General features: G+C 43.2%; 1 protein-coding gene across 1 annotated transcript; it reads left to right on the top strand.

Annotated features, from left to right (window-relative positions):
- Positions 1 to 33,280: 33,280 nt before the first annotated feature.
- Positions 33,281 to 37,182, top strand: LOC133798578 (probable aquaporin PIP2-5). Its single transcript, XM_062236949.1, has 4 exons — positions 33,281 to 33,823; positions 33,941 to 34,236; positions 36,450 to 36,590; positions 36,827 to 37,182. Exons 1-4 carry the CDS (start codon positions 33,520 to 33,522, stop codon positions 36,944 to 36,946), a joined length of 861 nt encoding a protein of 286 aa, XP_062092933.1. The 5' UTR covers positions 33,281 to 33,519; the 3' UTR covers positions 36,947 to 37,182.
- Positions 37,183 to 72,089: the final 34,907 nt, after the last annotated feature.

Below are 72,089 nucleotides of genomic sequence, written 5' to 3'. Positions count from 1 at the left end.
CAGCAATTCTCTGACTAATCCTAGCTTAGTTTTCTCCAAGTTCCCAACTCAAATCCTTGAGTTTCCTCCTTCAAAGCTTCAAAGTCCATTAGGTTATAAAAAGGGAGAGAGAGAGAGAGAGATTTTGTATAAGTGAGAGCGATAGAGAGAGAGAGAGAGAGAGAGAGAGAGAGAGAGAGAGAGAATTTAAGTGTACTGGGAGTGTTCTGGTTTTTCCCCTGAGTTCAATTAACCTTATCCCCTTACTAAAAGACCAAATTTCCCCCTTAAGTCTATCTAAATTCTCAAGTGCCACTATGGGCAATTTCGTCATATGCCACGTCTCACTAAGTCCTCGAGTTTTTTCTATAAATCCTCGTTCAATCCCGACATGTCCAACTAATTATCAGTTACTTACTCGTTACTCAATAAACCCCAAAATATTCTCTAAGTTCCTAAAATACCCATAGGCTCACCCCGAGTCGGGTATTAAACCTTGTTGTGACTATTTCGCTAATTCACTCACTAGGACTGCCTCAAGCCGTATACTACTAATATATCCACATAATAATGTGGTCCCAACCATTAAACACATGTAATCACATTTATGCCCTTAACAGGCCAAGTTACAGCTATGCCTTTATAAACAAGAACGGACCCGCATGCATATCTAATACTCATAAACATGCATATAAATGTATTCATATCATCATATATATCATACATGCCACATAGTCAAGCATTTAATCGATTAATCACACACATATATTCAATTATGCCCTCCCTGCACTCTAACCAAGGCACTAAACCCTATTAGCATTTTTGGGTCGTTACATGTTTGGTTCTCAGCTTGTAAATTCTATTTATCTCCCAAATATGATTGCACCATTGAGTTCATTGACCCATCAATATGGGAACTACCAAGTCCCATCCATTTCCGGGCAATATTGAAGATATTTACGAAAATCTCATTGACGCACAAACTAGGCATGAGCATGCTCACAAGCTTACACCCTCGCATGCGCATCAGACCGAGCACAATCCTAGCTTGTAACATGCCCTCAAGGCTGGCATGTTACACTCTCCCCCACATCAATTATTGATGCCCTCATCGATAGACTGCTGACCAATCTTTTTCCTACTTCGACTCTAAAGCTCACTCCATGCTTCTTCTGAATCTTAAGTCTGCACTAGTCCCTCTACAACTATAGAACCACCCACTTGGTGATGATCTCCCACGTCCACCCTTGGACTCGGTCAAATACCCCATGCCACCGTTGTTATTCATAATTCTCCCATAAAGTAGTGCCTTTGCACTTGAATATTCCTTGCACACATAAACTCCTTCAAGTCCATCATGATGTCCTTCCAATCAACCAAGTATCTCTAGCAACACTGACCTCGAAGCCAACACATCCTCTGATTGAAGCTTCCCCGCCAACTGTCCAATGCAAACTCCTAATGACAAGGATGAAATTAACGTGCACCCCTCAGGGTGAGGTTCACAAACTCCCCATTCCCAACAACTCCTAAGAAACACCCTCCCGCTTGAAGGCATGTCTCTCTTAGACAAGTCCCTCTAGACATGTAGTAACACAACTCTATGGATTTTTCACCATTCTGATGGTAATTCAACCCAACACTATTGTTGCGATTGATAATTTAGATGAGTCCACTCCCGAACGTGGCACTCATGCCAACTGTAGCCTTTATGCAGTATCTGGTGCACCCTTGCACACAGACTTCGTGAAGTAGTCTCTCAGACTTTTGGCCCACTAGCCTTACTACATACCCATGGGTGATGTGAAATGGTCACTCCTGACCATAAGCATAACTGCTCCTCTGAGCTTCTACAGTGTTGCCAATGATATAACATCATTCGAAACCATTGCACTGCCTTCTGGCTCGTGCTCACGTTGACTCTCAGCATCGTGCCTCAAGTTTAGCCCCCAAATCAACCTTGCCTAACTCTAGATGGCCTGTTGAATCTTGACCAACTTGACTGCATACTACCTCACCCTTGATTTTTGAAGTTGAACTAATGCCTTGGTCATTCTGACTCTTTGCTTCTCGACACCTCTACATTTCCTTAGTACCTGAGTCCCGCTGACTTTCACCTTAGGCAAACGTTGCACTGATGTTACCTTACTACCTGAGTCTTAACGACTTTCACCCTAGGTAACTGGCTATGTCTTTGTCTCTAAGTCTTCTTGACTTTTACATTTGTAACAACTAACGATCTCCATGATGACATATCTTGATGCTTTGTAATGAAAAATTGGTCTACTATATGGATGTTTGAACCGTGAGTTCTCTCCCCCACTTCAAGTGTTGGCGACCTCGACAACTGGCCCACACACAAGAACATCTGACCGCCTCAACTCTTCATGCACACAACAAATCTAGAAGTGAACCCCACATGATGTGATTCTCGATTCAACTACTTCATGTAGAACCACTGTTGATTCCCATATGAGTACATTGTCCATATAGCTATCCTTCTAATACTTACTAGCATCTCACCCCTTCCGGCTTCCAAGAAGCACTAAGTTTCTCTTGATGCAGCCCTCTAGCGACATACAAACTCTAGCGCAACTTCTCAGCTTCTATAGGCTCATATGGTCACTAAGTCCCAATAGCAAGGCCTTTCAGCCCGCATTTAAACTCTAGCACCATCTTGGCCTCCTTAAGTTCTCTTGCAGTATTAAGTTTCCATATGCAGCCCTCTAGCACACAAGAAACTCTAGTACTATTATGACCTCCACAGACAGTCTACTCGGCCTTGCTAGCCATTGACGCATACATTCCACAACATAGCATTTCCTACAATGCCTTAGTGTTACTTACACTAGTTAACATCTATGTGAGCAAACACGTCCAACTCCATTGTCTCGGGGCCTCCCCTCTAAGTCAAAACAAGATAACATGCAAAAACTTCCAAGTACGACTATCCTCTGACAATCACGACCGTTTCCACTTTAGTCTCCATGTGATGCCCTTTTGCACACAAGTAGAAACTGAAGCATTTCATGTTCATCTTTATCAAATTCCTCAAAGTTTTCCACTCTTGATCACTATCATGAATATAAAGAATTTGACGGCGATTGTCATGCTTCCACACCCTCGCGTACAAGTTCCATTTTCAACAACAACAATCTATGCAACTTACATGGTCACTCAGGTGAACCTGCACTAGTGAACCAAGCATACAACCTTGACCTCTCGATCAAACCTTGTCTCATGTCAACGAGTTTCAACTCTAATGTAGCACCTCTCCACAATCGCCTATGGTAGTTGTCTTTCTAGCGTCCCTGAACTTTTTGATTCGAAGCAACCATAACTTGTCTCCCCACTCTAGGATGTCTAGTATTTCCGTGAAGAAGAGCAACCAAGTCTCATCCTGTCTCAGCTTACTTGTAATGACTCAAAGTTCCCTATTAAGGCTTAAGGGCCTTGATTAATGTGCCAGGAAGGCATAATTGGTTTATATGTGATTTAAATAATTTTAATGCATGATTCTGTGATAAGCATGCTTATATGATTATACGGGTGCATGTCTAAGAGTATTAGTATGCATGTAGGCCCTATTTAGCTTAAAGGGGCATATTTGTAATTTTGGTCTGTTGAGGGCATAAATGTGATTATATGTTATAATTGTGGAGACCGCATTGTTATGTGGATATATATTTGCAGCATGCGGCTTGAGGCGATCCTAGGGAGCCAGTTATTTGGAAAGTCACAACGGGACCCAATACTTGACTCGGGGCGAGTCAAGGGGTATTTTAGGTATTAGATATTTATTTGGGTTATCGGGTTATGAAAATAAATAATTTGAGATATATTTGAAGTTAGAGAATCTAGGAAGGAATATTGGGGAAATTTACTATTTTGCCCTCGGGGACGTATTTGGTACCCCGAGCCTTGGGATTGACTTAATTAATTAAGGGAAGATAAACCAAAACCAGGAAACAGCTAGAATTCTGCCAAGCTGACCCACCTTTTCTTCACAGCTCACTCACCTTTTTCCTAAACTTTTTCTCTCAAGGAAGCCATTGAAACCAAAGGAGGACTTAGCTAGAGACTCAAGGATTTGAGCTGGAACTTTGGAGTTTAGCCCAGTGTTAGCTAGAGGATCCAAACAGTAATTGAGGTTGAATTGAGGCTGAGGACTTGGCAATTAGCTCAGCAATTGTTTGGTGGACTTGTTCTTCAATAAAGGTAAGCTTGTAATGATAGTTTAGCATCTGAATTCTAGGAATTTCTATCTGTTCTAGAGGTTTATAAGCTTTTGGGTTTCAAGGATTGAAGTGGGATTTTGATGAGTTTCTAAGTTGGGTTGTTGTTGGGTTTTGTTGCTGGGAATGTGTTAAAGTGTTTGTGATAATTAATTAATGTAATTGGGATGGTTTGGGTTTGATTGAGTGAGGTTTGGCTGCTAGAAATGGTGATTTTTTTGGGTTCGAAGGGGTCGTGCCGCAGCTCTGCTCTTGGTGTGTCGCGGCCCTCTAGAGCAGGTGGGAGCTGAGGAAGAAGGGCAGGTCGCGGCATGGGTAGTGCTGGGCTACAGCCCATGTCTTTTGTTTGGTGAGGCTGGGCCTCTAGATGGAGGCGGACCGCGGCATAGAGGGCTTAGGGCCACGGCTCTTAAGGGCATTTTTGGCCTTAAGGAGGTTTTAGCTGTGGGAACCTAACCTAAGGTGCTCAGGATCGATTCCACTACCGTGCTTGGTGGAATTCGTTGTTCCAGAGGCTGAAACTTGTTCCAGAGATCTCTAGAGGTGGAATGTACATAGTCAGCTGCTCGTCCGCCACGGTCGAGGGATGGACAGGAACGGGAAAAAACTTTAAATGTCTATTTTTCCCTTAGAGTGGCCAGTAGTTGTATATACCCTGAAATTTTGTAAAATGTTCTTTAAACTTTGTTTCTTTTGGGATCCCATGTATGAAACGCTATTTATATGAAATGTATCTTTTGTGACCAAAATCTTTTAACCTTAGTTCATTAATGGTTTTAGTGACACATTTTTCAACTAACGACTTGATTAGCAAGTCCAGTACCTTTATAAACACACAGTGTAACGGTCTTGGCTACCCAGGGCGTTACATTACTGGTCCTTTATAAGTGACTAAATGGCTTAATGGCATCTTTTCAAGCATCCAGACCATTTTGATCCTTCTCCACGCCTACATCCACCCTAGGATGGGCCAACCATGTTCACCCTAACTTGAGATGAACCTAGCTTTGATACCAACTGTCATTGACTGACATTTTTATAGAAGAAATGCCAGTGCAACACCTTGACTCCTCTGAGCCAAGGTCACCCTTCCAACCATTCGAATTGAAATGGGAACACTTTTCCCTCGACTGTGTGCCTCTACTCACTTTTGTCTCTCGAGAAACTCTCACCGAGTCACTCTCTCAGCCATTTATGAGTGCATCCGTGCATCAAGGCTCTCTAGCCAAGACACTCACACTGTCCATAGGTTCTAACTATGGCAAGGCAAGTTCAAACACTGATGCTCACCCAGACATTGACAAGCCAAGGTAGCATGCCTGGCTAAGAGCCAACACCAAGTTGACAAGCCAACGCCTCTCATCATGCCCCATTCAATACAATCCAAATAGTTACCATCGCGGCCCAAGGACTCTCATTCATCCATGGTTCGATCCTCAAGGCACCACGCCTTCAATCATGTTGGCAGGCCCTCAAGACTAGCTACCAAACTAGTAGCACACATTGGACCTCAATCCTACTCAAGGATAGTGCACCCTCGAAATTCTTTCATGCTAACAAGTCCCACAAATGACTTCCCGTGCCATCTCGTGTCGAGACTCAGGGCCATGGCGCACCACAATGTCTCTCGGAGGTTAGGGGCCACGTTCCATGCAAGCAGCATCCCGACAGCATACTTCAATGCACTACCAAGGCGGCCCGATAATGTCCATGAGTATCTTACTCATGGAGACGTGTGAGTCTCCTCGTGGTCCTCATATGCCCGCCCTACTAGTCCTCCCAACTAGTAGTAGCTCACTTGACGCACCTGGGCCAGGGGGTGGTGGAGAGCAGACACCAGGTGCTCTCCCTACAAATAGCCTTCTGAGCTTTTAGCCTTCTCTAGAAACATATATGATTTTTTCTTGGGAGACATATTTGGTTCTCAGCTCACCAACTCTATGAATCTCCCAAATCTGATTGTACCATTGTGTTCATTGACCCATCAATATGGGAACAACCAAGTCCTGTTCATTTCCGGGCAATATTGAAGATATTTACAAAAATGCCACTATAACGACCCAAATTCGCTAATAAGGCTTAAGGGCCTTGATTAGTTTGTCAGGAGGGCATTAATGGAATAATTGTGATTTAATGAGTAATTATATGTCTAATAATGCTCATATGATATGTGATATATGTGAGAACCACATTATTATGTGGACAGGTTCGCTGAGCACGACTCAAGACGATTCTAGGGTCAGATAGCGAGAAAAGTCACAATGGGATTTAAGTTATGACTTTGGAGAAGTCAGGGATATTTTTAGATAGCGGGTAGTGATTTGGGTTATCGGGACATGAAAATAAATATATGGAGATATATTTGAGGTTAGAATGTCTAGGCGGGAATATTGGGGGATTTTACCATTTTGGCCTCAGGGACGGTTCCGGCACCCCGAGCCTCGGGATTGATTTAATATGTGAGATAGACCTTAGGAAGTTATTAGAAGAAAACATAAACCAACTTTAACTTAGCTTCAGCTCTCTCTCTCACGCTCAAGAGAAATAAAGGGAAAAGAAAACACAAGGAACTTAAGGGGGAAACAAGCTGGAATTCTAAGATTTGAGGTGTGGATTTGGGGGTCTAGCTCAGGGATTTATCAAGCATCAAAACAGGGTTAAGGTAAGCTCTTAATTTTCTTCTCTGTGGTTAGAATTCTGGACTTTGATTAAGTGTTGAAACAAGTATAGTTTTGGTGTTTTAAGGCAGAATTAAAGAAGGGAACTTGGGGACCTAGCTTGGCTACAGCTTGGTGAAGTGATTCTACAACAAAGGTGAGTTCTAACTTCTGGTTTAGAGGTTTAAGTTGAGTTTAGGTGGCTGGTTTGAGTGTTTATAGCACTTGAGTTTCAGAAGTTGAAAGGAGGTGATTAGAGTGTGCTAGGCTGTGTTTTCTAGGGAATTATGTTGTTTAGATCATGCTAAAGAAGTTGGGAATTAATTGGTTAAGAGTTGGGAAGTTTTGGGATGGTTTAAGGTAAGGTTTTGAGCTTTGAAATGGTGTAAAATCTGGGTTCGAAGGGGAGGGTCGCGACTCTGTTCTAGAGCGCTGCGGCCCTAGCATGCAAAGAAGCCAAGGGGGTTCGGCCAAGGGGGCGCGCCGCGGCGCCCAAGGCAAGGGTCGCGACGTGTGTGTGGTTCATGGAGGGAATAGGTTCTGTTTTGGGGAAGGGCCACGGCTAGGCTTTGGGGGCCGCTGCCCTTGGTTACACACTTGAGATTTTGAGGGTTTTAAGTGTGGGAAAGTGGTCTAGTGTGCTCGGGTTTGGTTTCACCACCGTGCTTGGTGGAATTAGGAGTCCCGGGAGTTAGTTTTGTAACTGGGAACTTATATTTGAGTATTTATGAAACCCTATACTTTGGTTGTGGCTAGGTGATAAAAGCTTAAGCTCGGGAACGAATCGTGCTTGAGGGGCGTTGCTCGTAATTCGATAACCGTACAGACTAAAGGTAAGAAAACTGCACCTGGTTGAATATATGTTGTAGACACTCGATATTCCACGCCCATAAAAGAACTAGGACATGCGCTAAGGTCCCTTGAAGGCCCAAGTGCATGCTTAAGCCACGAGGCAATCGAGCCGCCACCAACTCGCAACGGCCTCGCAGGCCTAGAAACATGCCATGCAAGGTGATCTCGCGCACACAGGCGCACGCCCCAGCGCCCATGGGCTCGCGTCCAAGCCCCCATGGCCTCGTTGGAGTGCCCTCGGCGTCGCGCCCACATGGCCTTGCTGAAGCGCCCTCGGCGTCGCGGCCGTGGCCTCGCTGGAGCATCCTCGGCGTCGCGCCTGTGGCCTCGCTGGAGCGTCCTCGGCGTCGCACCAGTGGCCTCGCTGGAACATCCTTGGCGCCGCGCCCGCATGGCCTCGCTGGAACATCCTCGGCGCCGCGCCCGCATGGCCTCGCTGGAGCATCCTCAGCGTCGTGCCCATGGCCTCGCTGGAGCGTCCTTGGCGTCACGCCCGTGGCCTCGCTGGAACATCCTCGTCGTCGCGCCGGCATGGCCTCGCTGGAGCGCCCTTGGTTTCGCGCCCGCAGCCTCGCTGGAGCGCCCTCGGCGTCGCACCCACATGGCCTCGCTGAAGCGCCCTCGGCGTCGCGCCCGTGGCCTCACTGGAGCATCCTCGGCGTCGCGCCCATGGCCTCGCTGGAGCATCCTCGGCGTCGCGCCTGTGGCCTCGCTGGAGCATCCTCGGCGTCGCACCAGTGGCCTCGCTGGAACATCCTCGGCGCCGCGCCCGCATGGCCTCGCTGGAGCATCCTCAGCGTCGCGCCCATGGCCTGCTGAAGCGTCCTCGGCGTCACGCCCGTGGCCTCGCTGGAACATCCTCGGCGTCACGCCGGCATGGCCTCGCTGGAGCGCCCTCGGTTTTGCGCCCATGGCCTCGTAGCCTCGTACCTCAGCAGACGTTCGGCCCCGTGCCCCGAGCGAGTCACACCATCGCATAGCCACGAGGGGGAGGGCCTCGTCGGCAGCTAGGGAGCTGCGTCGTCAATAGGCCTTCCAAGGGGCTCTCACGAGCATGTCAAGGACCTGAGACCCCCACCTCACGCCACGACCATTATACTCACCAAGGGTCCCATTCCTTACACCTCGAGATCCCTATGTTTAGGAGATCCCGTACGAGTCGAATGAGACATATTTGTACGACCAAGTACTAAGTACGGATACCAGTGCCAGTGAGATTGCTGGGGTAAGGATCATGGTCCGTACGTCTACGGCCACAGGTCAGAACCGACACCACTACCTCCTGCACCAATACGCCTGCCACCACGCCTCAGGTAGGGGTACAGACAAGTAGTGGAGACATCCCCCTGACACCTGCTCCTGTACGGGATGTACAACCACTACCTCTGAAACCATTCCTCTAATACAGTACGTATGTACCACTTGGTACCCTGGATCATCATGTACCTAAGGCCATTAGAGCCTATTATAAAAGGAACTCTAAGACCACCTGAAAGGGGGTTGGAAATTTTACTGTAGCAGAGGCATTGGTGTGAATGAAATACTAAGTTTTCCATCATTGTTATATCATTGTTCTTGAGTTATTGTTCAAGTTTTCATAGCTTTCCAATTAGCGATTTTGATTTGATAATTTCTCCAACTTAACTTCGTTGACGAGTTCTCACTGTCAACATATGTGATGGGACTAAGGGCTCCCTATTGTAGAAGCTTGAAAAGATGGTATTATGCCATGCAAGCCATTTAGTGAACCAATGACCTAAGGGTGCCAAGGGTCTCACTAGCGCACAGGGCGCGGCTCGGCCAATGGTAGCCGAGGACAGCTTATTATGCACTGAGCTTGGTTTAAGCGGGCTAGAGTCCGTGGGTTAAATAGAGGGTGCGGCCTAAGTCGTCGGCCCTGAATATTATGTGATATGATTATTACATGTGATAGAATGTATCTTGTGTTGGAATGTATATGTTGAATATCTGTTGTGGATTATCTGATGAGTATACATGCTTACTGAGCTATTTGTCTGTTGTTATTGTTTGAATTATCTATGATGTTTTCTTGCTGGGCCTTGGCTCACGGGTGCTACGTGGTGCAGGTAAAGGCAAGGGCAAGTTAGATCAGCCCTGACAGGAGAGCTCAGTGAGCGGAATGTACATAGCCAGGTGCTCGGCTGCCACGGTTGAGGTCTAGGAAAGGACATGGAACCTGAAGACTGTCTATTTTTCCTTAGTATGGTTAGTGGTTACTCATGTACTTTTGGGAGTCTGTAAACTTGTTTTAGCTTTGTTTTGTATGGGATCCCATGTTTACCACAGTTTAAATATATGAAATGAGTTTTTGAGACCAAAACCTTTTTAACCTTAGAACCTACATGATTAGTGACACGTTTTCAAACTAATGACTTGATTAGCAAGTCCTGCATCTTTATAAGTACACAGTGTAACGGTCTTGGCTATCCAGGGCGTTATAGCCACTGTCGTACAAACTAGGCATCATCATGCTCACGAGCCAGCACTCTCTCGTGCACATCTGACCGAGCACCATCCTAGATTGTAACATACCCTAAAGGTCGACATGTTAACCGGCGCATGTGTGGGGTGCCCCGACGCTAATTGGAAATTTTAAGTACGTGGCTTTGGGTTTTGTAAAACAAAATTAGAGGGCTCGGGAACGATTCCACTACCCGGTTTAGTGGAATTCGAGGTCCTGAGGGCTAGGGCTTGGTCTTGAAGCCCTCCATCTATTCAGTTCTTGATGAATATTCATTAAAGTGTTGTGACTATGGGTTTACATTACGCTCGGGAGGAAAGGGTCGCTCAAGACTTTAGGTAAGAAAACTGCACCTATGTTGAGATTAGGGCTGAGCTTCGGTTATCGAATGTGGTTATAACCACGCTTGGAATGTTTTTTTAAGCTTGAGCCAATGTATTATGTATAGTTGTGTTATGTGTGGAATGCATCTTTTTTTTGCATCTGAATGGAAAGCTCAGCTTATAAGTCGTGGTCGGCATGAGCATGTGGAATGCATGCTGTTATGCCTAGCGCAATCAGGAAATGTGATACGCGCTTGTATGGCTCTATAGCCACTTGATATAAAGGAGTGTGGTATGCACTTGTGTGGATCTACGAACGCATGTATGACTCTTTAGCCACTTGAAAGAAAGGATTGCGGTATGCATTCGTGTGGGTCTACTGTAACGTCCCAAATCTGCTAATAAAGCTTAGTGCATGGATTAGTGTGCTAGGAGGGAAATAAATGATTTAATTGTATTGTTACGTGATTAATCAAGTATATGCGAATCATTATGTGATTTCTTGAGTTATGATATGATATGATATGATTAGATATGCATGTTTAGGTGTATTAAATATGCATGTGGGCCTGTTCTTGTTAATAAGAGCATATTTGTAATTTTTGACCCATTGAGGGTATATATATGTGTTATGTTTGTGATATGAGTAAGACCACACTATTGTGGAGATATATTTGCAATATTGGGCTCGAGGCGGTCGTAGGGAGCGAATTAGCAGAATAGTCACAACAGGGTCAAATACTCGACTCGGGGTGGGTCTAGGGGTATTTTGGGAACTTAGCGTGTGTTCGGGATTTACCGAGTAACATGTAGTTATTTAGTGATTAGTTGGGTATACCAGGATTAATTGGGGATTCATAGGACTATTCGAGGAATTAGCAGGAACGTGGCCAATGACTATTTTGCCCTTGGGGCATTAAAGATCAAGGTCTTGACCTAGGGGCACTTTAGTCTTTTGATGTTAGGAGATAGACTTAGGCAGCTTTAGGAAACAATCAGAAGGGAAAACACACACTCAATTGCTTTCTCTCCATCACTCTCATTCACCTCTCTCTCTCTCTTTCTCCCTCTCTTGAGCCTTGGGAGATATTTGGAGTTCTTGAGAAGTTGGGCTTAGGAAATTAAAGATTGAGGCGAAGCTGATTGGGGATTCAACTCAAGAGTTGAAATCCTTTCTAATGTAAGCTTTACAAACTTGATTTCTCTGTGAATTTCCTTGGTTAGTATAGGTTTGAACTAAGTTTTGTTCTAGCCTTGATTGTTAAGAATTGATAGGGTTTTTGGTTAGTTCTAGGGTTAATAATGTTGATTATTTTGTGTAATTGGAAATTCTAGACTGAATTCTAGGTTTAGGTACTGATTTGGGTGAATTTCAGTGGAATTAGCTCGAGAAAATTAAGGGAATTATGGGTTCTGGAGCTCGAGCCACGACCATGTTCTTTAGGCCACGCAGCTTGCATGAACCCAGAAGGCCTTAGGGGTCTCTAAAACCGTCCAGGCACCGCGACGCAGGTTGAGGCGCGTCGCGGCCTGTGTCCCCCAGGTGAGAGCCTCGAGCTCTCTGACTTGTAGAGGGTTTCGGCGCCTCTGGGGATAGTTGCGGCTCAATTAGAAAATATAGGCCAGTTAGGGTTTTTAGGCCCGGGAACTCAAACTTAAGGGCTCGGGAAGGATTCTACTACCCGGTTTAGTAGAATTCGAGGTCCCGGAGGCTAGTATATTATTTCGAAGCTTTTAATTGGTTTAGGGTTTGATGGATATTTATTTTTATGACATTGTGACTAGGTTTTACCACTAAGGCTCATGTTTAGGGACCATGCTCAGGATCGCACTATATGGTCAGCTCGAGACTCAGGTAAGAAAACTGTTTATGCCTGTAGAGTAGAGCATGACCCCATTATTTTTGTTTAGTATTATATATGAATGCCTATAATTGTTATGTCATGTATATGTATTTGTGACTGATCGGCGAAGGACGGGAACGGCAAAGGCCGGGATCGAAGGCTGGGATCGGTGAAGGCCGGGATCGGCAAGGGCCGGAAATAGCAGCAAGCATGCTAAATGCAGGCCGCCATGGCATGGCCATCTAGGGTGATGTACTCACTCACTCGATGAAGACCGTGAACCTGGTGCCTGGTAACGCTCCTTGATCGGCTTAGGTCGCTATGTGAATTGTAGGTTATACTTGTTTAAGTTATGTGTTTACTGAGATAAATTGTTATATGCTATGTTTGTGAAGTTTTCTTGCTAGGTCTTGGCTCACAGGTGCTCTATGGTGCAGGTAAGGGCAAGGGAAAGACTAACCAAGCATGAGTTGGAGGGCATGGAGCAGCTCGTACATGTTTGGCCTACCTAGCTGCCACGGTTGGGGGTAGTTTTGAGGCACATGCTATAGATGTTTGATTTTGTCATTTAGGTTGACTGTACGCTAACTTTTGAGTTGTAAATATATTTTAAAACAATATTTTTGGATCCCAATGTAACACTTTTATGATTTAAATGAATATCCAAACTTTTTATATTGAATTCTTATTAAAATGAGTCTTTACTTTAGTTAATCAAACTTTTTGGTCTAATACCTCGATTAGCGAGTTAATGACACATTTTAAAATCACATAGTAATGACTCTAGGGTAGTAGGGCGTTCCATCTATGGTTGCATGTATGGCTCTATAGCCGCTTGAAAGAAAGGAGTGTGGTATGCACTCATGTGGCTCTACGATCGCATAGATGGATTGAGTGCCTGCTAGAGTGCTGGTTATAATTGCTAAGCATGCTATTACTGAATTATAACCTGTTGATTATCTTATGCTAGTAATGATTTATAACATGTTGATTATATGTTCTAGTGTGTTTGAGTTTTCTTGCCGAGCCTTGGTTCACGGGTGCTATGTGGTGCAGGTAAGGGTAAAGAAAAGTTGGACCAACCATGAGTTGGAGAACTTCGGTGGTGGCGTGTACATATGCGACCTGTTCAACTGCCACGGTCGAGACTTCTTTTGGAGATCTAAGGTCTCAGTTTATTTTTCCAACTAGGTCGGCCATTTTGTACCTTATTCACGGTTGTAACTGGTTGTAAACTTATTTTTGGGATCCCATGAATATATTGAAACTTTTTATGAATAATAATATTCTTTTGGCCAATTTTTTTAATACAAAATCTGTAACGCCCTGGATAGCCAAGATCATTACACTGTGTATTTTAAATAGTGCTAGGCTCACTAAACGATTCATTTGGCCATAAACATGTAACTAAACGTGATTAACGGCTTATGGTTAACTTTTTTAGACGAAAGGAATAGTCATTTCATTAAAATGTTAAGTTCATACATAGGATCTCAAATTAAACATTTACAAAGTCATTAACAGTTTCGATAGGGCAATTACAACATAAGCCGACCTAAGTAAGGAGGTTTACCGTTACACCCCGTTTTAGAGGGTGCACCACAGAATTCCTCTAAATCTATTGGATATCATAAACCTCTTGTAGTCATATTACTCTTTTATATAAATATACGTACAACTTTGCTTAGAAAACATTGTAGCAACCATTTTTTAATTTTTTTTAAAAATAGAAATATATCATGATTACATGTTACAGTCAAACATATTCAACATTGTTTATAATATATTATGTTGAGCCCCAAATTTATAATAGTAATCTTCAAACAGGATACGACCAACTAGCAAAGATACTTCAAGTGACCGCAAAACTTCAAATATTTGAAAAGACTTCAAGTGATTGCAAAGCTCCAAATCTTTAATCTTGACATATACTCTCTGTCACATTTATGAGGGAAGAGTAGTATCCACCAACTCGCAACAAGGAGGACCAAAACACCACCGTAGAGAACAACAAAATACAACCCCAAAATAAGGTACACTACTTATATAGTAAATTTAATATATATATATAAATTAATTTGGAACAAATGCAACCCCTGACCTTTTGATTTTAAAGCTACTTGTAGCAAACTTGTTAACTGCTAGTGATGCAGTTAATATGGTGATATTAGTTAGAGTAATAGGTGAAAATAACATCTTTTTTTATGTCAATATGGTGATATTAGTTAGAGTAATAGGTGAAAATAACATCTTTTTTTATGTCATTTGGACTCTGGTCTAGTTTTGATCTTTTCTTTTCAAAATGACTTTTGTCTAAAATTTCGACTACCTATGTGGAGTGTCGGAGGCCATTTTGTAAAAAATTATCAAAACTAATCCAAAGTGCAAAATGACTTCTGTGAACACTCAATATTCCCCGCCCTTAAGGCTCGACATGTATGCTTAGGCCCCATAAACGCCCCAAAAATGTGGCTGGGTTGGAATGACCCTGAGCCACTGTTGCCACTCCTACGGCAGCCCAGACGGCCTCGCGCACGCCAGCACCAGGCGAGGCCCCCACATCGCGCGCGCCCAGCACCAGCGAGGTCCCCACGTCGCGCGCGCCAGCTCCAGGCGTGGCCCACATGTCGCACGCGCCAGCTCCAGGCGAGGCCTCCACGTCGCGCGCGCCAGCGCCAAGCGAGGCCCCCACGTTGCACGCGCCCAGAACGCACCCAGCCACGGCCTCGCGTCTGAAGCAAGAATGGCCCCGTGGCCTCGCGTCGCGTCAGAAGCAGGCACGGCCCCGTGGCCTCGCGTCGCGTCCGAAGCAGGCACGGCCCCATGGCCTCGCATCGAGGCATGAATTCGGCCTCGCGCCCCGAACGCTCCATGCCGTGCGGGGGGTGTACCCTGGGGAGCCACACCATCAGGTGTCCATGCAAGGGAGGCCTCACGAAGGGGGCTCACGAGCCACATAGGGGCCACACCATCAGATGGACCCCAACACTTAGGGTCCCGGGTATAAGTTGAATGGAACGTACTTGTACGTTCCCATGCTGGGTACGGCCCTCAAGACCTTGTACATCCAAATATGGACGCCTGTAACAACGGAGGAGTGGGAATGCAGGGATAAGAGTGATGGCCCGTACGTCTACGGCAAGGAGTCAGAGCCGACACCACTACCACTTGCGCCACTATGCCTGTCACCACTCATCAGACATGGGTACGGACAAGTAGTGGAGGCATCCTCCTGACACCTGCCCCTGTACTGAATGTACGACCATAACCTCTGAAGCCACTCTCTTGACAGAGTACTTATGTACCCCTTTGGTCCCCAAGACCACCACGTACCCAGGGCCATTAGAGCCTACTATAAAATAAACTCTAACCCCATCTGAAAGGGGGTTGGAAATTTTACTGTAGCAAAGGCTTGAGAGTGAATGAAAGATTGATTGATTTCTCCATTGTGATTCTGTCATTATTCTTGAGTTATTACTTTGATTTCTATAGCTTTTTTATTGACGATCCTTATTTGATAATTTTTTCCAACTCAACTTAGTTGACGAGTTCTCACCGTCAACAGTTTGGCGCCGTCTGTGGGAACGTTAGTTTCAAGCTACTGTTCCACCATTGTTTCCAGCAAGAAGAAATGCCAAGACGTTCAAAGCGACTCAGGGAACCACGAGAGGTAGAGGTTCACCTGAACGGAGTCCAACTGAAGGCCTCCATGAAGGATACTCCTCCACTTAGGGACGTGGAGCCCCCGAAGGACCCTGAGGTTCATGGAGGCGATAGAGTAGCCTCATCACCGGCCACTCCACCTGGAGGAAGTCCTCCAAGAGCACCACTGGGAAATGATAATGAGTTCCCTCTCCCAAAACCACCGCTGGTACCGAACTCCGGCCGGCAGGACCCGGGCCCCTCTACTCGTAGGCATGATAAGCATCCCCGGGTCCATTCTGTGAGCTCGAGTTCGAAATCTCGGTTTTATGAAGAGGAAATACGTGAGCTCCACCGTAAGAACAAAAGGTTGGAGACCACCTTGGAGAATATGCAAGAGGTCCTGAATGGCGTGTTGCAGGGTAAATCGAGCGTGACCTTGCCTAAGAAGAAAGAGAAAGGAAAGGACGGGGTGGAGACCACCGTACCAGTAGATGATGGGAGAACGTGGCACTCTACCAGTAACACCCCCCGAGCGAAGCGACGCGAACACCCTGAACCACCTAAGCAGGCACAGAAACCAGCACCAAGGACCAACGCTGCCCCTCGCAACGAGGACGAGGTCACCTCTAAAAGAGCACCTTCAGATTTACAGGAGGAGCTTAATAAAAAGAGGGCGGGCAAAGGGACCACGCCCCCTATGGCGCCTCGGGAAGGCAAGGGAAAAGCAGATCTAAGCCCGTCCGCTATGAGGGACTCTCTAAACAAGAGGAGGCAGGACCTGGACACGGAGATGAGGAGCCTGCGAAGCAAGATCGTCACCACATCAGACGGCCAGGCCTTTGAGGAAGAATTCGACCATGAGTCACCCTTTGTGAGGGAGATTCAGGCCATCCGGCTCCCTGCAAACTTTAAGGAGCCCAATATGACCCCCTACGAAGGAAACACAGACCCGAAGTACCACCTGGATGCGTTTAACGATCTGATGAAAATGAGAGGGATTGGAAGCGGTGCCAGGTGCCATTGCTTCGCTGTCACCTTGAAAGGACCCGCCTACAAATGGTTCAAAAGGTTAAGGCTGGGGTCCATCAGGTCCTGGCAGCAGTTTTCCGATGAATTCTTCCAACAGCACCATGTCGTGCGAGACTACACGATGCCAGGTACCAGCCTAGCCAATGTGAAGCAAGGGGAGAATGAGAGCCCGAAGAGCTACATTCACCGGTTCAATATGGAGGCCGCGAAAGTGGGGAGCCTAACCCGCCGAGAGTTAAAAATGGCCATTACAGTTGGAGTGCTCCCAGGAAGCAAGCTGTGGGACAACATGTTGAAGAGGGAAGTAACCGACTTAGATGACTTCTACGAGAAAGCACAGAAGTATATTCGTGTGGAGGATGGCCACGCAAACCTAAAGGCAGGAAAGGAGGAGCCCCACGCGAAGCCCCCAGCTAACGACGGGTCAAATGTGACAAAGAAGAGAAGGGCGTACGATGGATCAAGAGATGACCAGCAGCGGAAAACCAAATAGGGGAATGATCATAGGCAAGCGGCTTATACTTACTACATGAACCTCACAGATACCAGGGAGCACATTTACCTCACCAAAGAAGATCGAGTTCCTTTCAAAAGGCCCCCTCCAATGAGAAAGGACCGGTCCAAAAGGGATCCTAGTAGATACTGCCAGTACCACAAGGACACCGGTCACACCACGGCAGAGTGTATCCATTTGAAGGAAGAAATTGAGGAACTCTTCTGCAGGGGGCATTTGGGCAGGTATGTGCGCAAGGATAACCAGAGGCCAGAAGGAGGAGTGTCCCCATCGCGAGCACGTGAGGTGGCCCCGAAAGTGCAAGGAGAGGTCAGGACCATCTTTGGAGGACCAAGATTCGAAGGCGATTCTAGGAAAGAGCGAGACAGGTATGCCAAGGAGGCCCGATGAAGTCCACCACATTGCGTTTTAAGTTTGGAGCAACGCCCCCCGAAGAGCTTCAAGGGCAAGAATGACTCAATAACTTTCACTGAAGAAGATGCGCAGGGGGTGCATTTCCCTCATAATGACCCCCTGGTGCTAACTGCCCAGCTTGCTAACATGAGGGTACATTGGGTCATGGTGGATAACGGGAGCTCTGTGGACATCTTGTATTGACAGGCATTGGAAAAGATGGGATTGAGCCTCCATCACCTAAATTCTAGCACTACAACTTTGTATGGGTTTACGGGAGATTCGATGCAACCCCTAGGGACGATCGAATTAGCCCTCACCATGGGGGAGCAACCCAGGCAAACCACCGTAATGGCTAACTTTGTCATGGTAGATTGTACCTCAGCCTTCAATGCGGTATTAGGGAGACCCTCTCTGAGAGAATTGAAGGCGATAACTTATGTGTACCACCTAGCTATGAAATTCCCTACCCCTGGGGGAGTAGCATGTGTGAAAGGGGAGCAAAAGGAAGCGAGGGAATGCTATAACATGTCCCTCCGCGCAGCCACCAAACCATCTATGCCAATGACAATGGCTGTGTATGAAGAAGCGATCCACACAAGTTGAATCTGCACAAGATTGGACCCACGGGTTACGGAGCCTCTCGAGAAGTGCTACCAGCAAGGCTTCGGTTCTCAGTGTCAAAAGAACCTATGTTTAGTTTGTTCTTCGTTATTTTAGCTTAAGCAAGTAAGAATCAAAGAGGCTACCTAGGTAACCTCCTTGTTAGATGTAATCCCTCTTCCTTTTTATTTACAAAGTCGGCTGTAAACCGCGTGTAATGAATGAAACTGTTTGCAACTTCATGTGTTATTTTTCTTCGCTAGGCGGGCATCAGCCAAAGTGCCTGCTGAAATAAATTTCACCAAACACTTGGGGGACAGGACAGAAGGCAATAACATGCGACTAGCGAGGGGAACTTAAAAAGGGCCCTCTAACGAAGGATCCTACAAAGGACCCCTCGCCCTCCTAAAAAGGAGGCCCCTAAAAGGGACCCTCTACCAAGAGGATCCTAAAAACGACCCCCTTATCAGGAGGATCCTAAAAAGGGCCCTCCATCAGGAGGAAGTAGGATAGGAGGCAACAACATGCGGCTGGCAAAGGGAACCTAAAAAGGGCCCTCTAACGGAGGACCCTAAAAAGGACCCCCCGCCCTCCTAAGAAGGAGACTCCTAAAAGTGACCCCCTATATCAGGGCCTTAAACGAAGTCCTTGCAAGGCATCTCCTGGGATCACAAGGATTAGCTACCCTTGTGAACATCAAGGAGGCCACAGGGACTTACGAAAAATATATGGTAACGACAGTAATAAGTCTAGAGCGGCCACCAAGCCGTCTAGCCAATGATAAGTCTAGCCACTACATGGTAACGACAATAATAAGTCTAGAGCGACCACCAAGCCGTCTAGCCAAAAAGGGTCCCAAAAGAGACCCTTGCAAAAATAGTACTATGAATAACGACGAGAAGGACGCTTCTCGCAAAAAATAATAAGCGCGCGCAAGAATATATAAAAGGATAGCTAGGACCCAAGGGGTCAAAATATCCTTATAAAAGCAACCAAGAGGCACCAAAAGAGGTCCCAGTGAACCCTTTCATATGGGCTCCAAAGGACCTCTAGCCTGGTAAATAAAAGAGGGGAACCAACCAAACCCCATCATACAGGCTTAAAAGGGCCTCAAATGCAGTCGAATAAGAGATAAATAGCAACGCATGTATATATACATTGAAAAAGAAGGTCTTGAAGGCAGTACAAGAGTTACCAAAGGAAAATAGTAATGACAGTCATATTACAAAGGCCTGAAGTAAAAAAAAAAGAAAGAGCATACACCCATGGTAGGCTAGCTAACAAAAGTTAGGACACGACTGCTTCAGGGCCTCCTAACATGGGCGCTCCATAGGGCCGCTCGAGCAACGGCATGTTCACCAAAAGAAGAGAAGTCGAAGTTAGGATCCTGCCTCCACACATTGTAGAGGGCACGGTCTATGGACCTGCGCTCGGTGGTAGCCCTCTCCGCCTCCAAGGAAGCACTCCTCTCCTGTGCTGACTGAAGATCGGCCCGGAGGGCCTCGACTTCGGCCTCCAACTGGGTAACCCTCTGCTGCGAGGCGGCCGCGATGGCCTTGGCTTCCTGGAGCTCACGCTCCAAGCGAGTAACCTTGCCCTCTAGCCTCTTGGTCTTGGCCCTTACTTCCTTCCTCTTCGATGACAAGTTGGAAAATTTGGTCTGGACCTCTGACAACTTATCATTGGTTTCATTAAGCTCTTCCTCAAGCTCCTGCACTCAGGTTGTAAGGCAGTTCCTCTCAGCAGCAGACGCAGAGAGGTTGTTAAACGAGTCGGCAAACCGCATAGCCAACGTGTAGGCCTGCACAAAAAAAAAAAAGTTAGCAGCAGCAGCAATAAATGACAAAGAAAAAAAAAGAATATATGCATAAACACCTATACATAATAGGGCCAACGCGAGGAGCAGGGACTCACCCAAGCCATGGAGCGCCTTAGGTTCTCCCCAAGGTCCACCTGGGTCACGTTCCCAAGGTCGTTCCAGTCGGATACAGGGAGGCTCGAGGCAAGCTGGATGTATCGCTGTCTGAACGACGTTGCCATCCGAGTCACCCAGGGCTCCCCATCTGTAACGACCCAAATTCGCTAATAAGGCTTAAGGGCCTTGATTAGTGTGCCAGGAGGGCAGGTTGGGATTTATGTGTGATTTTATGAATTAAATGCATGATTATGATTTAAAGCATGTTATTTGGCTATTTGTTTAACTGAGATGCATGGCTATGTTTACTAGTATGCATGTAGGCCCGGATCGTGTTAGAAGGGCATAATTGTAATTTTGGCCATGTTGGGCATAACTGTATTGATATGTGATAATTGTATTCTGTGAATTGTACCATGTGGGTGTGGTTGTTTTATTGTGATGCACGTGTCGAGACGGTCCTAGAGAGCTAGTTAACTCAAGAGTCACAATGGGATTTCTATACCCGGCTCGAGAGGAGCCTAGGGGTACCTCGGGATTTTATGGTTAAGTTGAGGTTTAGCGGGTAATGGTTATTGGAGATTTAGTAACCTGGGTAACCATTAGTTACTGTTGAGAGTAACAAGTTTTAGAAAGAAAATGGTACAGATGAAATAGAAATGAAAGGACTTAAGTGCCCTTGAGGTTTAAGTAGGAAAGGATAGGCAAGGAGGGGCAAAATGGTCATTTGGTTGGGAAATAGATAAATGGCAGCTGGGATTTGGGGGTATACGGTTTGGGGCATTTATGCCACTTGAGGCTTGATAGAAATTGAAGAGAAGAAAGAGAAGGAGAAAGAAGGTTAGGGCAAGAAGAAGAAGAGAAGGAGAAGTGGGAGTCTAGGAGGAGATCAAGGACTTTGTGTGGGTTCTCCATTTGAGGTAAGGTTTTTAGACTCATCTAAGTTTTGATTTCTGTTTTGATTGGTAAAATCTAGAGCTTAAGTTGTTTTTGTTGAGTTTTGAGTTAGTTGTTTGAGTTTTGGTTTGGGTGGCTGAAAATAGGAATCAAGGGGTGGATTCTTGGGTGTGTTGATGTTTTGATCTTGTATCTAGTGCCTATAGGTTGTTAAGTTGTTCATATGAAGCTTGGAATTGAGTTTTGGGGTTTAGATATTGGTCTAGGGTGATTTGGAGAGGTTGAAGCTCGGGAAAACGCGAAGGAAAAACCCAGAATTCTGGGTCTGCGAGGGCGTGCCGCGGCACGGGTTTTGCTTGCCGCGGCGGGGAGCCTCTGGTTTCTGGGTGCCGCGGCACAAGGCAAATTTCAAGATGGCATTTTTAGGCAATTTTAGGCCTTTGCTCCGGGGGTTCGGGGGATGTCTTCGGGGTGTTGTTTTAAGGTTTTAGAGGTCCCGGGAGTGTGGGATTGGTCCCGGGAAGTGGTTTTGGGTTGATTAGTAATGAGGTATGTTTCTTGTGTGTTGTGACTAGGTTCTTGGAGAGGCTCGTGCTAGAGGACCGTGCTTGCGGCTTTAGTGCATCAGGAGGCTCGGAATGCAGGTAAGAAAACTATAACACCCGTAGGATAGGGCGTGGGCCCATAGTATGATTGTCGGGCATGGCCCTATATTGCATGTTGCATGATGAGATGATTGCAGGGCATGGCCCCAGATTGTGTTGTGTGCAAATGTTTAACCTTAAATGAATCATGATGCGTGTGAATGATTATTTTGAATGTACTATACGTGTGATTATGATGAAATGAGCGGCAAGGGCCGAGTACGGCGTAGGCCGGGGCGGCCGTGGGGCCGAAAGTAACACACAGCACATGGGATGCTTATATTCAGGGTGGGACCCAAGGGATACATGAGTTATCCTCGCGGTGAGAACCGATATCCCAGGCTTCGGTAAGGCTCTGGGGCGGCATGGTCGTGTTTGCTTAGTCTAATGGTTGACTTGTTTATTTGTGGATTATCTGTTATGATAAACTGTATACATTGCATATGTTATGTTCTGCATGAGTTTTCTTGCTGGGCTTCGGCTCACGGGTGCTCTGTGTTGCAGGTAAGGGCAATGACAGAGTCAACCAACCATGAGTACGGAGAGCGTGAAGCGACGCGTACATGTTTGGCCTGCCCGACTGCTTTGGTTGGGGGTTTATTTGAAAATGGTTGTAATAATCTATGATTTATGATTTATCAACTGTAAACTTATTTCAGGATGTAAATAGTTTTCAAACCTTATTTTGGGATCCCAAAGGTTTAATATTAGGAGTTTTATTGAAACAACGCATTTTTCTAAGATTACAGCCTTAACTTTTAATTAGTCACACTTTGGTTTCAAAACCTCGGTTAGCGAGATCTTTGCACACTGTTTTGTCTTAAAACTCACTAAGTAACGGCTCTAAGGAAGTAGGGCGTTACACCATCCGTACCAGGGGCACCTGGCTGGATGGGGACAGACGACCCGCTTACCGATGCGGGAGGGGGCGCGGTGAAAGTGGAAAGCCGAGGCTCTGATAGACCAAAGGGGGGGTCCGCAAGGCCGACGTAATCAGCCCCCGGCGATCCAGGGTCGAGAGGAGCCTGAGTGAAGGCGTCATGGCCCTCAGGGTCAGGGTAAATACTACACCCCGGAATGTCCTGCTGGTCTTGTGAGTGAGGGGCTATGTCCGGATCATAAGGAGCACGTGGAGGGCACCCCCCAGGAGATGGAGGCAGCTGGTGGAATCCCCCGCGGTCAAGGGGGGCTTCCTCCGGCCCCTCCTCATCCTCATCGTCATCCGGGCAAGGCTCAGCCAAGGTCTCCTTCATCTTCGTGGACCCAGAGATGGTCCACAACAACTTGGGGTCAGAGACAGGAGATAGCTTGTGGCGGTTCAAATTCTTTACGGTGAAAAGGCGCACAGCCTCTTTCCTGGCAGGTTCAGCGTTGAGGAACCGTCTCATGTCTTTCGCTTCCAACCCGACAACGGAGGGTTCGGCGAATTTCTCTGCACAATACGAGCCATAGTCGGTGTGAGCGTAAAGCACGAAACCATAAGTTGCAAAAACAAAACAAAAAAAAAACAAAAAAGAGAGGAAATGATGCTCAGAGTACTTACTGGGAGTGGTCCGGAAATCCTCACGGATAGAGAGTGGACCTTCCACGAAGAAAAAGTCCTGCTTCCAAGCTCTCGGGTTAGACACCGAACCCTCTATCAAATAGGCCCCATTGTTGGCTTTTTGTAAGTAGTAAAAGTCTTTTGAATTGTGGAGGGGCATGAGGTTGTAGAGGAAATGTACCTCGGTGGCCGTAGGGGCGCGTTTCAACAGTTTCATATATGCGATGAAAAGGCAGCTCAAAGTCAGCCAGCCATTGGGTGCCAGCTGAAGCGGGGCAAGGTCGAAGTAGTTGAGGACTGCAACAAAGAACGGATGCAGCGGAATGGTACCATCCGCTTTTAGAATGTGCTCGCTGAGGGCCACGAAGGCGAGCCTAGGGCGGTCAGCCCGGCATGCCTCCAAAGGGGAGTATAGAGCATAATCTGGATGGACGCGATAATGATTCACGATGTCCATCAGTTTGTTGTCGGACACGCGCGACACCAGCTCAGACGCTAATAAAGGGGCGTCGTCCTGCTCTTGGGTAGATACCTGACGGCGTGCCTTCGGCATATCTGCAAAATCAAAAGAAAAATGTGAGGAAGAGACACAACACTTGACCCTCCATTTTTTCTTCCTAGCAAGGGTTTTCCATCGAGGGAGCGACCGCGGAAGTGCTAAGCTAGGAAAAACTGAGACTAGGGGCTGAGGAGAAGCATAAGTAGCCCCCTGACAGTCGTCAGGCGAAGGTAGGCTGGAAGGTTCAGGCGGAAGGTGTCCCTCCATAAACTCTAACTCCCACTGCAATTCAAAAAGGGTCATCCTAAGGCTCGCTACGTCGTCACTAAGGTTTGGGGGGGAAGGTCCTCCGTCTCCTCTCGACACCGAGTCAATTTCGCTCTCCACCACCGAAATTTTACACCTAAGTTCAGCCATGTACTCAAGGTGGCGGATGCGGGCCTTCCTTAAGGAGTCATAGTCCTTGTGAGGATTGCCCTCAGGGGACTCTGAGTCTGAGGACAGGTCAATAAACTCAGCCCCTGGGGGTATGTCGGACGGGCCGTCACTGGCCACGAGACCTCGTCCCAACAGCAAAAAGGGGTTCACGTATAAACGAGGGAAAGGCTACAAAACACAAAGGAATAGGCTTAATATCTCTAGATGCAAACGCCCTAAATGGGCCACTACAGGGCACAAAAAAAAGAGGAGGGGCGTGCATATTGTCAAACTCACTACAAGCTCAGGCCAAGGTACCCCATCCCGAGTAACGCTTATGTGAACCTAACAAAAACCAGGAAAAAAGAGAACATACCTCAAGATGTAGAAATTGGAGGCTGTCGGGACCAAAAAAGGAGGACGAGGGCCAAAAGCACCAAATGGTCGAAAATGCACGTCTGCAAAAATAGGCAAAAAGGAGGTGTTAGTCACTAAATAGACACACCAAAATGTTAGCTCATATGTGAAAAAATAAAACAAATGAAACTATGGAAAAAATGAGGTTGTGAGGGATTGAACCCCTTACCTCTTGAAAAAGGAAGGACTCTCCAAACCACTAAGCTAAGGAAGTAAGGTGTAAATATTAGGTCTTGCATGAAGGCCTATTTATAAGAATCATGGTGAATAGTCTACAAGAGCCCCTAAAGGTACTCTCCTAGACTGGGGGGCTAGTGTGAACACTCAATATTCCCCGCCCTTAAAAGGCTCGACATGTATGCTTAGGCCCCATAAACGCCCCAAAAATGTGGCTGGGTTGGAATGACCCCGAGCCACTGTTGCCACTCGCACAGCAGCCCAGATGGCCTCGCGCGCGCCAGCACCAGGCGAGGCCCCCACGTCGCACGTGCCCAGTACGCGCCCAGCCACAGCCTCGCGTCCGAAGCAGGAACGACCCCGTGGCCTCGCGTCGCGGCCTCGCATCGCATCCGAAGCAGGCACGGCCCCGTGGCCTCGCGTCGCGTCCGAAGCAAGCACGGCCCCATGGCCTCATATCGAGGCATGTATTCAGCCTCGCGCCCCGAACGCTCCATGCCGTGCGGGGGGTGTACCCTGGGGAGCCACACCATCAGGTGTCCATGCAAGGGAGGCCTCGCGAAGGGGGCTCGCGAGCCGCATAGGGGCCACACCATCAGATGGACCCCAACGCTTAGGGGCCCGGGTATGAGTTGAATGGAACGTACTTGTACGTTCCCATGCTGGGTACGACCCTCAAGACCTTGTACGTCCAAATATGGACGCCTGTACCAACGGAGGAGTGGGAATGCAGGGATAAGAGTGATGGCCCGTACGTCTACGGCAAGGAGTCAGAGCCGACACCACTACCACATGCGCCACTATGCCTGTCACCACTCATCAGACATGAGTACGGACAAGTAGTGGAGGCACCCTCCTGACACCTGCCCCTGTACTGGATGTACGACCACAACCTCTGAAGCCACTCTCTTGACAGAGTACATATGTACCCCTTTGGTCCCCAGGACCACCATGTACCCAGGGCCATTAGAGCCTACAATAAAATGAACTCTAACCCCACCTGAAAGGGGGTTGGAATTTTACTGTAGCAAAGGCTTGAGAGTGAATGAAAGATTGATTGATTTCTCCATTGTGATTCTGTCATTGTTCTTGAGTTATTACTTTGATTTCTATAGCTTTTTTTATTGACAATCCTTATTTGATAATTTTTTCCAACTCAACTTAGTTGACGAGTTCTCACCGTCAACAACTTCAAAAAGTAGGTCATTTCAACAAGAGACCCACTATTATAACCATTATACCCTTGATGTTATTGTATATTAATATAAGAATAAATAACATTTTTTCTCATCGAACTATGACCACTATATGATTGTGTCCCCTGAATGATTCACGATGTTAAAAATACCCCCTGAACTATGCATGTTACTGAAATATGAAATTTCTGTTATATTTTGTCCTAGGTGGCTAACAGATTGATGCTGTAATATTTTGTTTGTTGATGCGACATTGTCATGTGTATAATAATTAGTAATTTTGCCCCCTTCCCCCAAATTTTGACCACTACCAAATTGTATCATTTTTATTAAAACTAATATTTATTTTAAATTTTAAAAGAAAATAAAAGTAAATGTAAAAAATAGTTATTTGTTATTAATGACATTTTTTATTTTTAAGGATTTAATTGTTATTTGTAGAAAAAAAATGGTATTATTTGGTAATGGTCAAAGTTCGGATGAAAAAATTGATTATTATTCCACACATGGGAGTGTCACATCAACAATTAAAATATAACATAATTAATATATTAGCTACGAAATCTAAGAGAAGTCTTATGTTTTAGTTACGTGCATAGTTCAAGTAAAATTTTTAACATTGCGAATTATAGAGAGAACGATCGGTAGTCATAATTTCCCTTACAAAAAAGTTATTTGCTCTTAATATAATTTTGAGTGAGACTATTTTAAGCTTTTAAGGAAAATATTTCTTTTTAAGTCATTTAAATATGAGAATTTACTCATTTGGTACCCTATATTTTTGCAAAATATCATTTTGGTACCTTCTGTTTTTAATAATGTTCATATGGTACTCTGTATTTTAAAATTATACATATTTGATACTCTAGACTCAGATTTGATAGATAAAATTTTGTCAATATGATCAAACTGTCATCAGTTATATTAAATTAGGTAATTAAATTTAAATTTAGAACTTATATAATTGAGAGCAAGTTGATTAAATTAGTAAAATTTTATTAATTAAATTTGAGTTTAAGGTACCAAATATATACGATTTTAAAATACAAAATACCATATAAATATTATTAAAAATAAAAAATATAAAAATAATATTTTGCAAAAACAATAATTACCATATGTCCTTTAAATATTTTAGCTCGAGTAGGACTGATCGCTGGAGTTGCCTTAATTAATGGCAAATAGAGACCACACATAAAATGAGCCTTCAAATGCAACCCCTACACCTGCAGAAAATCACGGTGACGTGGACATGTCTCACGGACGTCACGTCATACCCTGAGCCAATAGAAAAAGAGCAATAACCTGCCAATGTGGCCCAATCCCCACCTTCCTTAACTTGGAGGACAAGAGATAACACCGCCAATCCAAGCCAACTCAAACCACTCACTTACGCCACGTTTCTCCTAATTAATTAATCTCTCCTCCACCCTAAACAAAAACCAGAATGAATGAGTACAGTGCGTCCAGTGCCCTCAGTCATGTCCACATGCCACGTCATAATTCTGCAGTTTGGCCCTTCAATGAAAATAAGTAACGTGTATAACCTTAAGGGTACGTAGTAGGTGTGCCTCGTTTAAGTTTTGACTGATCAACTGAGCCTGGATCCCCTGTGCCCTCTAACTCCTATCCATTGATTACGCTCCCGCTCGCTTAAAATGTTATAGGGCTTCGTTCGTTTTGCACGTGTTTTCGACACACCTACGTGAGTTCATATAGTGTTAACGTCCTAACATAACTTCCAGTCAGCAGTAATCATAATATAAATAGGCGGTCGATTCCACAAAGAAGTAAAAAAATAAAGAATAAATAAAACGGTTAGAAGGTAAATAACGTGAAAATAGTAAAAAAAATTATATTTTTGTGGTTTTGAATAATTGAAATGAAAGGAAAATAAATGATAAAAGGGGTTTGGTAAGGCATCGGGGTTCCGCAATATATTTTGGTCACATATTTATTTTGATAATTTGCAAATGTATTTGAGTAGTAAAATCTCTTAGTTGAAGTACATGCATATGTTATTGTTACGAGAAACCTAGAATTGACATAATACCATTGGCAATATGCAGTAACAGACTTCTCCCAAAATAACAAACTAATATCTAATGCTAATACTATTGTTATAAGAAACCTAGAAGCAACACTATACTATCACTATACTATCTTAGCAATAATACAGTAAAAGACTACCCACAAAATAATAAAATTAATATAAGTTATTTTAGTAAAATTACATAGAAAAAGCTTGACTGAATCTATATAATTAATAATAAATATTAATTGCATAAATAATGATAGAAATAATAAAACTCAAATATTTAAACATTAAAACACTTTTATAAATTCAAAATAAAAAGATTACAAAATATAAAGCTTCACCCCTATCCTCACAAAAAGAAAACTCTAGCCTAAGTTAAAAGTCATTCTCACATTTTCCATTGAAAATGTGAGAAGACTAGGCTTAGAGATAAAATGGAGAAGAGGAAATGAGAGAAAAGATGGTAGGGAGAGAAGTGTATAGAAAATATGTGTTTTTCAAATGAAAACTACATCTTATTTATAGGTGTAGAATATAAATAAACTATGGTGGAAATGACGTGTGGCAAGCTACCATTGGTTGAAAGGGAAGCACATGGATTGCTAATTTTTGTTCAAAAGAAGACACTTCTATTGGTTGAAAATGAAGCACATGGATTATCAATATTTGTGGGAATGAGTTGTAATTGACATCTCTTATTGGTGGAGAAGAAATTGCATGGATTGGTGACATGGCCTCTTCATGAATTGGATTAGGCTTTTTCAATTTGGGCTTGACTTCTTCAAAATGCCAACTTTCTTCATTTTCTTCCACTTTTACTTCATTTTCTTTTTGCTTTATTTTATGGGTAGGTAACCATTTGGTACCTTGTGTTTTTGTAAAGTATCATTTTGGTACCTTCTGTTTTCAATAATGCTCATATGGTACCTTGTATTTTAAAATCGTACATATTTGGTACCCTAAACTCAAATTTAATTAATAAAATTTTATCAATTTAATCAAACTACTATCAATTATGTAAGTTCCAATTTTAAATTTAATTATATATAACTGATGACAGTTTGATCATATTGACAAAATTTTATTTATCAAATCTGAGTCTAGGGTATCAAATATATATAATTTTAAAATAGATAGTACCTGTTCGAATCATTACAGGCCAAGGCTAACCATATAGGCTGTTATAAGTTAGTTACAACGACTTTGGGTCTCTCTCTTTATTTTCTGTTAAGCTGTACTGTCCATGCAGCTTGTACAGCTGTACCTGTAACTAACCAGCTCAATATCTATATATACTCGTAAGCTTCAGTATTCAAGCTGAGCTTAACAAATTCATTTCATCAATTCTTGCATTCTTGCTTTTCTTTACGTAGATCTCTTATATGGTATCAAGAGCCATACGATCATGGCCTCCGCTGGAACAAACAACTCCGAAGCAGCTGACGCTAATCAAGTTCAAGCTCCACCGCCGATCGCTCCAGATCCGGTCGCACTTCCAAACAATCACCTCCTTCCGTTGAATCTCCGTCTCGATCGCAACAATTATTCCTACTGGCGCACTCTAGTTCTCGCTGCCGTTCGTGCATACAATCTGGGTGGATATCTTCTCGGCATCATCACTCCGCCGCCGCCTACGATCACAGGTACTCTCGTTCCAAATCCTGATTATCTCAACTGGCAAATATTCGATCACTTTCTTATGCACTGGTTACTTAATTCAATTCATGAGTTACCATATGAGCATTATTGAAAACAGAGGGTACCAAAATGATACTTGGCAAAAACATAGGGTATCAAATGAGTAAATTCTCTTATTTTATTCAACCAAAATTGTATCATTTTCCTACAAAATAAAAACAAATTAAATATTTTCATTTATAAAATATATCACATTAATTTCATGAAAATATTAATTAAAACTTAATTTATTTTGACAATTAAAATCAATAAATATGCATTTTTGACCCTTAATCATATAGCTCCCCCAAAAACATTGTTGTTTTAAGGGATAATTGTGGCATAAGTACTCAATATTTGGGTTTTGTACGCGGCATAGACCCAATGTTTATTTTTAGTGGCAAAAGTACCTAAAGTTAGTAAAACTGTAATTCCGTCAGTCTCCTCCGTTAGACTCCGTTAGGCAGACACGTGTCACGTTTTTATTGGTCTAAATCATAATTGTTTTTAAACATTGGGTACTTATGCCGCGTATAAAACCCAAACATTGGGTACTTATGCCGCAAATATCCCTAATATATTATTGAGTTTGACCAATCACGAAGTGACACGTGTTGGTCCAGTCATCATGAAACAGAATCTAATGGAGGAGGCTGACGGAATTACAATTTTACTGACTTTGAGTACTTATACCACAAATATCCCTTGTTTTAATGTTCAAAGATAACTTATAAGAGCACTCACATTGGGTGTTCTACTCTATCTTTTAAAATACCTCATCAAAACACACAATTTTCTATTTTACCTCTAAATTTTACATTATACCATACATCAGCTTCTCTATATATTTCTCTACATCATTTAAATATTATATCTTTAAACATATTTTATTACTTAAAGTAAAATAAAATAATTGAAAAATAAAAAAGAAATAATAAATATATACTAAATGGAGAGAGAAAGCTTATAAAGAAAATAATAATATTAAAATATTATATAAATGATATGTAAATGTTATGTAAATGTAGAGATGGATTAATTGGAGTTTGTGCATAGCTATTATAAATATATGTATAAAGGAGCTGATGGAAGATGTTTTTATGAGTTTTAGCTAAATATTATAAAGAAAGTGTATTATAAAATATATCACAAAAACATACTTTTATAATTTACCTCAAAACTTTTACATTATACCATACATCTGCTTCTTTACATTATTTATATATTATATTTTTAAAAATATTTTATTCATTTTAAGAAATAAAATAATTAAACATAATAGTATCACACTTATATATATATATATACAAAAGTTTATAAAATAATAATAAAATATTTATAGCTTGATGAATAATATTTCACTACATATAAAGAAATACTATTCATTTAGGTAAAAAAATATAACTTTACATCATCCAATGGAAGGCTACTTAACTATTTTTTCTCTATATTATAAAGAATAACGCATTTTAGCTCATCCAATGTAAGTGCTCTAATAGAAATACTCTTATTCCACATGTTAGAGTTTAGGACGAGGTTTTAAGTTTTCTCGATGGTTATGTTTCAACTAAATATTTCTCAGTTCTTTTGGAAAAAGTAAAATATTTCGTAAACTACTGGCCAGAATATTATTGTTCTATATATACACATGCTATAACACGCACTAAAGTGTATTATTATAGATGGTAGAATCATTATTACCAATGGCAAAAATGAAAACAATACCTTCATATTACAAAAGAAATACATAACATTACCGCTTGAAAGCACTATCGTCAAGTGTGGTCTCTTTAACTAATATTAATAACATTAACGAATATGTACTACTAAAAGAATCTTCTTTCTTCCTTTATATATGAGGATGTGTGTTAACCCAATTTACATTTGTTTTGCCAAAAAAAAAAAGAAGAAGCATTTTATGGGTCTTTGAATTATCAGGATTACGTGGAAGCAACAAGCTATACCGACAATAAATAGTCTTTGAAGAATCTTAAAAAGTTTATCAAAATATATATATATATATATATATAAATGGTACTCTAAAGTTGTCTATAACATACAGATATATACACCAAATAAATCAAAAGTTGTATGCCTAATGTCAATTAAGCTAGTCTTTGAGTAGTAAATATTTTAATGGAGTTATATACAAATTTTTAAAAATCATATAAATATAGGAGATAATTCTTTTACAGGGGCTTTACTTTAAGCTTTATTGGTGGGGCTCTCAGTGTTCTCGACCCATGAATAATTTTCAGCACAATTTTTTTATGACCGTGTATATTGTAGCTATTTAGAGCATTCTGCAAATTTTTAGAAAATTTCGAATAATTTACAGTACCGAAAAAAAGGTTAAATATATTTCCATGCGCATAAAAAAAATTAATCATGGGTGCAAGAACATGTTTGAATTTAGTTTTTGGTACTGTAAACTATTTGAGATTTTCAGAAATTTTGCAAGATGCTCTAAATAACTACAATATACACGGTCATAAAAAAAAATCGCACAAAAAACTAATCACGAGTCGAGAATACTGAGACTCTCAGGGTTAAACTGAAGCATCTATAAGATAATTCCCCTAAATATATGTATATCGAACTTTATTATCTCATTTTTCTCTCAATGGTGGGAAAAATATTGTTGAATGTTTCAATATCTCAGTGGAAATATTGTTGAATGTTTCAATATATCAGTGGGCTGAGTGGTCCATAGTATTTTAGATTCACTAGCAAGTAGCTACGTTTTTGTACATATATAGTGCCAAATAACAAAACGCTTACGCCTAAAATATTGATGTTCATAATTGTTTTAGCAACAACTTTTGCCTTGCTTACTCCATATGTAATAAAACACCAAACTACGTTTTTGTTTCTTCTCAAAAGATCGGTGGTGGCCTCTCACTAAGAGATTAGAGTTTCAAGCAGTACCAGCACCAGGTCAATGTATATATATTTATAGGTCTCTCTCTCCAGTAAATAATTTTCTATTTTATTTTTTATGGGCACAAATAGCTTATCTATAGTAACTCTATGGCCATCACACTGCTGACTCATTAAGTAGTAACTCTATATTATATTATAGTACTGTGTCCTCCATATACACTTTTATTCCTCATGAAACCATAGCTTATCTATAGTAAGTCTATGGCGCCACACTGACTCATTAAGTAGTAACTCTATATTATATTAGTACCACTACAGAGAGAGAGAGTGGTAAAGCCTACTTTTTTTTTATTTTCTTTAAAAATAAAATTAGAAATAAAATCTATAATCTCAAATTTCAACTCAAGTGCCCAAAATATAGAAATAAAATCTATAATCTCAATTTTCAACTCAACGGTCATTACACTCCTCGCCAGTCACGACCACACTCTCCCCTCCATATATAGGCCCATCATCTCCCCCAACACTCTCCTCCATTCCTATTCTCTCTCTCTCTCTCTCTAGAGTCTTCTATACGTACCTAGTTACTCTTCATCTTCAAGTTTCGCCATTAAAACGCAGCTTATAAGCTTTAATTTTTACTGAACAAAGAAGCTAAGCATGACGAAAGACTTAGAAGTAACAGAGAGAGGTTCCTTTTCTCACAAGGACTACCACGACCCACCTCCGGCGGCACTCTTTGATACCGCCGAGCTTGGCAAATGGTCTTTCTACAGAGCCTTAATCGCCGAGTTCGTTGCTACCCTTCTCTTCCTATACATCACTGTTTTGACTGTCATCGGTTACAAATCCCAGATCGATCCTAAAAACAACGACCCCTGCGGCGGAGTCGGCATTCTCGGCATCGCTTGGGCTTTTGGAGGCATGATTTTCGTTCTCGTTTACTGCACTGCCGGAATTTCAGGTGGGTTTCTCTTCATTTTTAAGGTTTTCTTTTATCAACAAATATATATATATATAGAGAGAGAGATGTCTACGTTTTAACATTTTTGTCTTGTTTCGTTGGGTATTCGAAATAAAGGGGGCCACATTAACCCGGCAGTGACATTTGGGCTGTTGTTGGCTCGGAAGGTGTCCCTGATTCGAGCGGTGCTGTACATGGTGGCTCAGAGTTTGGGAGCCATCGCTGGAGTTGGGCTGGTGAAGGCCTTTCAAAGTGCTTTCTACGTCAAGTACGGCGGTGGCGCCAATGAGCTTGCTGAAGGGTATAGTACCGGTGTGGGGTTGGGAGCTGAAATTGTTGGGACCTTTGTTTTGGTCTACACGGTTTTCTCCGCCACTGACCCCAAGAGAGTTGCCAGAGATTCTCATGTTCCGGTACTGCCTCTGCCTTTATTAATTAATTAATTTCTTGTTTCTATTTTTGTCACATGTTAATTTTAAGTTTTGTGGCAATATCGTTGATTATTATTATTATTATTACTAAAAAGTACGTGCAAAATATAGATCTTGGGGTTTTTATTTCTTCTTTATTTTTGTTTTCGATTTTTTATGGTTTCTCTATAAATGTCTCTTGTAAAGTTCAATGGATTAATTTAGGACCATCTTTAATTTTATACTCAATACAATTTAGATTCTTACATCAAATCAACCATGTTAATATATATATTCCTAAAGTTGCTTTCAATTGTCGATTATTTTTTTTATATAAAACTATTTAAGAACGTGTCCTTGCATAGAACAGGTGTAGAAGCAAAGTGTTTGAGTGCATATTCTTTTGGGACTCATCTACTTTATCAGGAAGTAGAAAGAAAGAAGGAAAGAAAGAAAGCTTTTTTTATAAGTACTTGTTTTTTCTTCCTCTCCCCAACTTGTATTTTTGTGTGTATATATATATATTTTTTCCCCTTATCAGGTCATCGGAATCAACACCCATCAAGTACCAAAGCAAAGGAAATATAATTTCTTTTACTCTGTTTAGTCATTATGAGGTGTTTGAAAGAAAATCTAAGCTCTAAGGAAAAAAAAATTAGGAAGGGACCTTAAAATTGTTGACGTAAAGTTATATATTTTATTATTTTATTTTTTAAAATAAATAAAATATTTTAGAAAAATATAATATGTAAATGATATAGAGAAAAAATAGAGAAATTGATGTATAGTATAAGGTAAAAGTTAAGATAAATTATAAAAAAAAAAAATTGGTGGTGTATTTTGTAATATATATTTTTTATAATATTTAGCTAAAATTCACAAAAAAAAATTTTTATTAATTTTTTTATACATATATTTATAATAATTATATACAAATTTTAATTAATTTATATCTATATTTACATAATATTTATATATTTTTTAAGTTTTTTTTATTTAGTATTGAAAAAAAAAATTGTTTTGGAAAGATATTTTACATCGTTGGAGTGCTCTAAGTGAGGCAGTAACATGCACAAAACTGAAGTGGGTTGTTCAATTGATGGTTACAATTTGTCTGAGCACAAAATTTCACCTAATAATTTATTTTACCCCACTTTGTAGAAAAAAAAAGTCACTTTGTTTTTTTGTCCACTACCATCACGTCACAATAATAACATATGCTCTTATTGAATTATTGCTTAGAGTCAAAACCTTTTTTACTGTTAACCCATTGATGACGTCCCATTTTGTTATTTTTCTTTATGATGTGTTCTGTTTATATAAATGTGTTAAAAGTTTATTGCCACAAAATCTAATTGGAACAGAAGCCTCTCGTGCTACATAAATATAGCATGCGTCCACAACAGTACTTCTTCACTAGTCCTAATTGTTTAAATTCTGGCTTTTATTTTCTTTCAAATATATATGATAATTTTTTATTACAAAGTTTTACTTTTAAGTCCTATCCGAAGGATTTTCATTGTTTTTCGATTCGTGAATAGTTTTTGGCACAATTTTTTTTTATGATCGTGTATATTGTAGATATTTAGAGCATTCTACAAATTTTTTTAGAAAATTCTGAATAGTTTACAATACTGAAAATTAGGTTCAAACATGTTGTTTCATGCACGCAACAACATGTTTGAACCTATTGTAAACTATTCGGAATTTTCTAAAAATTTACAGATGCTATAAATAGCTACAATATACACAGTCATAAAAAAAAATTGCGGCAAAAACTGTTCAAGGGGAGAGACTTACCGGTAGGGTTTAAAATGAAGCCATTATAGAATAATTATAAAACAGGGCTTTCTTTGTCCATTTTTGTTTGTTTTTATTTTTCGTTTCACGGGTGAGATTAGTCTCGTTGTCATGTGGTCCAATATTTTACTTCGTTACATTCCATTCAATTTAGTGTACCTCTCTATCTGCCAATTTTCTTTTTGTCCCATATATATATATATATATATATATGATGATCACGCTAATTTTTTTTTTCTTTTCTTCTTTTATGATTATCCATGTTTTTAAACTTGTATCCATTTATGATTCTAGTCCAAAAGTTATATCAACCGTGTGATGTTTCATTCAAAATAACCCTGCACAGATATTTCAATAATTGATCATCCAGTTTGCTTGGTTTTACTGATAACAATTTTTTTACCAATAATTTCAAGGTTTTGGCACCACTCCCAATTGGGTTCGCCGTGTTCATGGTTCACTTGGCCACCATCCCGGTCACCGGCACCGGCATCAACCCTGCTAGAAGTCTTGGAGCTGCCGTTATCTACAACAATGAAAAGGCTTGGGATGACCATGTTAGTAAAATTACACATTTATTTCATACCCCATATTCAAATGCTCTTAAGTAATATATATCATTATATATATATATGTATGTGTGTAATTAATTAATTTTGTTACTATGTTAAAATTAACTAAGGGCTTGTATTGGTAGGCTTACTTTTTCCATTCTGAAAGTTAATAAAGAAAATTTAGTCTATTCTCTAATATGCTATAGTCTGATTAATTTGTTTCTTAAATGTTTCCACAGTGGATATTCTGGGTTGGACCCTTCATTGGTGCAGCCATTGCAGCTTTCTACCATCAGTTTATCTTGAGAGCAGGAGCTGCTAAGGCTCTTGGGTCCTTCAGGAGCGGCTCCAATGTTTAATTTTTCTGGCTTATATATTATATTACTTCCTTCTTCTATTGGGATAAATTAAGCATTAAGCTAATATTGAAGGAAGGATTAGACAGATCATATAATATCGGAAGAAAAAAAGTTTAAATTATTATTAGTAGTGTTTTTTTTCTTTCTGCTTATTTATGTATTTGTGCTTTCATTATTATGAACTATGAAAATCTAGATACATTCTATTATCAGAGGGCAAGAGCTTTTTGTTTGTACCCTTTACTGATTATTTTCTCTAAGCCGTTATGTACCCTTTACTGATTATTTTCTCTAAGCCGTTATGTACTTTTTAATTCTATTCTTGTCTATCGTTTCTGAGTTATTCTTGTCATGTTTCTTTATTGATACCTTACAAAATTAAATTAAGATAATTGGTTTTCCTTGATTTCATTAATCCACCCTTAGGGTATTAACAAAGAGTATTATATACAATCTCATGTATCTAAAGTATTGAGATTAGGGCCTAAGCCCATATTAAACATACACTAAATAAAGCCCATACATATTAAACATACAATAATCTCAATACCCCATCAAGTTGGAGCAAGGAGTTCACAAATGCCCAACTTGCGCTTGTCGAGAGCCTTTGTATGCTTATGAAAGACAAGATTGTGAGCAATGTAGAGAGTCGATTGACTATCATAGTATAAGCGCATGGCTTTTGTCCTTGTTTGTTTTATCACGAGCAGTACCCTGAGAATGCTCCTCTTGAAGACATGCTTGATAAACACGATTGAGATCAGGCAGAGGAGAAGTGGACAATAAGTTTGAACATACCGTTGGATAGAGTTCATCATCGATGTCAATGAGAAATTGATGAAGTTTCTCCTCATCCCGACCAGTAGAAAACCAGGCAGCAAGATCACAAGTACAATTACCATATTCACACACGTGGAGAGGCTTGAGACAATCCAATTCATCACACAATCCCATCAAACGATTGTAATAATCACCAATAGACATAGTTTTAGTTTGCTTACTGTTTACCGAATTTTTCGGAAATTATAAATATACTGAGAAATAAGAGCTAGAAAGAAAGACAAAGAATTAAACAAGATCACAATTTTTACGTGGTTGGGGCGTTAATGAGTCTTAGTCCACGAGTCACTAGTATTGAGCTTTAGAGAGTTTAACAATGGAAGTTTTTTGCAAGTTCAGCAACGTTTTTGCATACAAGAGAAAATCATATCATTGCTACAGTGCAAGAATGACCCTATTTATAGGCAGTCATATGACTTGGGCCAGACTAATCCAAGCCCAATAAGGATATAATCATAAGTGCGCTCTGACGATGCTATAATACAAGAGTGTAACATGTATACAAGTTGTTAATCTAGGCCCACTGGGCCGATTTAAGCATAGTACAGCCTTACAGCTACCCTTTGTTTGTTAGTACAGGCTGATCCGCGTAGGTTACTAGGGGGATCCTGGGGACAGAATCTGTCAGCGTAGTGGTAGTACCATTTGTTATCCCCAAAAATTGGAGATCGATGACGTGGCAATAGAGGTGACAAGTGGCAGTACATGGTCAGTAAAAGACACGTTAATAGTCAATAAATATATTGGCTCATCAGAGTTGTGATAAAGTGATCTGGCTTAGGAGTAGCCCAGTAGGCCATTGAAGAATTTTGACTGGCTTAAGAAAAGTCATGACCGACTAGGCATGACCTTGTCCGACCAGTCACGTGTTTGTCTGCCCGGGAATGACCTTGTCTGCCCAGGCATGACCTTGTCTGCCCAGGCAAGACCATGTCCGACCAGTCATGACCATGTCCGACCAGTCATGACCTTGTCTGCCCAGGAATGACCTTGTCTGACCAGGAATGAACTTGTCTGCCCAGGAATGACCTTGACTGCCCAGGCATGACTTTGTCCGACTAGGCATGAACTTGGCCGATCGAACATGGCTATGTCCGACCAGCTAAGTGCATGTCTGTCCAGCTAAGTGCATGTCTGCCCAGTCAAGTGCATGACTGCCCAGTCAAGTGCATGTCTGCCCAGTCAAGTGCATGTCTGCCCAGTCAAGTGCATGTCTGCCTAGTCAAGTGCATGACTGCCCAGTAGAGGTGTGGCCGACCAGAAGATGATATTCATCAACTAGATAGAACAGACTACGTCAAGATTCCCAGAAACGGCTTCAACAAGACTCGGTCTTGGCATGCGCGGGAATCTCTCATTTATCCCACAAATTTAGTGTATTGTTACATTTTGAATATTGTTGTAATTTAAATAAAATGTGAATAATAAAATATCCCTATTATGGGGGATATCATCTGTGCGATCCTAAGCCTATAAATATAAGGCTTATGGCATCATAAAGGGGACTTTTGGGGGCTTTTAAACTTTTGATCTGAATTTTCTAGAGAGAGAGTACTTGTATTTGAGAGAATTCTTGTATTCTTGTAATCTACACTGAAGAAACTCAGTTGACTCAGGTTCATCTGATCTTGAGTGTAGATCTATAATCACAACTCTAAGTGGATTAAGCTATTACCATCACATTGGGGCTGAACCACTATAAAATCGTCTGTGTCATTTATTTTCTCTTGAAGATTTTATCGTTTTTGACGTTCTCACGTCGTTGGCCAAAAACGCGGTCAACACCATTCCCTAGGAACATTGTACGTTCCGTGCGTATCCCTTTCTGCAGGCTAGTTAGCGAGACCAACTGCCAGATTTCCCGGCGACACGTCAGTTGTACAAAGAACTGGTCTTGTTCTACCCGGACGTATCATCCAGGTTCGTTTACCCAAGTTAGGGGTCATTTACCTAGGTCTGGGTTCTTCTACCAAGATGGACATCAGCTAGCAATGACGGATCAAAGGAAATATCCTGTTATCGAGATGGATCGAGAGGATGAACCCAGAAACTTCATCCGGATCACACACGGTGGGATTCGTCCCTTGGTGTTGCATTTTCGAGCCCACCTATTTTCAACAAAGCCCTCCTTCGTTCATCAAGAAGATAAATTTTTCCTAGATGATCCTTATGAGAAGATCGACGACCTGTTGTATCGCCTCCTCATGTTCAAGGCTAAAAAATTTCCGGCGTTGTCACTTGTGCATCAACAAATCCCAGATCCACATTTTATTCAGTAAGTTTTCTGGTCAACTCCTTATTTCCCTTCATCATTTTTGTTACCATGTTGCTTCTGCAACCATGTGGCCGTTAGGGCCACAACCATCATGTAGGGTAGTTCTAGGTAGTGGTAGTGATGAACAATAGGGAACTTTCTAGATAAATTGATCGATGGAGCGGGTTGGACTGCTCCGAATCATCGAACCTGGATGCCTCAAAACCGTCCGGGTGAATTAGTTTCCTTTTGCAAAGATATTTAGCCTTTAGTTCCCGACTCATGCTCTTGGGAGCTTAATTGTTCCTGGATCTGTGTCCGGAGGGGACCTCTCCAAGCAGTTTAAGAGAATTCCCATACCTTAACCAATTTATCGGTTTTGGTGTTGACTGCTGGGTTCTTGCTTCTCTTGTCGCTTCTAGGTCTTTGATCATGGGTCGTGGCATCACCCTCCACCAGGAAGATGTAGTAAATGTGGGTCCCATCATCGTAGAAGGGAAAAAGCTTCCCACTGGAAACACATGGGAGATGGATGTGGAGGTAAACTTATTCCAGTATTATTGAATGTTGAACGACCTAGAGAAATCCTTCAGGATAGAGTCGACTCCAAGGCTTTTCTTCAACAGGCTGACCCGGAAAGAAGAGAAGGCCCATACTGGAGTGGGCGTATTCGAGGCCTGGAGCAGATGCCACATCAGTGCTGGAGCCATTATCCTGCATCATGACTACTTCGCGCGATTTCTCAAATTTGTGGGGATTGCGCGCATTCCAGCTTCTGGCCCAGGCAGACAAGTTGCTTGCGGGGTGACGTGTATATTTCACCTAGAAGGAGATCCCGAAGCCTACCCCCGTGGAGGTATTGTAATACTATCGATTGGAGCCACAGCTAAACTTCAAGGATAAAATGTGGGATGGGTTTTATCGATTGAAGAGTCGTGGTGTCAGTCTGGCTCCATACAGCTCCTGGAAACATCCCTCGGATGTCAGACACTACTGGTTTATGACATCCGAGTTCCTTCTAGAGAAGAACCCCACTTTGGTGCTGGACTTTCAGCGCGTGGGTAAGTTATCCTTTCTCGTTTTTCATCTCATCCTTTGTTTTATTTATCAAATACTCACATTCTTGTGAACAGGCCCGTATGCTCAAACCCGGCTAACCAAGTTCATCTTGGATAGGAAGAAGATATATGTCGCCACCAGTGCCGAAGATCTAGACGTGGGGCGGTTCGTGACCACAGAGAATCTGAGACTGATCAGATTGATTGCCGCCCATCAGTCGATAGACGCCCCCAACCTTCGAGGAGGGAAGCATTGGCCCTCATTCACATTGAGGCGGTGGAGGCCAAGGTCAAAGCGGAAGCGGAGAAATTGAAAATGGAGCACGCCTTGCAGAGCGAGCCGAATCTGAGGAGCTAGATGCCTTGCTCGAGGGGAGGCAACCCAACACTGAAGCTCCTGGGGCCAGCATCTCGGGGCAAGGTAAAACGCCTCCGATTTTAACTTATGCCCCTTATACTGAGGGCTTTGTTAGGAATAGGCAACGGTATCAGATTATTTGACCGGGACTGTTAGCAATGTGGGGCTTCCTTGCCCCATTGCATGGACTCACTGACCCTCATGCATCCGTCCTGGTTCCTTTAATATGGTAGCTTTTTGGACCCGGATGACATGGGGGATCAAATTCATGCTTTTGCCATAGGTGAGTTAAGTGAGGCCCATTCCATAGATAAGGATCTATTCCGGAGGACTTGGACTTACATGTTTCTTTTGTATTTTTCTGTCCTTCCCATGTCGTTATTAATCCGTATTTTATTCTTATTTCAGGTGAACCAGACATGTTTGATCCCGTTGCCAAGATGAAGGAACTGATTGAGGTCAGGGCTGGTGCGACCAAGGCATCAATGAAGAAGGCCGCCAAGGGACCAACCAAGAAGAAGATCTTTGAACTGATACTCGGGGACTTAGAACCAGCCACAAGGGCTTTCGAGGGAGTTCAAGTTGCCACCTCGGCCCCTATGGCGCCTTTTTAGCATCATTTATCCCATCCTGCTCAACTCCAAATCATAAACTTGGAGCAGGAGCCTTCGGAAGGAGGTGGGGAAAAAAAAGGAAGACGGACTCTACTGCCACGGTGTTTGCAAAGCGGGCCAAGAAGGCCAAGACAAAGGAGGACTTCACCGTGACCGAGGAACATTCCTCTAGTGAAATTCTTATTGTTATGCCGGAGCTCATGGATGCTCCCGAGCTTCCCATCAACCAGTCCCTTTCTGGGGAAGGGGAGTCAATCGTCCAAGAGGAGCTGGATGAAGATGGTGTCGTGGGCCTAGGACAAGGGGCGCAACAAATGGTACGAGGTAGCCCGGACCCTGATCATTTGTCGGAAAGTGGAGTTCCCCGGAAATCCAGAGGCCTTTAATGCCCCTCAAGAGATCTTGGATCGGATGGGAGCTGAGATTGGATTCTGACCTAAGTTGGGGCAGGACGTGGCCCCGTTTGTTGTGGACTTACTAGCCCAAGTGGGGGTGTCCATGTCCACCCTTTAGCTCAAACGCTACACCACATTGGTTAGCAATGATGCCCTCTTCATCTCCTAGGCCATCCGTCATCAGGCCACGACGGTAAGCCACTTGGTCATCTCGTTTCTTTATTTCCGTTATCTTTTTGTGATGTTTCTAACTTTCCTTTGTTCCAGGACGCCTTGCTGACTCATAGAAACGCAGACCGGGTGGCCGAGATGGCCATGAAGCTGGAGACGACTCAGATGGAGCTGGAGGGGGTCATCAACCAACGAGAAGCTGCCAAGGAGGCCCTCACCAAGGAGACTTCCCGGGTTCAAGCTCAGCATGAGGAAGCTCTATCCAAGAAGGATGCTAACCACAAGAAGGTGGTGGAAAACCTGGAGGTGGAACTATTCCGTGCCCGTGGTTCGGAGGCTTCGACCAAGGCACTCTTAGAAACGGCTGAGGCCCAACTTCGTCAAGAGGGGGAGAAGGTGAAATCTCTCTGGGCCCAAATCTAGGCTTTGGAGGTCCAGGCCCAGCTGGAGTTGAAACGGAGCGAGGAGGCTCACAAGGAGAAGGAGTAGGCTGACGAATTGCGGGCAGCCACTTTCGATGAAGCCATTTACATGGCCTGGCTCTAGGACAAGAATATGAATCTCATCCTCTATCCGGATGCAGTTGCAAAAATGGCCGAGTTTGAGGCCTAGGAGAAAGCATATGCGGAGCTCCTTGCTGGGGATCAACAAAATTAAACTGCTCCAAATGTCCCTAATAAGAATGAAACCCAGGCTTGAGCCTTTGTAAATTTTTTTGGGCTTCCTCTCTCCTTTTTTTTTTTGTGAACATATTTTTTATGGGCGCATATGCGCTTAAGATAATTGTACATCTTATCATCTTGTTATTATATTGGTTTTTATCCTTGCACATCTTTGTTTCCCCGCTCTATACTCATATATTTCTTTACAAATTCACTAAGTGTTTTACCACTATGCATGAATTTTTTAGATGTGGAGTCCTGGTTCCAATGGCCAGGACCATTAGGGGAAATATTGTGGAAGCTGATTAACTTATCCAGAAACCAAGGTTTAGGTTTCAACGGCCTGGACCGTTTTGGACTTACCAAATATAATTTAATTGATTTGTCCCGAATCTATGGTTCAGGTTCCAACGGCCTGGACCATTAAAGATATGACTTAGGTAGAAATTAGTTGATTAACTTATCTCAAACTCGAGGTTCAGGTTCCAATGCCCTGGACCCTTTACAAGACTAAATTTAATCAATTTAAACCTAAGATTCAAGTTCCAATGGTCCTAGACCGTTATGGGGAAACAATAAATAAAGGTTAGACTATCGTGGACCATGTTAGGTCTGGACCAATCTTTTGGGAGTTGGGTATTAAACCCCCAGACCATACGAATTCGGATTTGGACTGGGCTTTGCGCCTTTCATTCTTTTTATATGAATCTAGATCAGGAATACGCTTTGAGCCTTGCATTGTAACGACCCGAATTTGCTAATCGGGCTTAGGGCCTTGACTAGTGTGCCTGGAGGGCAATAAATGATTTAATATGCTTATATGTGGATTTATGTGAATATATGATAACGATGCATGTTTAGTTGAGTTAAATGTGCATGTGGGCCCCGTCTGGATATTAGGGGTATAAATGTGATAGATGTGATAAATGTTATATATATGTGACATGTCTGTGTAGCATGACCCGAGACAGTCCTAGGGAGAGGTTAGCCAGAGGGTCACAACAGGGTTGAGATTTCGACTTGGGGCGAGTCGAGGGGTAATCTGGGTATTAGATATATTTTGGGGAAATTTACCATTTTTGCCCTCGGGGACGTTTTGGTACCCCGGGCCTTGTAGTAACCACATAGACATAAGTTGAATAAAAACAAACCTTAGAACTATACAGAACACTTAAGGAACCGACTCATTCTTTCTCTCTAAGCAAGTGGATATCTTCTCTTTGGTGGCTTAAGGAGAACTTGGAGAAAACAGCTAGAAGTTAGAGGAATTCAGCTGGGAAATCTTGGGAGCTAGGAGCTTATGGATTAAGGATCAACTTCAGAGATTTAGTTCAGCAAGGGGTAAGCTTTAAATATAAGATTATGCTTAGATTTGCTGCTGGTTTGTAAGAGTTTGCATGTTGGTTAAGTTTGATTTGTTTTAAGTGTTTTAGTTGAGCTTTGGTGTAGGATTCAATGGGGTTTTGATGTTGATATTGAGCTGGAATGTGTGTGTTAATTATCTGGGCTTGTTAGATAAGCTTTGAGTGAGTTGGCTTAAGGAAAATCCTGGGAAGAAGATGGAAAATTCTGGGTTTGGAGGTGAGGGTCGCGGCCCGTGTGCGCGCGTTGCCGAGTGTGGCCGAGGAGTTCATGCGCGCCGTGGCGCTTGGTGCGCGCGCTGCAGCTCGTGTGTGTTGCAGGGGTGTGCTAGCCTCTGTTTTGAGGCTAGCCGTGATTCTTGAGGGTGGGGTCGCGGCTCTTAGTGCTAGTCTGCATTTTTAAGGGTGTTTAGGCTTGGGAATTCAATGGTTAAGGCTCAGGATGGATTTTATCACCCGGATTGACAGAATTCAAGGTCCCGGAGGTTAGGGTTATGGCTCAAAGTTATTTATTGGATTATAACTTGATGGATGGATGTTGTTAATTTGTTGTGACTAGGGTTTCAGAGAGGCTCAAGTTAGTGGACTGTAACGCCCTACTACCTTAGAGCCGTTACTAAGTGAGTTTAAAACAGAATTTGTGCATTTAATTGACTCTAAGTGGTTTCTAAAACCGAAAGTGTGAATAAACCAGAGTTTAAGGCTGTACTCTTAGAAAAATGTTTAGTTTCATTAAAAACGTTAATTATAAAACATCTGGGATCCCAAAATAAGGTTTACAAAATATTTACAACTCAAAAATAGCTTTACACTTGATCAGCTATCAAAAGAATGGTTAAATACAGCCATATACAAAATGCCCCCAACCAAAGCAGTCGGGCAGGCCGAACATGTACGCGCCGCCCCCACGCTCTCCATACTCATGGCCGATTGACTGACTCCTTGCTTTTACCTGCCACACGAAGCACCCGTGAGCCGAAGCCCAGCAAGAAAACCCAAATAACACATAACATATGCAAATAATATAGCTGCATGATTCGCTGATAAATAGGAAAAACCATCATATTAAACAAGTACGGCCATGCCGCCCCAGAGGCCTTACCAAAGCCTGGGGTTTCGGTTCTCATCGCGAGGATAACTCATGTATCCCTTGGGTCCCACCCTGACTATAAGCATCCCATGTGCTTGAGTGTTACTTCCGGCCCCACGGCCGTACCCGGCCTATGCTGCTCTCGGCCCATGCCGTTCATTACATTATAATCACACATTCATTACAAACCGCCGGTAGTAACCTGCTAGTCCAAGGAAACTTCTAACTTCAGGAACACTGCTGGGTCTAGGCCAATCTCTCACTGCTTCTGTCTTGCTTGGGTCGACCAGTAACCCATCCTTACTGATAATATGGCCTAGAAATGAAACTTGCGATAACCAGAACTCGCATTTGCTAAACTTAGCATAAAGCTTATGCTCTCTTAACCGCTGCAACACCAAGCGCAGATGATGCTCATGCTTTTCCTCTGACTGGGAGTATACTAGGATATCATCAATAAACACAATCACGAACTTATCCAGGTAATCCTTGAAAATTATGTTCATCAAATCCATAAATGCCGCCGGGGCATTGGTTAACCCAAAGGACATAACCATAAATTCATAATGCCCATACCGCGTCCGAAAAGCAGTCTTTGGTACGTCCTCCTCTTTGATCCTCAACTGATAGTAGCCTGATCGGAGATCAATCTTCGAAAACACTGTACTCCCTTGAAGCTAATCAAATAAATCGTCGATCCTAGGCAATGGATACTTGTTCTTGATGGTCAGCTTATTCAACTCCCTGTAATCGATGCACATCCTGAGCGATCCATCCTTTTTCTTAACAAATAAAACTGGAGCACCCCAAGGCGAGAAACTTGGTCTAACAAACCCCAAATTGAGTAGTTCCTGCAACTGAATCTTCAATTCCTTTAATTCTGCCGGAGCCATTCTGTAAGGTGCTTTGGATACTGGCTCTGCTCCCGGAACCAACTCTATGACGAACTCAATCTCCCGCTGTGGCGGCAACCCCGGCAGATCCGCTGGAAACAAGTCTGGAAACTCACAGACAACCCTGGTTCAATTCGGTCCCACAGCCGCCACCTTGGAGGAATCCACTAAACTCGCTAGGAATCCTATGCAACCCTCCTGCATCAGGTCTCTAGCCTTTAGTGCCGAGATCATAGGCACCCGCGGTCCATCCATCGTCCCCACAAACACAAAGGGTGCCTCGCCTTCCGGTTCAAAGGTCACCATTCGTCACCTACAATCAATTGTTGCTCCATACCGCGTCAACCAATCCATCCCTAGTATTATGTCTAAATCGTCCATATCTAGTTCAATCAGGTCAACAAACAACTCTCTACCGTCTACCACTACTGGTAAGGCTCTAACCCACCTCCTAGAGACTACCAGCTCTCCTGTAGGCAATATAGTCTGAAAACCCCTAGCATACAAATTACTAGGTCTACACAGCTGATCAATCACCCTAGCAGAAACAAATGAGTGCGTAGCACCAGAATCAATCAATGCAGTAAACAAGGATCCAGCGCTAAAAATATGACCTGTGACCACTGATGGACTGGCCTCTGCCTCAGTCTGAGTCAAGGTGAAAACCCTAGCAGGAGCGAGGCTGTCACCCTGCCTTGGCTCCTCCTTCTTAGCCTACGGGCAATCTTTCTTCAAGTGACTGATGCTTCCACAAACAAAGCATGCCCTGGACCAGCACTCGCCCTGATGCCGTCGCCTGCATCGAGGACACAATGGAGAGCCCCTCCAGTTGTCATTTCCGCCCTGGCGGCCCACAAAGCCACGAACCCTCCTGTCAGAACCATAGGGAGTAAATGAGTCTGGTACTCTCCTCTTCTGCTCACTGGGGCCGCCGCCCCGACTAGGCCCAGAAGAAGAAGGCACTACTCTCCTGGTATCACGCCTAGCAGCGCTATCTTTCCAAATCTGATCCTCAGCCCTCTCAGCAGTGAGGGCTTTGTCCACCACTTGCGCATAGGTAGTCTCTGGAGTCATAGTAATACTCACGTCACGGGCGATCATTACATTTAATCCTCGTATAAACCTGTCCCTTCTGGCCGCATCAGTCGGCACTAGCTCTGGCGCAAACTTCGCCAATCTATCAAATACCAGGGCGTACTCAGTGACAGATAACCTGCCCTGAGTCAGGTTGTTGAACTCATCCGCCTTCGTAGCTCGAACGGCTACGCTGTAGTATTTCTCGTTAAAAATGCTCTTGAATTCTTCCCAAGTCATAGTTGCAGTATCCCTTCGCTGCCCAACTACCTCCCACCATATTCGTGCATCATTTCTAAGCATATAACTGGCACAATCAACCCTATCCCTTCCTTCAACCCTCATGAAGTCCAGGATCACAGACATCGTACCCATCCACTGCTCAGCTTGCAGTGGGTCTGCTCCGCCCTCAAAGGTAGGGGGTTGCTGTTTTTTGAATCTTTCATATAGAGGTTCCAACCTGTTCTCAGTCACAGGTCGAACCGGAGCCGGTACCACACTCGGCGGTGGTGGTAACCTAGTGGCTGGTGGAGGAGCTGGTTGCCTCAACTGACTAAGCTCTTCCTCTGTTTTCTTCAACCTAGCCTCCATCTCGGCTAAAATCTGCTGCCAGTTCTGAGGAGCAGGTGGAGGGTCCTGCCCCTGGTTATCATCCTCGGCCTGAATGCTGCGGAGTCTCGACGATTGGCGAGGCATTGCAACTAAAGGCCTGCAATCAGTGACACCGCTCATTAGGCATGATAACAAGGTCCAATTCCACCTCTCAATCTCAACAACAACCAAGATCAATCGACCAAAATGACATACAAATATCATACAGCATACAACGGGCCTTGCCTTAGCATCATGCATATGTTATTTCAATCATCATGCTCCTAATAACTTAAGCAGGCACACACAGCATTTAATCACATCTTCAGATATATTGATCAACCATACCAAACAACCCTGAGTCGAGCTTTTCAATGGCAGCGTGCGTACATGTTCGGTCAATCTCCAGAACCAATAAACCTTGGCTCGCTCTAATACCAAGTTGTAACGCCCTACTACCTTAGAGCCGTTACTAAGTGAGTTTAAAGCAGAATTTGTGCATTTAATTGACTCTAAGTGGTTTCTAAAACCGAAAGTGTGAATAAACCAGAGTTTAAGGCTGTACTCTTAGAAAAATGTTTAGTTTCATTAAAAACGTTAATTATAAAACATCTGGGATCCCAAAATAAGGTTTACAAAATATTTACAACTCAAAAATAGCTTTACACTTGATCAGCTATCAAAAGAATGGTTAAATACAGCCATATACAAAATGCCCCCAACCAAAGCAGTCAGGCAGGCCGAACATGTACGCGCCGCCCCCACGCTCTCCATACTCATGGCTGGTTGACTGACTCCTTGCTTTTACCTGCCACACGGAGCACCCGTGAGCCGAAGCCCAGCAAGAAAACCCAAATAACACATAACATATGCAAATAATATAGCTGCATGATTCACTGATAAATAGGAAAAACCATCATATTAAACAAGTACGGCCATGCCGCCCCAGAGGCCTTACCAAAGCCTGGGGTTTCGGTTCTCACCGCGAGGATAACTCATGTATCCCTTGGGTCCCACCCTGACTATAAGCATCCCATGTGCTTGAGTGTTACTTCCGGCCCCACGGCCGTACCTGGCCTATGCTGCTCTCGGCCCATGCCGTTCATTACATTATAATCACACATATAGCACATTCGAAATAATCATTCACACACATCATGATTCATTTAAGATTAAACATTTGCACATAATACAATCTCGGGCAATGCCCTGCAATCACACAGTGGGGGCCATGCCTTATTCTCGGGTGTCATGGTTTTCTTACCTGTATTCCGTGCTCTCCGATGCACCACGGTCACGAGCACGGTCCTCTAGCACGAGCCCCTCCGAAATCCTAGTCACAACACACATAAAACACTTTTAATACTAACCAAACCCAAAACCACTTCCCGGGACCAATCCCGCACTCTCGGGACTCCCAAAATCCTAAAATAAGTCATTGGAAACATCCCCCGAACCCCTAGAGCAAAAGCTCAAAAATGGAAATTTTGGTGTCCTGAAAATGGCCTAGCGCCGCGACGCCCAGCGAGTCAGAGAACCACCCTCGCCTGGACACAGCCTCGCGCCGCGGCGCCCAAGAACAGGGCCGCGGCGCCCCATCGCGAACCCAAAATTTCTGGGTTTTTCACCTTCAATTCCTTCATCCAAAATACCTCCAAACCAACCCAAACACATATCTCAACCCCAAAACTCCATTCCAAACCTCATATGAACAATCTAACAACCTATAGACACTAGAAACAAGATCAAAACATCAACACACCCAAGATCCACACCTTTGATCTTAAATTTCAGCAACTAACCCAAAACTCAACAATGCTTAGCTTAGGCATTTAAATTCCTCAAATCAAAACAAAACCCAAACTTAAATATGTATAAAACCCTTACCTCAAATGGAGAATCCACACAAAGCTTCCTTGATTTCCTCCTAGGCTCCCACTTCTCCTTCTCTTCTTCTACTTTTCTTTTTGCTTGCCCTAGCCTTTCTCTCCTCTTCTAATTTTATCAAAACACTAAATGATCCAATGCCCAAACCGTATACCCCATATACCCAGCTGAAACTTGCCTATTTTCCTTGCCAAAAGACCAATTTACCCCTTCCTAATAATCCTTCTTAGCTAAACCTTCAAGGGCACTTAAGTCTTTACACTTCCATTTCAATTCTATCACTTTCTATCTTAAAACTTGTTACCCACAGCAGTTACAAACGGTTACCCAGGTTACTCAATTACCAATAACTAACCACTCATTCCCAACTCAACTTATAAGATTCCCGAAGTACCCCTAGGCTCCTCCCGAGCCGGGTTCAACATCCCGTTGTGACTTTTAGACTAATTGGCTCACTAGGACCGTCTCGATGCGTGCATCCTGATAAAAACACCACACTCACATGGCACGATTATCACAGTTATGCCATAACATGGCCAGATTACAATCATGCTCATTCTAAGACAATCAGGTCTACATGCATACTAATTCACATAGTCATGCATCTCAAATAATCAAATAGTCATATACGTGCAATAAATCGTAATCATGCATTAAGCTCATTAAAGCCACACACAAAATCCCATTATGCCCTCCAGGCACACTACTCAAGGCCCTTAAGCCTTAATACTGAATTTGGGGTCGTTACATGGACTGTGCTCGGGACATCGGTGCTCGGAGAGCTCGGGACTCAGGTAAGAAAACCCTTGCACCCACAGAGCTTGTATGCAGGGCTGAGCCCAATGTGTCTGAACTGCAGGGCGTAGCCCGTTAACTAAAGTTGCTAGAATTCTGTACTTGCTTGCTATGCTATGTATGCTATTATGTGAATGATCGGCAAGAGCCGGGAACGGTGTAGGCCGAGAACGGCTGGGGCCAGGAACGGCGAAGGGCCGGGAACATCGTTAAGCACGTTGGGTGCAAGGCCAAGTATGGCAAGGGGCCGGGAGCAACGTTGAGCACGTGGAGTGCGAGTTTCCAGGGCGAGTCCCTAAAAGGATACCTGGGATATCCTCACGGCATGGTCTGCGAACCCGGGGCTTGGTAAACATCTGGGACGGCAAGGTCGTATGTGTTTAGCCCATTAGTGGCCTGTTTTTATGCTTGATATATGTGTTGCATTTGTTATCTGTTTGTGGGTTTTCTTGCTGGGCTTCGGCTCACAGATGCTCTGTGGTGCAGGTAAGGGTAAAGAGAAGGCCAACCAACCATGAGTGAAGCAGGCGTGAGGCGGCGTGTACATGTTTGGCCAGCCTGGCTGCCACAGCCAGAGGATTTTGGGAGATGCTTGTAAATAAACTTAAATTTTGTCGTTTAGTCGACTTGGTTCAATTTTTATGTTGTAAATACTTCTAAACTGTATTTTGGGATCCCAAGTGTCAAACTTTTATGATTTTCAATGCTATGGTGTTATCTCTAAAGTTTTTCCCTGTTTATGGCTTAATTACACTATTTGACCTAAAACCTCGATTAGTGAGTTGGAAGCACGTTTTTAAACTCACTTAGTAACGGCTCTAAGGAAGTAGGGCGTTACATGTATCCTCTTTTGTTTTTAATCCTGTACTGTATAGATGGCCCTACCCTCCAAGTGACCAAAGAGTGTAGTCTTAGGTCACTTGTTCGTGTAAGAATTAAAGACAGTCATTGTAATGCCATGGGTTACCAAGACCGTTACACTGTGTATTTTAAATAGTGAAATACTTGCTAATCAAGTCGTTTGGACATGGACGTATTTCTAAAGTCAACTGTCAGGTTAGGGTTAAAAGATTTTGATCATAAAAGGGTTGACTTTCATTAAAATACGAACTTGATACACGGGATCCCAAAAATAATGTTTACAAGACAATTACAACCCTCAAAAGTAAATACTACTGCAGCCAGCCTAAACGGCAAAATACAATTTTGGCTCTAGTCCCTGTCAATCCCTTGGTCGTGGCGGTCGAGCAGTTGCCGATGTACACATTGCCCCCAAAGCTCTCTAGCTCATGACTGGTCCAGCTTTCCCTTGCTTTTACTTGCACCATGTAGCAACCGTGAGCCAAGGCTCAGCAAGAAAACTAAACTCAACAAGCATAGATAACAACAGTAAATGCATAGTAAACTTAGGTCAAACCGTTAATTCAATAGCAGAATACAAGCAATAAGCTAGGCAACACTAAATAGTTTAATCCAGACATATAATTCAATCTTAATACATTTGGTTAGGTGTCGGTGCCTTTAGGCCGAGCCCTCTAGTTATTTAGCTGATACTGACTCGGTTAGGCCGAGTTGTGTTCCACACGCTTAACATCAGCCCCGACTCCCTTTCGCCGGATTTTCACATCAAACATAACAGATATACAGGTTTTCAAACACACAATCGGAAGCAGCACAAACTAACATGCCTATCCCGATGTCTCCAATCACAAATACATTGTAATTTCACATATGTTCAGTTACAGGGGATCTCAGCCCCATTCAAAACTCAAGTGCAGTTTTCTTACCTCGGATCTCGAGCTGAAGATGTATAGCAGTCCCGAGCACGGTCCTCATAAATCTTGGGGCTTTTCCTGCGTTTTCTCCCCAAATCAATGCCACATAATTCAACTTAAGCATATACCCAAGCCAACATTAAGTCTATAACCCTCAATATCACCTTACAAACAACACATATGGCCTATAACACTAGCTAAACCTTCCTTAAATCCCAAATTCAGAAACTAACCAAGCATCCCTAAGCATGTCCAAACCCAACCATAATTCAACATATTAGGGCCTATAATCTTACCTCAGTGATAGCTTTGATCCTTAGTTGTTCCTTGGCTGCTCCTAGCTTAATTTCCCAAATTCCCAACTCAATTCCTAAGCCCTTTTCCTCAACAATCTTCCTAAGCCTCCAAGTCACACAAAGATAGATAGAGAGAGAGAGAGAGAGAGAGAGGCAGGAACGTGAGAGTGAGAGAGAGAACAGCTGAGAGGTGTTTTCCTCATGCTTCTAACTAACTCTGAAACCTTTCCTAACTATGTCTGATGGACCCAAAACGGGTATGTTTTAAAAATTTATTCTCGCAAGTACACGAATCGTATATGAAATATAGTGTTCGTGTAAGCACGAGATCGAACCCAAAGAAGTTGTCTAAAATAGAAAAGAGAACTATTTTAAACAAAAATTAATAATTTCTAACCTAGCTCCAAAGATTGATGAGAATTTGTGACAATAATATAAAATAAAAGATAATAATAAAGATATTAAAGACAATATATATAACTAAATTAATAATTGTAAACAAGATGGTAGAAGAAAGATTATTATGATAATAGAATCCACAAAATATAAGTTCAATAATATTTAAAATTACATTGATTCCCAAGTTATAGTAATAGTAGAAATTAATCAAACCATCACTTATTCAAATTAGATAATCTATTTAAGCACAAGTTTTTATAAAAATATAGGATATATCATCACTTTTTAAAGTTATAATCTCAAAGTATTTAATGTAAATCAATCTAATGAAATAACAAATAAATCAATGAATATTATTTATAAGGCAAAACATAATATTTTTGTTAAGTATTTGATATGCACAATTTAATGGAACACCTTAATAAAAGAATATTATTATTTTGCACTAATTAAGAACAAAGTGTAAATTTGTTATAACAATAAAAAATACAAGATATTTAAGATGAAAGAAAATATTAGAAGAAGAAAATCCATAAACTTTATTGCACAAAATGGGAAATCAACATATAAAATAAACACTATCTAGTTACATATTGTTTCATCATCACCTTAATAATCTTAAAAAGATTAGAAACTCATAACTAGAATAGAAATTACAAACCAAAAAATTACAAACATAAATAAGAAAATTTGGAAGAGGAACCCCCAAATTTTTCCTCTAAAAACTCATAGAAAAATGACCAAAAAGAAGAAAAAGATGAAGAGAATGGAGGGTCTTGAAAGTGTAGAAATTGTAGTGTAACCTCTCCTCAAATAAGCACACAAAAATGGTCTTGAAATTCCATATTTATAGCCAAAATGAGAGCATTAAAATAATCAACTTAAATTAATTAAATAAAGTAAATATGGCATGTAGAGGTAAATTATAGGGTGTAATGATGATGTTATGGTGAAATATGTGAGAAAATTGGGTAAAAATGTGGCATTTTGGATATAGGGGACAAAGGGACAAGGGAGCCACTTGTTGGGCTCAATAAGGGGATGTGGTAGGGAAGCTTGGCTGGGTTGAGGTGTTTGGGTACTGCTGAGGCAGCTGGGCTCGTTGGGCCTGAGGCGAATTGGGCCAGGCGGCTGGGAAAAGGGGAGAGCTTCGGTTGGGCCTGGAGAGAGGTGAAGGCCCGTGGGTCTGGTGGCGGCTAAGGCTGAGGCATTGGGCCAGGTGGCGTAGACGGGCCCAGGTGGGGCATCAGGTGTGGGCTGAAGGATGCAAGGGAGAGGGCAGCTGGGGTCTTCAGTTGAATGGAGGATTGGTGGCATGCGGGCCTTTGTGCTGGAGTTGCAGGAGGCAGACGGTGGGGTGCAACTGGCTTGGGCTGAGACTGATGGCTGCTGAAGGGCCTAATGGCATTGGGCCTGGGTGCTGGGCCTCCTTTTCAAATTTCAAAAATACCACTTTTTTCATCATTCTTCTTGCTTTTCAATAGAAAATAAAATACAAAAAATTCCCTATAAAACAAACATAAATTAAATTAAAAATAAATATTTTCAATAATAAAATATACAACAAAAATTCTATTAAAATATTAATTAAAACTTAATTTACTTAAACATATAAGCTCAAAATTACATCTTTTTACTCTTAACTTATCAATATTAATTTTATATAATTAAACTATAACATTTTACAATAATATAACTATAAAAATACACAAAAATTTGTAAAATTAAAATAAACCTAATAAATTCAAAATTACTTAAAAACTCAAAGACTAAGCAACAATTAGCATAAAAATGTGGTAAAATAACTCTATTTTGTAAAGTTATCACACCCCAAACTTAAAGTTTTGCTAGTCCTCAAGCAAAAGAAAAATTAAAAGCACACACATTTTTTTTTTTAAATTGGTGATGTCAAATGTTTACCTCAAAATTTACACATGATGGAAATAGTTCAAAGAAAATCACAAATAAAAATAAAGCTTATGTAATTAATCAAAAAGTTAAAATTGTTTTCAAAACAGATATTTAACATGCAAACACAAAAACATCAAATCATCATGAGAACATTAGACAAGATTATGCAAACAAAAATAAATAAAATCTCAAGAAACACATTTTTCTTTTATATATAAATCTCAAAAGTTTACTTTTCTTATTTTTCAATGTGACTTTTTTTAGAAATTTAAAGAATTTAATGTTTATATAAACTTTGTCCAAATATCAAATAATTCAAATAGAATAGAAAAGTGTCATATAATGAAAAAATAAAAAATAATAATAAGAATAATAAATCTATAATTAAACAAAACTAACTCAAAAATTAAAAACAAAGCTTAAGATTTATTTATACTTTTCTATAAATTGAGAACAATTTCAATCATATTTCTTATCATCGAAAAATGAAAATTACCAATATTTTTTTTCAAACAAAACAAAGAAATTTTTTTTTTTTGAATTTTACAACAAATGAAAACACATGCAAAAACACAAAGAAAAACACATACACACTACCTATTGGCGCGGTTCTTCGCCAACAGGAAATTTAGAAAAGAAGAGAAATGGATTAGTGCTAAAGGTGAACCGAAACAGATATATGATCTTAGGAAAAAGAAATGGCTACTCGAGACACGTTTTTTAAGTGGTTCGAAGGTTAAAATCCTTCTACTCCACTAGTCGATATTATTGCTATATTCAGGGGATACAATTATAGGGTCTTTGTTACAAGAGAGAATCCAACCCTTATCAACTCCCAAGGTCTCCATATTTATAGGAGAAGGCACCTGGGAGTTGGTAAGAAGGCCATCCCGTGACCTTCTTGCCCATCATGTCGACTCTGTGACATTCATTATTAATTCCTAAACCTGACACATAAGTGTGGTCAAATCAATAGGTAAGGGGATAATGGGCCGCACGACCCAACCTAGTTGAGGATGTCTGAATACGCACGTTCCTGCTGCGTGTCCGAGAAGTCAGGGATATATCAGACACGTGATGTCTGATATATGCACGTTTACCTTGCGTGGCTGACTTTATAAAGGGTCACAGCCTTCAACCCCAGCTCGTACTGCGGGCTGGATGCTTGACCCGACCTTCGGTTGTCGTAGCTCGGACTCTATCTTTAAGTTACCAGAGGCGAACCCCCAACCATCCCCGAGCTAAGGAGGCATGACCTTACGACGTAGCTCCGGTTGCGAGGGATGTCCACGAGATAATCAAGGTTAGGCCGCAGCTCAGCTTGCTAAACAGCCTGTGGGAAAATCAGGGCGTACATCTGCCCCCCAAGCCCCTGCTCGTGGCACACGACGTCGGATAAGGCCACAGTAGGGGCTTTTAGGCTTCCCCACGAACTCTTCACCTTCCACTCTTTACGCAGGCATTTGACACGTGGAACATCGTGGTTGGCGACGATACGTCTTCCGAGAACCGCATTTAATGGCCTAGCCTACGCCCAGCCGTCGTTTCATATTTCGAGTGGAGGGCCTTGGATCCCACATCAGGGCCATCCAATGGCCCTTCTAACGTGACCCTTCGCGTATATATAAAAGGGGTGGCCACCCTATGCATGGGCCACCCTTTTACTCGAAATTTCTCAGAAACTCTCTCCTTCTTCTCTCTTCATCTCAGAAGAAAAAACCCTCTTCTTTGTGGCCGCCGTTTTCTGCATCCAAGAAACTCAGGCGTGAGGACTCCTCCAAAGCTTTGGACAAGTATTCCAGCAAAGCCCCCACCTAGGCGACACCTTCATCCATCTTCCAATCAAATATCCTGTAAGTTCCCTGACCATGCCTGTTTTGAAAATATTTTTCACTGTAGCTTAGGTAAATATTTACTATAGTCACATGCATGGGTTTACTAGTTTTTGTGGGAATGAAGGGTGCAAGCCTTTTAGGTTAGGGTATTTTGGCCGTAGGAAATTACTTAAGAGTATGGTCTGCAGGATGCCTTTTCTGGGGACAATTTCTGGGTAGGAATTTTGACATATTTTGGGGGCAAAACCGGGTAGCTTAGGGGATACGCTTCACAGGCGATTTTTCCTTTCATGCCTACTGGAACTTTCCCTCCAAGGAAAAATTTTAATCTGACCCTCCTGACACACGAATTCCGAGTAATCAGGGATCTGTTGGGGGCACAGGCGCGTGTTCATTAAACCGCGTGGTCTTACTCTCCACGGGCTGGGCTTATCTCAGCTCGTGTAAAGAATGCTTTGATCTTCCATATGCTTAGGTCGCCTTTTCTGAAACATTTTCCTTTGTTCATTAGGCGACCTGATGGCACCGAAGAGGAACGCTCCAAAGAAGACAGTTGGCAGCTCGACATCTCAGCAGGACAAAGGAAAGGCGGTGATACCGGATTCTCCGATCCCCAGCTTTGGGCCGGCAGTGGAGCAAGAGCTCGAGGTGGCTCGTGACTCATTCTTTGAGGCAGAGAGGATTGTCTCAAAGATCACCGACTAGGTGAAGATCAATAAAATCTTCCTCTCCCACAACATCGCATTGGGGAAGGCATCTGTGGTGGCACGACCTCCCGCAGAGGGCGAGCGGAGTTGTGCGCCACTAGACGAATCGTTCGCTGCCTGGAGCGACGAGCATTTTAAGGCGGGGGCCTTCCTGCCACTGGACCAGTACTTCGCTGACTTCCTGAATTATGTGAAGTTGGCCCCCTTCCAGCTCCCCCCCAACTCTTATCGGTTGTTGGCGGGGTTGAGATACTTATTTTTGAAGCACGAGTGGGAGGTCCCCACTCCTGCGGATATTTTGTATTTCTTCTGCCTCAAGGCCAGCCCGGATCAGTGGGGGCGAGGCGATGTGTTTTACTATCTAACTCGATTCCCCAATATGGCTGCGGTCATCGAGCTGCCCAGCCACCCCAATGACTTTAAAGATCAATTCTTTATGTCGACGGGGTTCAGGAACTGCGAGCTCCATTACTTCAATCGTCCTCGTAAGTGCTCTTTATCTCTAGCTCGTAAGTTAGGTTTCTTACAATTCCTGTGTCCCCTTCTGACTTGGATTAAACCCGCAGCTATCTTCGCGAGGACAGAGAAATCTGCGACCCTCGGGGGTCAATACGAGACACTGGCGGGCTTGCCCCCCAGTGAGAAGGACTACCAGGTGCTCGTGACGGACGAGACGATGGTGGCTTGTAAGCTGATTTTCCCAAATCAGACTTTGAATCTAAGGAGGCCTCGGGGGCCTCCCCCAGCTCGCACCTCTATGCCCATCATCGTGGAGGAGGTCGCGATGGACGAGGACGAGGAGGACGAGACTCCACTTGTGAGGAACAGGAAGCGGGCGCTGGAGGTCGCCCAGATAACAGATGAAGAGAGGATCCAGTCCGGAGCAGCCGCGGGTCCCTCGGGCCAAGGAAACCTTTACATGTTTAGGAACTTAGATAGGGCCATTGCCGATCCCCGGCTAGCTAGATTCAACCCCTGACCGCTCGTCCATCGTCACCAAAGTGATTCGGACCTAGACACAACCCTGCTCCACTGCGTCGATCGGCTCGTGCTGGACCACCAAGATAGCTGACCTAGGGGTACCGTAGTTGTAGATAGCACCTCATCCTTTAGGTCGATCCTATTCGAGGAGTACGGGACCAACCTTAGGTCCTGGCCATCCCTCAAGAGAGGTGCCGTGGCTCCAGGACTTAGGCAATATGTAGAAGAATCCAGCCCGGAACCAGAGTCGGATCCAGAACTTGCCCCAGCTCAGGAAATAATTGACTTAGACTCTCCCGCAGAAACTCCGGAACCGATGGCCGTAGCCATAGGTTCTTCTTCTAGCTCGAGGGGTAGGGCTTACTCTAGCATGCGCGTACTTTAATTATTCTTTTTCCCCCTTTGTTTTTGGTTTCTATATGATTGCTAAATTTCGTACTAACCATGTTTTTGTTTTGGCAGAAGAGATGTCTCAGCCCGAAGAGAGCCTGCGAGGTGCGTTCGCCGGGGCCTCTGGGCCAAAGATGAAGAAGCTCCGGACCTTGAAGAAATCTGCTGGAACTCCTACTAAATCTCCTACTAAGGAGAAGGAGCAGCTCCCCCCTGCTCAGGTAATGGGAACTAATCCTCCTGCCGCTGGTGGGAGCAACATGCCCCCACCTCCTCCGCGATCTCCTATCACCATCCGGGACTCAGAAACGGAGGCCGGAGCTTCGGCGATTGTCTCCCCCGAGGTCCGCATCCCAGTCAATCCCCAGGACCTGGAGAAGATCCCAGAGGCCTTCTGGGGAACGGTGTATGAGTCGGCGAACTACGCCGTCAGCCATATATACAAGTTCACCGAGAAGGAGCTCCGGGCCATTGAGACAATGAGCCCGGTTGGCGTAATGGAGTCTTCAATGGGCATGACCCTAACGGTAAGCTGCAGTATTCTTTTAAAGCTTTTACCATTACACTTTGCCCTATTTTTCCTTTAAGGCAATTTATTTTTCATTTCTCGCAGGGCGTCGTTGCTCTTCACCGAAGCATCGTCAGGGCCAAAACTCAGCTCGAGGATATGAGGACCGAGCACCAGACCTCTCTTCAGGCGGCTAAGGATGCCTTGGTGACCTCAAAGGCTGAGTTGGAGAAGACCCGCTCGAAGGTCCAAGAGCTCGAGACCTCCTTCGCCACCTCGCGGACAGACCTAGATACCGCGAAGGTCGAGGCCAAGGCCGCCCTGGAGGCCGAGCAGGCAACTTCGGAAAAGGCCTTGGAAGACCTGTTCTATCATTGTTGGGCCTACAACCCGAATGCTGATTACTCCTTTTTGTCAGCGAGTCTTTAGGAGCGCCTGCTGGTGAAGTTCCAGGCTCGCCTCGACAAAGAGGCGCCCTCCGAGGCCGGGGAGGGCTCTGGTGCAGCTGAGAAAGGCGAGACGGCGACCTCCAAGGGGCCACCTGGCGGAGCTTAGGGCTTTTCCTCTCTTGTGCCCTTCACTATTTTTTATGATTTTTTGTGTAATCCTTTGCATGAGGTGCTTCCACCTCGAGACAATTTGGTTTTATGTTTTTAATTGATATTCTTGTCTTTTCGCACTTTGGTTACAACAATTTTTTTTTAGAACTTAGTTCGCGTTAACTTTTATCCATATCTCGAGCTCTTTAGGAAGAACAACGATCAAATATATTTAAATCAACTTCTAAGTTTTATGACCCAGTTATGACCAGGAACTTGATTTGAAAACTTAGTTCATGTTAACTTTTATCCATATCTCGAGCTCTTTAGGAAGAACAACGATCAACAAATTTAAATTAACTTCTAAGTTTTATGACCCGTTTATATCCAGGAACTTAATTTGAAAACTTAGTCCGTGTTAACTTTTATCCATATCTCGAGCTCTTTAGGAAGAACAACGATCAACAGATTTAAATTAACTTCTAAGTTTTATGACCCGGTTATATCCAGGAACTTAATTTGAAAACTTAGTCCGTGTTAACTTTTATCCATATCTCGAGCTCTTTAGGAAGAACAACGATCAACAGATTTAAATTAACTTCTAAGTTTTATGACCTGTTTATATCCAGGAACTTAATTTGAAAACTTAGTCCGTGTTAACTTTTATCCATATCTCGAGCTCTTTAGGAAGAACAACGATCAACAGATTTAAATTAACTTCTAAGTTTTATGACCCGGTTATATCCAGGAACTTAATTTGAAAACTTAGTCCGTGTTAACTTTTATCCATATCTCGAGCTCTTTAAGAAGAACAACAATCAACAGATTTAAATTAACTTCTAAGTTTTATGACCCGATTATATCCAGGAACTTAATTTGAAAACTTAGTCCGTGTTAACTTTTATCCATATCTCGAGCTCTTTAAGAAGAACAACGATCAACAGATTTAAATTAACTTCTAAGTTTTATGACCCGGTTATATCCAGGATATGACTTAGTTATCGTTAATCCTTGTCAATATCTCGCGTTTTTTAAGAAAAACATCGGTCAATTGATATGAACCAACTTCTAAGTCATTAAGGAGACCTGGTTATATCCAGGTACCATATGTCCCCCCAAGTAACTGGGAAAGGGTCTTTCGTGGTTATTTTAAATTACATTTGAAAACATGTACAAAAAGCTGATTCTCATTCACACACAAAACATGGCCTTCAAGGCCTTACAAGTGAATCATTGATAATATTTCTTTAAATGGACGGCGTTCCAAGTCCGCGGGGCTACCCCTCCATCAAGCCGAGCCAACTTATAAGTTCCTTCCTTGATAATTTCGATGACCTGGTACGGTCCTTCCCAATTTGGCCCCAAGACTCCATCTTTGGGATCTTTCCCGGCCAGGAAAACTCTCCTTAGGACCAAGTCGCCAATGCTAAAGGCGCGCTTTTTGACTTTGGTGTTGAAGTAGCGAGTGATTTTCTGCTGATAATGGGCGAGCTGGAGTTGCAAATCTTCTCGCCTTTCGTCAACCAGGTCAAGGGAATTGCACAGGAGCTCGCGGTTGCGGTCCTGGTCGTAAGACTGGACCCTATGCGAAAGCACTTTAACCTCCACGGGGAGGACTGCCTCACTCCCAAAGGTTAAGGAAAAAGGAGTATGACCCGTAGGAGTCCGATGCGAGGTCCGGTATGCCCATAGGACCTGGGGGAGTTGTTCTGGCCAGACTCCCTTTGCCTCATCTAATCTCTTCTTGAGACTCGCCTTTAGAGTCTTGTTGACAGCTTCGACCTGGCCATTCGCCTGAGGATATGCCACGGAGGAGAAACTTTTTACGATTCCGTATCTTTCACAGAACTCGGTGAACAGGTCACTGTCGAACTGAGTACCGTTATCAGAGACAATCTTCTTGGGCAGATCGAATCGACAGATAATGCTTTTAACCACGAAGTCAAGCACCTTTTTGGACGTTATCGTTGCCAGAGGTTCTGCCTCAGCCCACTTCGTGAAGTAGTCGATGGCTACCACGGCGTAGCGGACCCCGCCTTTTCCAGTTGGGAGGGCGCCCACCAAATCGATTCCCCAGACAGCGAACGTCCATGGGGACGAGATCATCTTTAGCTCGACTGGAGGAGCTCGGGCAACTGCAGAGAATCGCTGGCACTTGTCGCATTTCTTCACGTATGAGATCGAGTCCTTGGACAGAGTTGGCCAATAATATCCCTGCCTAAGGACCTTTAAGGCCAAACTTTGCCCCCCAGCGTGGTCTCCGCAGAAACCCTCGTGTACCTCCTGCAGGATGGCTTTTCCCTCATCTAGAAGAACACATCGGAGGAGAGGTAGGGAGTGCCCGCGTCGGTACAACACACCATCGACTATCGTATATCTCAGAGCTTGATATAGGACTCGCCGTGCGTCGTTACGTCCTTCGGGCAGCTTGCCCTCGACGAGATATTAAAGGATGGGGGTTATCCAGGACGGCCTGGCATCGATCATCTCGACCTCTGTCCCATCTCCTTCTATACTTAGTTTTTCAAAGAACTCTATTGGTACCAACCCCAAGGTCTCCGTCTCTCCAGAGGTGGCGAGCTTGGCAAGAGCATCTGCATTAGCGTTCTGTTCCCGAGGTATCTGTTCGATCGAGCCTTGCTCAAACGCGGACAGCTCAACCCTTACCTTTGCCAGGTAAGCGGCCATCTTGGGTCCCCGTGCTTGATATTCGCCCAGAACCTGGTTTACCACGAGCTGGTAGTCACTGAAGCACTGGACGGAGCCCGTCTTCAACTCTCGGGCTACCCTCAGTCCAGCCAGTAAAGCTTCGTATTCGACCTCATTGTTGGAGGCCTTGAACCTGAATCTCAGTGCCGAGTGGAATCTATGTCCCTCGGGGGATATCAAGATGATTCCAGCTCCAGAACCGTTCTCGTTGGATGAACCATCCACAAAGATCCTCCATGGCGTCAGGGACGACGTGACCTGGGGTGAGACTGCGGAATCCTCCTTGAATCCCGTGCATTCGGCTACAAAATCGGCCAGGGCCTGACTTTTTATGGAAGTTCGTGGAGTATACATAACCTCGAACTGACTGAGTTCGATGGCCCACTTTAGCAATCGTCCTGATGCTTTAGGTTTTTGCAATACCTGCCTTAAAGGCTGATCGGTCATGACGTGTATCGAGTGGGACTGGAAGTACGGTCTGAGCTTTTGAGAGGTCGTGATGAGACAGAACGCCAATTTCTCCATCAACGGGTATCGGGACTCAGCTCCGAGAAGTCTTTTGCTAATGTAATAGACTTGGTCCTCTTCTCGTACCAGAACGGCACTTGCTGCGTCCTCGATGACTGCCATGTAGAGAAAAAGAGGCTCTCCTGCTTTGGGCTTGGACAGTACGGGCGGCTCGGCAAGATGTGCCTTCAGGTCGAGGAATGCACTTTCGCATTCTACTGTCCATTCAAACTTCTTGTTTCCTCGGAGCAGGTTGTAGAAGGGCAAACACTTATCGGTGGACTTGGAAATAAACCGGTTGAGGGCTGCTACCCTTCCGGTCAGACCTTGGACATCTTTTCGCGACCTGGTCGAAGGAAGTTCGAGCAGTGATCTGATCTTGTCGGGGTTTGCCTCAATTCCTCGAGTATTGACTATGAACCCCAGGAATTTCCTCGACGCGACCCCGAAAGTGCATTTCTGGGGATTGAGCCTCATACCATATTCCCGTAATATCTTAAAACATTCTTTCAGGTCGAAAACATGGTTATCTGTAGTCTTTGACTTGACTAGCATGTCATCAACGTACACTTCCATGTTTTTTCCGATCTGATCTGCGAACATTCTATTTACTAGCCTTTGGTAGGTAGCTCCGGCGTTCTTCAGACGAAAAGGCATGACCTTGTAACAGTAGACGTTTTTTGGGGTCATGAAGCTAGTGTGTTCCTGGTCCGCCGGATTCATCGCGATCTGATTATAGCCCGAGTACGCGTCCATAAAGGACATGAGCTCGTGCCCTGCCGTGGCATCTACCAACTGATCAATCCTGGGCAATGGAAAGCAATCCTTAGGGCAAGCTTTATTCAGGTCGGAGAAGTCGATGCAGGTCCACCATTTCCCGTTAGGCTTCGGGACCAGCACGGGGTTGGCAACCCATATTGGAAACTTGGCTTCACGGATAAAGTCGTATTTCTTGAGCCGGGCCACCTCTTCCTCTAGGGCTTCAGCTCGAGCCGTTCCTAAACGCCTTTGCTTCTGGGACTTGGTGGGAACGCTTTTATCTAGATGAAGCGTATGCATGATGACGCTTGGGCTGATCCCCACCATGTCCTCATGGGACCAAGCAAACACGTCCAGGCTATCCCACAGAAACTTGGTCAGCTCCGTCTTCCTCTGGCTACAGAGGTTTTTCCCGAGCCTGACCGTACATAACGGATTCTGCGGATCAATGTTCACCTCCTCGAGCTCCTCAATTGCTTTGAGCTCGGACCTGTCCTGGCCTATTCGAGGGTCAATATCTTCCTTGGCGCTTTGAGGTTTTTCAATCTCAGGATCCACTGAGGGTCCCTGAGATTCCTCTTCACCTTGAATGGCCATTGCCAGCTGCCCGGGTTTAGATTTTCCCTTCATGGAAATGTTGTAGCATTCCCTTGCAGCGAGATGATCGCCATGGATAGTGCATATTCCTGTCGAAGTAGGGAACTTCATCGCGAGGTGGCGAATGGATGTGACGGCCTCGAAACCTATGAGGGTAGGTCGTCCTAAAATTGCGTTGTAGGCAGCGGAGCAGTCAATGACCACGAACTCGAGGAGCTTGGAGACTGTCCGAGATCCTTCCCCCAGGGTGATCACCAGTCTGATCATCCCTATTGCTGCGGATCCTTCTCCCGAAAAACCATACAGCATCATGGAGGTCGCCTTCAGCTCAGCGACGGTCAAACCCATTTTTTCTAAAGTGGACCGGAATAGGAGGTTCACCGAACTTCCATTGTCGATCAATACCCTCCTAACCCTCCGATTGGTGAGCTGAACCACCACGACCAGGGGGTCATTGTGCGGGAACTGGAAACGGTCCGCATCATCTTCTGTGACAATGATCGGCGGCCTCTCCAATCGCTGCTGCTTCGACAGGCGCCGCTCCGGAACGAACTCTTCTCCATTGTGTGCCTTAAGTTCGTTCACGTGCCTCTTCTGGGCACCCCTGCTCGTACCAGCCACATGCAGCCCTCCAGATATGGTGGATATCTCCCCTCCATCCAAGGGAGGGGGGACGTCTTGATCGATCCGAGACCTGGGCTGACAAGCCGGTACTTCTGGAGCAGGCCGTGCGGCTGGAATCCTGTTTCGCGCATACTGAGCCAAAGGACCGGCTCGGATGAGAGTCTCGATCTCATCCTTTAAGTGCCTACAATCGTCGGTGTTATGGCCAACATCATTGTGAAAGCGGCAAAACTTGGAGGTGTCTCTCTTCCCCTTTTGGTGCTTCAACGGCTCGGGCCTCTTCCAGGGGAGGCGAGTAGAGTTGGCTAGGAAGATATTCTCCCTAGACTGGGTGAGCTCCGTATAAGTCGCGAAGACGGGCTTGACTTTGTCCACAGACTTATTCTTCTTTTGGCCATGTTGGCTGCCCTCACCATTACCCTTTCTTTTGCCTCCACCGGTCTGGTTGTTCTGTGCGACGTTTTGGGTCGCTGCCACGACCTCCGTCCCCACTCCAATGGGCTGTTCGGGGACCTGGCTGGTTCCCACAGTCGAGGCTTCGGCTTCCTCCAAGTTTATGCACTCTTGGGCCCTGTTAAGGAATTCGTTAACCGAGTTGACTCCCTTCCTTTCTATATCCTTCCAGAGATCTCCTCCGACTAGGATTCCAGTTCTCATGGCCATGAGCTTGGAGCTATCATCCGCGTCTCTGGCACGAGCAGCGGCGTTCACAAGTCTGCTCAAGTAGGCCTTTAGAGTCTCACCGGGCTGCTGCCTTACGTTAGCCAGGGAGTCGGCTTGAACACGGGCAGCCTGAGATGCTCGGAATGCCCTCTTGAAATCTGCTGAGAAAGTCTTCCAGGAGCTGATTGACTGTCTTTTACTTTGCTTGAACCACTGCCTGGCAGGTCCAATTCAGGTGGAAGGGAAGATGAGACATCTCAGCTCGGGGCCAATGTTGTGGGCCATCATCAAGGTGTTGAACATCCCCAGGTGGTCCGAGGGGTCTCCGTCCCCGTTGAATTTTGACAAGAGATGGGTACACCATTGCTGTTATGCTGGGTGCGGAGAGTTCCATTTCGTCCCCTGAATCATATTCATCTTTCTCTTTTTCTGACAGGAGCTTCCTCATCAACTCCTCCATCTGAGTCAGGCGCTCGAGGGTTTGGTCCTGATGTCCGTGGTTATTCCGGGGCTGATCAACAGCTCCGGTTCCATTGTACATATTTGGTGGGTTATTGCCACTCCTATCTTGAGATAGGTTATTTGGGACATTCCCACCATTACGTACTTCGGACAGGGCCCCCCTTGAGCGAGCGTGGCTCTCTCCTCCTGCCGGTGCCCCCCCATGAGAGTTAAGGCGATCTCAAAGGTCGCCTCCCTGGGTGGTTTGGTGACTTTGTGCCGAACTCAAATGCTGACGCAGGTCTCCTCCTAAAAGATCACTCCGACGACTGTCGGTCCCGTGGCTCCTGCTAGACAGGCCTGGAGTCCACCCTCGGTGGTGATGATCCGGGCTTTCCCTTGGCGCCCTGCTACGCCGGGAAGGTTCAGCTGATGGCGGGTTTCTCCTATTATTCCCATAGGCTGGGATATCTCGGACGGGCTGAGGAGGAGATGGATATCTGATCGGAGATGGAGGATGTCTGATTGGAGAGGCGATCCTGGTTCCGTCAGGTCAGATTAAATTTGGTGGGGGCCTTTCGGCCCTGCCAGCCCGCTGGTCCCGTCTCTGGCGATCTGGATGGGGCGCAGGACGGTCGTTGGGAACAGGCTGATGCTGTGAGCCCTCCCCGAATCTCCTTCGGGAATTTCCTCGAGTTCTCCTGGGCGCGCTCGAGGATGGTTGGGAGCTAGGAGTCGACGTTCTGACCGAACGGCTGTATTGTTGTTGTTTGGCTCTAGGCCTTCCTCTGAAGTCTGCCTCCCGATGGTGTGATGAAGGGGTGGAGTTGGCTGCTGGAAGTCCATTTGAACGGCTATGCCTGGACCGGTTACCCCGGCGAGACTTAGGAGCCTCGCCTTGCCTCTCTCCGACGTTAACGCCGGTTGTGAGAGGGGGTAGTCGGGCTAGCATATCCTGGATTTGCTGACTAGCTGTCGCTAACTGGCTCCTCAGCTGAGCGTTCTCCATCTCCATCGTAGTATAATAACATGGGTTCAGATTAGGTGGCCGGGGCGCCGAACTACCAGTATCATCTTGGCCCACCGGCTGCTTTCCTGGCTGCTGCTGGGTTTCAGGAACTTGTTCGCCAGGGACGGTAGTATGATGAGCCTCTTGCCCATCATGTTGTTCTGTCTCGTTACCATGCCTGGACCGAGTAGTCACCATAGTTGGATGTTTGCAACATCACTAATCAGACTTAAGCTCTCAATGAAAGCACCAAACTGTTGACGCGGTTCTTCGCCAACAGGAAATTTAGAAAAGAAGAGAAATGGATTAGTGCTAAAGGTGAACCGAAACAGATATATGATCTTAGGAAAAAGAAATGGCTACTCGAGACACGTTTTTTAAGTGGTTCGAAGGTTAAAATCCTTCTACTCCACTAGTCGATATTATTGCTATATTCAGGGGATACAATTATAGGGTCTTTGTTACAAGAGAGAATCCAACCCTTATCAACTCCCAAGGTCTCCATATTTATAGGAGAAGGCACCTGGGAGTTGGTAAGAAGGCCATCCCGTGACCTTCTTGCCCATCATGTCGACTCTGTGACATTCATTATTAATTCCTAAACCTGACACATAAGTGTGGTCAAATCAATAGGTAAGGGGATAATGGGCCGCACGACCCAACCTAGTTGAGGATGTCTGAATACGCACGTTCCTGCTGCGTGTCCGAGAAGTCAGGGATATATCAGACACGTGATGTCTGATATATGCACGTTTACCTTGCGTGGCTGACTTTATAAAGGGTCACAGCCTTCAACCCCAGCTCGTACTGCGGGCTGGATGCTTGACCCGACCTTCGGTTGTCGTAGCTCGGACTCTATCTTTAAGTTACCAGAGGCGAACCCCCAACCATCCCCGAGCTAAGGAGGCATGACCTTACGACGTAGCTCCGGTTGCGAGGGATGTCCACGAGATAATCAAGGTTAGGCCGCAACTCAGCTTGCTAAACAGCCCGTGGGAAAATCAGGGCGTACACTACCCTCAAACTTAAATGAAACATTGTCCTCAATGAGTAATAAAATGGAAAAAGTTAAGAACTACTCCCTTGGATGAATGCTTCCTTGATTTGGCTCCTTTGTTTTCTTCTCTGTTTTTTTGGCAAGAAGTTTCCTTCGAGCTTTTGAAAAACATGAAAAACACACAACAAAAGTGAAGTATAAAATGAAACATAAAAAGTATGGGTTGCCTCCCACAAAGCGCTTTAGTTTATAGTCTTTAACTCGACTATAATTTTTTTTCTTTCAACCTACACCCAATCGATGATGTAAAATTTCATTAATAGGGTGAGTTATGACTTTGATGCAAATGTCATTAATAATGATTGATAGCATCACACCTCTAAGAAAATTAGAAATATGAAATTTTAATGGAATATTAATAAAATAAGAAAATTGCATATCTATATTAGACTCCTTTTCATTTTGAGTAAATATACAAATTTTTTCATTTATGGGCTCTTGAGATATAATTATATCTTTTTCATTTTCTTCATGAGCCTCGAAAATTATTTCATCCAACTCTTTTGTTTTATTAGGGGGTTGGATGCATTTTACAAGTTCTTCAACTACATCATTCTCTTTTTCACTTTCATTTGACTATTTGGATTGGGAATGAGTTGGTTGGGATAAACTTGTTTTTCTTGACTCTATAACAGTTGCAAGTTGTCCTACTATTGTCTCAATTTTTGATATTGACTGAGACTGGGCTTGTAAGATTTGGTAGGTTGATTGCATGAACTTTTGTAGGGTATCCTCTAAAGATGGGCTCGTTTCTTGTTGAATGGGATATGATAGGTCGGATTGGGCATGACTTTGATTAGGCATGTTGAATTGATGCCCTTGATTCATTTGAGATTGGGTATGACTCCACGAAAAAGTTGGATTATAGGTGGGGGTCAAATGGATATCAAAGGATTGATACATATTATTAGTTTCTCCATAATTTAAATTTGATTGCTCATAATAGTTGTACTCAGAATTCCAACTATAATTAAAATGATCAATTTCAAGAGACTCTTTTTTTCAAGTATTTTTCATAATTACACACTCTTATGATAAAAGACAAAGAAAGAATAATGTAAAATTAAATAAGACTATAAAAATTAGGCAAGAGTAGGGAGGCATAGCATGCCATCAACCATAACAAAAATAAGGCAAAAATTAGGAGGCATAAGTGTCATCAACTAAAACATAAAATAAAAGACTAGGAGGCGAAATTGTCATAAACTAGTAAATTGCAAAAAATAAAATAAAATAAAAATAACAACAAGATAAATAAAGAAAATCACAACAAAATTAGGAGGCACAAGTGCCGTCAACTAAAAAAATAATAAATATAAATATATAAGTAAGTTTTTTTTTTTATGGGTGGTAAAACCGTCCCAAGTTTTCTTTTTATCTTTTTTTTTAGTTTTTTAAATAAATATATATTTTTTTATATTTTTGTATATATAGTTTTTTTTAAGTGCAAAAATTAAAATAACTAGTAGAAGAATTCACTAACCTTGAGATAAATTTCGCTTCTTTTCTTTCAACTCCCCGGCAACGGCACCAAAAACTTGATGAACCCAAAACGGGTATGCTTTAAGAATTTATACTCACAAGCGCATGAATCGTATATGAAATATAGTGTTCGTGTAAGTATGAGATCGAACCCAAAGGAGTTGTCTAAAATCGAAAAGAGAAACCAAAATTAATAATTTCTAACATAGCTCCAAAGATTGATGAGAATTTGTGACAATAAAATAAAATAAAAGATAATAATAAAGATATTAAAGACAATATATATAACTAAATTAATAATTGTAAACAAGATGGTAGAAGAAAGATTATTAAGATAATAGAATCCACAAAATATAAGTTCAATAATATTTAAAATTACATTGATTCCGAAGTTTTAGTAATAGTAGAAATTAATCAAACCATCACTTATTCAAATTAGATATTCAATTTAAGCACAAGATTTTATAAAAATATATGATCTATCTTCACTTTTTAAAATATAATTTCAAAGTATTTAATGTAAATCAATCTAATGAAATAACAAATAAATCAATGAATATTATTTATAAGGCAAAACATAATATTTTTGTTAAGTATTTGATATGCACAATTTAATGGAACACCTTAATAAAAGAATATTATTATTTTGCACTAATTAAGAACAAAGTGTAAATTTGTTATAACAATAAAAAAATACAAGATATTTAAGATGAAAGAAAATATTAGAAGAAGAAAATCCATAAACTTTATTGCACAAAATGGGAAATCAACATATAAAATAAACACTATCTAGTTACATATTGTTTCATCATCACCTTAATAATCTTAAAAAGATTAGAAACTCATAACTATAATATAAATTACATACCAAAAAATTACAAACATAAATAAGAAAATTTGGAGGAGGAACCCTCAAATTTTTCCTCTAAAAACTCATAAAAAAATGCCTAAAAATAAGAAAAAGATGAAGAGAATGGAGGGTCTTGAAAGTGTAGAAATTGTAGTGTAACCTCTCCTCAAATAAGCACACCAAAATGGTCTTGAAATTCCACATTTATAGCCAAAATGAGAGCATTAAAATAATCAACTTAAATTAATTAAATAAAGTAAATATGGCGTGTAGAGGTAAATTATAGGGTGTAATGATGATGTTATGATGAAATATGTGAGAAAATTGGGTAAAAAGGTGGCATTTTTGGATATAGGGGACAAAGGGACAAGGGAGCCACTTGTTGGGCTCAATAAGGGGTTGTGGCAGGAAGGCTTGGCTGGGTTGAGGTGTTTGGGTGGCTGCTGAGGTAGCTGGGCTCGTTGGGCCTAAGGCGAATTGGGCCAGGCGGCGGGGAAAAGTGGAGAGCTTCGGTTGGGCCTAGAGAGAGATGCAGGCCCGTGGGTCTGGTGGTGGCTTCGGTTGAGGCACTAGGCCAGGTGGCGTAGACGGGCCTAGGTGGGGCATCAGGTGTGGGCTGAAGAATGCAAGGGAGAGGGCAGCTTGGGTCTTCAGTTGAATGGAGGATTGGTGGCATGCGGGCCTTTGTGCTGGAGCTGCAGGAGGCAGGTGGTGGGGTGCAGCTGGCTTGGGCCGAGCCTGATGGCTGCTGAAGGGCCTGATGGCATTGGGCCTAGGTGGTGGGCCTCATTTTTAAATTTAAAAAATACCACCTTTTTCATCATTCTTCTTGCTTTTCAAGAGAAAATAAAATACAATAAATTCCCTATAAAACAAACATAAATTATATTAAAACTAAATATTTTCAATAATAAAATATACAACAAAAGTTCTATGAAAATATTAATTAAAACATAATTTACTTAAACATTTAAGCTCAAAATTGCATCTTTTTATTCCTAACTTAACAATATTAATTTTAAATAATTAAACTATAACACTTTACAATAATATAACTATAA

Source organism: Humulus lupulus, chromosome 8, assembly GCF_963169125.1.
Source record: "Humulus lupulus chromosome 8, drHumLupu1.1, whole genome shotgun sequence".
Classification (NCBI taxonomy): domain Eukaryota; kingdom Viridiplantae; phylum Streptophyta; class Magnoliopsida; order Rosales; family Cannabaceae; genus Humulus; species Humulus lupulus.
This window is presented reverse-complemented; position numbering and strand designations above follow the sequence as displayed.

Excerpts from the sequence above, each read along its gene's own strand:
- LOC133798578 (XM_062236949.1), top strand. The coding sequence starts at position 33,520 with ATGACGAAAGACTTAGAAGTAACAGAGAGAGGTTCCTTTTCTCACAAG. Across the intron at positions 34,237-36,449 it reads CCAGAGATTCTCATGTTCCG|GTTTTGGCACCACTCCCAAT; the intron begins GTACTGCCTCTG and ends AATAATTTCAAG. Across the intron at positions 36,591-36,826 it reads AAAAGGCTTGGGATGACCAT|TGGATATTCTGGGTTGGACC; the intron begins GTTAGTAAAATT and ends ATGTTTCCACAG.